At 36.1% G+C, this 72,089-nt stretch overlaps 6 protein-coding genes and 1 non-coding gene across 7 annotated transcripts; all 7 read right to left on the bottom strand.

Annotated features, from left to right (window-relative positions):
• Window positions 1-7,612: 7,612 nt before the first annotated feature.
• TRNAI-UAU (transfer RNA isoleucine (anticodon UAU)) lies at window positions 7,613-7,686 on the bottom strand. Its single transcript has one exon. It is a non-coding gene; the product is annotated as a tRNA-Ile (tRNA).
• Window positions 7,687-16,670: 8,984 nt separating this feature from the next.
• LOC145566709 (uncharacterized) lies at window positions 16,671-17,333 on the bottom strand. The gene has a single exon (XM_081626042.1). It carries the CDS (start codon window positions 17,331-17,333, stop codon window positions 16,671-16,673), a length of 663 nt encoding a protein of 220 aa, XP_081482168.1.
• Window positions 17,334-22,789: 5,456 nt separating this feature from the next.
• On the bottom strand, window positions 22,790-24,433 carry LOC145566708 (disease resistance protein At4g27190-like). The gene has a single exon (XM_081626041.1). It carries the CDS (start codon window positions 24,431-24,433, stop codon window positions 22,790-22,792), a length of 1,644 nt encoding a protein of 547 aa, XP_081482167.1.
• Window positions 24,434-24,530: 97 nt separating this feature from the next.
• LOC145566707 (putative disease resistance protein At5g43730) lies at window positions 24,531-25,692 on the bottom strand. Its single transcript, XM_081626040.1, has 3 exons — window positions 25,444-25,692; window positions 25,250-25,381; window positions 24,531-25,118 (listed from the first exon to the last, which is right to left on the bottom strand). Exons 1-3 carry the CDS (start codon window positions 25,690-25,692, stop codon window positions 24,531-24,533), a joined length of 969 nt encoding a protein of 322 aa, XP_081482166.1.
• An 8,999-nt stretch (window positions 25,693-34,691) lies between these two features.
• On the bottom strand, window positions 34,692-35,354 carry LOC145566706 (putative disease resistance protein At4g10780). Its single transcript, XM_081626039.1, has one exon. The coding sequence runs from the start codon at window positions 35,352-35,354 to the stop codon at window positions 34,692-34,694; it is 663 nt and encodes a 220-aa protein (XP_081482165.1).
• Window positions 35,355-35,427: 73 nt separating this feature from the next.
• Window positions 35,428-36,072, bottom strand: LOC145566705 (disease resistance protein SUMM2-like). Its single transcript, XM_081626038.1, has one exon. It carries the CDS (start codon window positions 36,070-36,072, stop codon window positions 35,428-35,430), a length of 645 nt encoding a protein of 214 aa, XP_081482164.1.
• Window positions 36,073-39,595: 3,523 nt separating this feature from the next.
• On the bottom strand, window positions 39,596-40,617 carry LOC145568980 (uncharacterized). Its single transcript, XM_081628356.1, has 2 exons — window positions 40,084-40,617; window positions 39,596-39,856 (listed from the first exon to the last, which is right to left on the bottom strand). Exons 1-2 carry the CDS (start codon window positions 40,525-40,527, stop codon window positions 39,782-39,784), a joined length of 519 nt encoding a protein of 172 aa, XP_081484482.1. The 5' UTR covers window positions 40,528-40,617; the 3' UTR covers window positions 39,596-39,781.
• Window positions 40,618-72,089: the final 31,472 nt, after the last annotated feature.

The following is a 72,089-nucleotide window of genomic DNA, read 5'->3' as shown; positions in this document are numbered from 1 at the left end:
ATTTTTTAACCATCAAAATTGATCGGGTAAAGTTTTGGGGGTCATTTTGACCCTTTATGGATACAAATCAAGCTTAAAATTGACAAAAAATAACGTAAATGCTCCATTTTGTGTGTTGAAAAATATTTCGATTAGCGTGTCGTTATTTTTTAACCATCAAAAATGACCGGGTAAGATTTTAGGGGTCATTTAATTCTTTATGGAAACAAATTAAGCTCGGAATTGACTAAAAAATAACATATATGCTCCGTTTTGTATGTCGATATCGTAATTTTTTTTTTTGGAAAAAAATGCAAAACAGGGTATTTACGTTTTTTTTTTTTTTGCCAATTTCGAGTTTAATTTGTATCCATAAAGGGTCAATATGACCCCCAAAACCTTACTCGAATAATATTCGTCATGAAAATCGAAAAAAAGTATTATTTTTATTCATTAAAATAAATAATTATTGTGTATTAATTTTAAAAAGTAATGGCATTTGGTGAAATAATTTTCCAAAGTAATGGCATTTGGTGAAATAAGAATTGCATTAACGGAAAACTAACGTCCATATGCTATTAGTGGCACGAGGTTTCATTGTATTGTTTGTCAGTGGCATTTGGTGAATTTTGAAAACTTTGATGGCATTTGGTGAATTTTGTAAGTACTCAATGGCATTTGGTGAAATAGCCGTTTTTTTTTCTCTATTGAAAATTGTTCCTGTATCTTGTAGTTTATGAAAACTTTCAAATGCATCGTATATTCGTGCACTAAAGGTTGATTAAAAAAAATGCGATAAAAACCATAATATGACAAATGCACATCTAGGGATGGCAATGGGTCAGGTTAAATGGGAGACCCGCCCCATCCCCGTCATTTGGCGCAGGGATGAAGGGAGGTTTGGCGGGTGATGGGGCGGGGATGGGTATAAATTGTGTACCCACCATGGGTGATGGGGCGGGGATGGATTTAAGAGTAAACCCGCCCCATATCCGTCCCACCCCGTATCTGCCTTATACCCACACCATATTTTCTTTAGAGAAGGTTAGAATTTATGAAACTTGATATCCTAAAGGCCAAATAAGCTTGAATAGTAAAAGTTCCAATTTTTTAACCTAATTTAATATAATTGTCATTAATGTGGTACAATATAATATAGCATCATGACAATGGGTTTGGGACAGTTTTGGGGCGGGTATGAGATGAGTATGGATATCCAAGTGGGTGATGGGGCGGGGATGAATCTTATCTTGTACCCGGTGGGGCGGGTATGGATGTGGATATTGTACCTGCCACGGGGAATACCTGCCACGGGTGTAATTACCCCGTATTTTTATACGTATTTTTAATTTAAATAGTATTTTTTAAAGTATTTAAATAAGTTGAAATCAATTATTTATGAGGTTTTATTAATTTAAATAGTCTTATTAAAGGTCCAATTTATTTATTTAATAATTTTGGAAATACTTTATAATATAATTTAAAAATATTAGGGCATATGATTTTATAAAAGGTAATTTTTAAAGTAGATGACATTTAAAGGAAAGTCAAAATAATAGTTGGAATAGGAAAGGGATCATTAGGGTAGGAAAGGAATTTCAAGTAGGAGGGTTGTTAAGAAAGGGTATAAATACCCATCATATGAGTAAAATCAAACTTTGTCCAAGGTGGAGAATACTCAAAGGTAACTCTCTTTCTCTCCTCTTATTTTCTCTTTCTCTCTCTTATTTCTCCCCTTCCCCTTCATTTTTATTTTTTATTTTATTTCACCACCACACACACCATCACCGCCGCCCACCACCACAGCAGCCCACCGGCCGACGGCCACCACCACGAAGGCACGCCGGCAGCAGCAGCCACCAGGCGGCGCGACAGTAGCCAGCCATGGTGGTTAGTGCGCTAGTGGTGTTCATTCGAAAAAAAAATTATTCTTTTTGTTTTAATCCTTAATCTAATTATTAATTTTGGGTTTTGTGATGATTTTATGATGTTTGATTATAAGTATGATGTATCTAAATTTTCAGATTCGGTTTTGAATTAAAAAGCCCCAAATTGAAAACCCTAAGTTTCTTTTTTATTGTATATTGATGGAAATTGATTATGGGTGGTTTAAATTATTGAAATAGATGTTTTAGAACACATTTATAGCAAGTTTTGATGATTTAATAAAGCTGGAATATAATTTTTGTATATAAGCCATAATTGAGTTTCTTGAAAGGATTTTTGACTACCCATTAATTGGGGATTTAAGTACGGGATTTAAGTAAGGGTATTAAATTAAAATTCAGCTTGTTTTAAAGGATTTATGAGTCATTTAAAGAGTGTATATATTGCTGGAAATTTGTATGGAATAGGTATTAATGTCTCTTTGTAATTTTGGATTGTAGGAGATTTCCAAGTGAGTGAGTTCTTGAAGTCGTGGCGATTTTGAGATCGTATTCAAGGTACGTTCGCGTACTTGGTATTTATTTGATGATGTGGGAATATGCTAGACTTTGAATAATTAATTCCAAGTAAAATCATAATAGGTATTGATTGTAATTTGTTATTTGGTTGATGTTGTTATGTAATTGATTTATGAAGCATGGATTATTTGTGATGGATTGGTGATTGGAAATAATTATATTGGCATGCTGAATATGAACCACACTTTTATTATTGGCATGATTGGAAGCATGTTTAATCAAACATTCTTATTGGCATGATTGGAAGCATGTTTAATTAAACTAAATGTTTAATTTGGTTTGGAATATTGGAAGGAAATTTTTATTATGGTTCATATAATTTTTATTGATGCTTTAAGCATGGGAATTGAGCTTTTAAGTGTCTTAGTACACAGGAATGAATTATATTGTGCTGCCTATGTGCACGTACTTAAGGTGTTTCTAACACTGAGGGATAGGATTGCGATGCATTATGCATTTACGATGTCTTTGACACCGAGGTAGATTAAAAAGGATTCAACATTAAAAGTTATGTGGCTACTAATTATTCAAGTTGATTAATATGTTAAACAACGTAAAGAGAAAGAGATTACGCACCAAAACTCTTGGAATGTATATACCTCGAGTATGAACATATGGGTGGAGTTATGGGGTTTTATATTTAACCATAACTTCTACTGGGAGTATAGGACGCTGTATTTTCCTTTTAATATTATTACGCGTAGGATGTTCGTTACTTCATTTGATATTTGCCTACTCGGTTAGCTCCCGATGTAGTTTACCTCAATTTATTTGAGGCAGGGATTTGGTTAATTGAAAACCCGTTCGATGCGTAATCTAATTAAATGGACACTAGTATTTGTCTAGTTAAATGTTGAATGTGTGTTGAATGGTTGTTTACAGGTGCAACAAGATAAGTTGTGTAATTGATAGGATGAAAGCATGTTAGTGTGTTTTATTACGCTTATGTACTCTGCTTTGTTGATTGTGTGTTTGTATGTTTGTTTGGCCTTGTTTTTACCTTGGCCCTATGACGACCCATTTCTAATGGCGAGTAGTGGGGACAAGTAGAGAGAAGTTTTTAAGATGATGGAGCATTTTCATGTTGGACATGAGTGAAGAGCGAATCATGCTTAGTTCTCATAGGAATATGATGTGTTTAACACTTTATTATTAATTATTTATTATGCTTGCAGACTAACGCTCGGTTTTGAATAAGGACCTTCAATGGTTCCAGATTGTAGGTTGACTTTGTTTGACTTTAATTTCGTTGGGTTTTGACTTTTAAGTTGACTTGTTTTGAATGATTTTAAAAATAGTCTTCCGCTGTATGTCTTTGATAATTGCCTTAGTCATTTTCACGGTGGTGGTAATATCTTGGATTTTCCTATTTCTTAATTTAAAATGGGCAAAATAGGTATTTTAAAGGAAAGAAATTTCTAGAGTGTTACAACGGGTGGTGGGGCGGGGATGGGTATAAGAATTTTAGGCTGGTATGGGTATGGAGGTACCATCATCCGCATCCGACCCGCCCCATTGCCATCCCTATGCACATATAATTGACTTATCAAATTAAAATTATGCCCACACATTGACTCCTTTTTAGTATTTTATATTTATGCATTAATACACCTAAAAGCATAAATTACATCAAAATTTGAAATTCATCAACCCATTCTAAATCTAATATATATATATATATATATATATATATGTATATATATATATATATATATATATATATATATATATATATATGTGTGTGTGTGTGTGTGTGTGTGTGTGTGTGTGTGTATATATATATATATGGGTATATATATATATATATGTGTGTGTGTATATATATATATATATATATATATATATATATATATATATATATATATATATATATATATATATATATATATATATATGTGTGTGTGTGTGTGTGTGTGTGTATATATATAAGCAAAGGTATTATTTCGACCAATTAAAAATTAGATTTATAATTTATTTTTAAATTAAAAAATTCATTCGCCACCTAAGAAAAAGAGACGAATAAGATTTAAGAATTTCGCCACGTAGGTAAAAACATCGAATAGTGATTTATTAATACTTTAATTATTTAAAAAACTAAAATTTATCTTTTTCTAAAGAACTAAAGATTATATTTAAAATTTATATTATTTTAAAAACTAAAAATTATACAAAATGATTTATTGAAAAAATAGGGCATCGCATGATATTATTTTGACCAATGACCAAATTAAATTTATAATTTATTTTCAAATTGAAAAATTCATTCGCCACCTAAGCAAATTTAATAATTTAACTTCAATTTACACGTAGTTGAAAAACGATGAATAGTGATTGATGCAAAAGTAAATGTTATGTGAATTTTATTTTACTTTTAATCAATTCAAGTGTTATCAATGAATGAAATCAAATTTTTAATTATATTTAAAAAATAAAATTATACATTTTCGATACAAAATTAATCACAATATTAATAATAAAAAAACATTAAACTTACAAAATAAAAATCATGTTCAATAAAAATTATCAATTGAATAATATAAGAATCAAGTTCTTTCAAAAATTTAATAAGATGTTCAATTTCGGATTACATTGAAAAAAGATAATAATATATAAATTTGATAATAATGAATTGTAAACAATAAAAATAAAATAATAAAAAATATTAATACTATAAAATAAAAATCACGTTTATTTAAACTTAAAAACATGTTTATCATAAAAAAAAATAATGATGAAATATGAAAAGTTACTAAAATAACTTGCATATACTTACAAAAAATGGTAAAAAAAAACCACGTTCAGATCAATTAAAACAAAAAAGAGTTCTATTAAAAAAATTAAAACAATAAAAGTTCAATTAACAAAAAAAAAAAAAAAATCTTTTACATCTTCTTGCACAAACAAATAATCGTTCATCATTTGTCATTTATTCTACTAAAAGATTAAGTACAACATTACAAAGATTCATGATAAAAGTTTATCACCATATTAAATTCAACATTTTTTCCAAAGCTATATAAACCCATCTAACGTTAATCTCAAAGTATTATCTCAAGTGTCTACAACTTTTACAGCAAATTAATTATCTATAATAAAAAAAAATCTTTGTTTCTTCATAATTAATTCGAAAGAAATTGAAATAAAATAAAAATATTATAGAGAACCATAGATCAAGAGATAAATATGAAAAATACGTGCATCACACAAGCTTACATCTAGTCTTATATATTTGGGTGTTACAATTTGATTTATTAGTAAGTTTGCTTGATAACTAAATGTTTTAACAATTTCCGCTTTTAATGTTGTTGATATAACAGTAAAAAATAATCTAAATGCAGAAATTTATTATTAAGATAAAAATAATAAAACACTAAAATACCCACATATAACTTTTAAGTCTCAATATTTTATTTCACCTCATATTTGGGTGTTACAATTTGATTTATTAATAAGTTTGCCTGATAGCTAAATGTTTTAGCAAAGTAGCATTACACTATAATAATTAATTTATTAAAATTTGATGTTTGGGGATCTCAATCTAAAAAAATTAACCTTTGTTATGAGTTTAGAGATATTTTGTGCGTCTTTTTACAAATCTCAGGGATACACAATGTATTTGAAAGTTTTTAGAGACATAAGAGGGTACACAGAACAATTTCTCTTTATATTTTATTGCTTTTAAAGTTGTTGATATAACAGTAAAAAATAATCTAAATGCAGAAATTTATTATTAATATAAAAATAATAAAAGACTAAAATACCCAAATATAACTTTTAAGTGCCGATATTTTATTTCACCTCACATAGCAGCATTCATACTATTCACTTTTAACATTTTCTAAAATCAACCCAACAATAGTCTAAATCTTTCTCGCTTATTTCCATGAAGTTCTCTTAATGTTCAAAGAAAACTATTCAAAAAATTGTTTAACGATAAGAAATTTATAAAACAAATACAAAAAAATAAATCTTAAAACTAATTAATTTAACCTCTAAAATAAAATCACGGGAATAAAAAATATATGTTTTCATTCTTTTGTTTTCCTCCTAACTTTTACTACCAATATCTTCATTTGTGTATTAACTTTGATATTCGATAAATCCAACATCATCTTAGTTATGTCATACTCTATTTGTTTTAATAAAAAATTCAAAATGTGCTAAAAATCAATATGCATTACTTTCGCAACCTTGGTCCTTATATGCTCCGTTTGATTTGATGTAAAACTTTTTCAAATGATAGGTAAGTTATCATGGAATCATATTTTCAAGAAAAATCACAATTATAAATTAATTTTTCTTTGTTTGGTTCCTTACAAAAAATAATATAGAGAAATAAAAAATAGGAGTGAAAATGTGAGATAGTCGAAAGAAAAGTAAAGAGGAGGTATGAAAGAAGGAGGGTAACGATGCTTCCCAAAAACATTTTGCATCAAACCAAACGGGTAAATAACACTATACACTCGTCGATTGTAATTATCGTACACACAATACAAACTCACTCGATCACTTATACTCATTTGCTAATTTACAATCATCCAAAATGGGAAAACAAGTATGTTAAATAATACAAGTAAGTCTTTAAATACAATACACCCAAATGTATAAAATCCACGCCCCCCATTTGTAGTGATCTACAATCACATTATCTTATGTTATTTTGGTGACTTGTGACTTTGTGAGACATGACTGATAAATGAGAGGTAACATATTTTTTTTAATACTATGGAGTAGTAGCTAGTAATATTTGTATTTTATATATGGAGTTAGCTAGAGTATATCTGTATGTATATGGGAATAAGATTTGCTTCACTCTGGAAGTGTGGCAACTGTTTGTTTTTTTCCTAATCCCTTTCTTTCACAGAAATGACACATTTCTGCTCATTTTCTTATTAATTTCAAGGACAGTAATCATCACAAATATGAGATTCAATATGTTTTTCTTTGACATGACTCAAAATGTTACTTCAACTGACATAAGTTTCTTTCTCATTCCCAATTTTAGTCCTTGTCTAGTTGTCTTTCCCTTTTTTTCCTATTGATATTGATACCAAAATGTTTTTTATAATTGGGAAATTCATCCGTATTGTCAATCCCTTAATTAATACTAATTTTAAAAAATAAACAATTTTTTTTAATATGAAACGGAGGTAGTATATATAAATTTATGGTCCCGGCGAGGTTCGAACTCGCGACCTTCGGCTCATAAGACCAACGCTCTAACCAACTGAGCTACGGGACCAGAATATTAATTTAAGTGCAAAAAATTAGATTTAAATGACTTATATTTACTTTCTTCATCATTCGTTAAATAACATCAAACGTTTACAATTGATTGATGAAACAACTTCATAAATCGACCCCCTACCAAGATAAACAAACATGTAAATGATGTAGCATAAAAATAAAAGTACAGACACATCACATGCACTAAATTTTACTCTAGCTAATTACCCCCACATACATATATAATCACTGTTTAATTGATTGAAATTACTAGTAGGTACTTTGTTGACCATGAACATGGAAACTACACCCATCTGAAAGTTGTATTGCACGGTAGTTATTAGTAGCGGCCACCATGTTGATCTCTTGAGGGTTGGAAAAACCGCCATCGAAACCACCTTCGATTTCACCTACACTACAACCACCACCGTCACCTTCATGATTTTCAATCATGTTATTACAATCATACATTAGTGCGTAACAATATTGTTCATAATAGTATGCATCATTATGAATAGTAGTACTAGTACTACTAGTAGTGTTAATAATAAAACTATGATCATATTGATCTTGGATATTAATATTATTACTATTATTATTATTATTAGTAACGTTGTTGTTGTTGTTAATGAGGGTTTCATGCAACCAAATTTGAGTTTTCAAGAACTTAACATATTGAATGGCTTGTTCCAACATGGAGACAGTGTCAAGCTTAGCACCACCAGGGATTAAACTCTGCAGCATCTTGAACCGGTCGCTTATTCTATGCCTTCTTTCTCTCGCCGCTACGCTCTGTGGGTCGGTCGATAGCCTCACCCCGCCGGCCGCCTTGTTGTTGTTGTTGCCGTTGTTATTCTTAGCATTTCTAGAACTATTAGTAGCCCTTCTTGTACAAGAAGAGGGTATCAATATTGGGGTTGATGAAGAGGAGGAATTGTTATTAGGGTTGTAAAAAGTACTGTAGTCCATAGACAGGGAGGGTGAGGGTAAACAATATGTGTTTATCTAATTTTGTTTTTGCAGTTTTTAGTTAAATTGAAAGTTACATTTTATGTGGTATATATAGGCAATATAGCTGATAGGAGGAACTAAGTTACTCCGTATAAATTAGGCCATGTTCTTTTGAGTTGAAGTAAACTGAAAATAAGTTTGAAAGAACAGGGTCTTACTCTTTTCAATCTCAAGTGCATATCACAAAACTTGTGCATACCACCCTGCCCATGCTCAGAACCACCCCTGGAAGGTGGGCCTCCAACCACGTACCAGGTCAACCTTGATTCTCAAAATAATGCTAAAGTGGTATTTAATAAGATATTTCAATTGTTTGTAGGAATTGTCAAAATAAATAAATAAATAAATAAAATAAAATAAAATAAATTTGTTTGTAGGAGATATAAACAATTCTTACTTATTACAAGTAGAATAAATGAGCAAAGAACAGAAGAAGTGTACATATTCTAATTTAATAATAAACTAAGAGAAGTGAATAAAAAAATATACAATGAGGTTTAGATGATTATTTAAGTGGATTTTAAGTGGATTTAAGGCCTGTTCTCTTCGGCTTAATTTCAGTTCAGTTTAATTCACCTCTAGTCAGTTCAGTTCAATTCAGTTCCTAATTTTCTTCTCTCATAAACAATTCAGTTCAGCTCCAATCATTTCAACTAGTTCATTTCAGTTAAGTTCAGTAAATCAGAACAGACCCTCAAACAAGCTAAGTGGATTTTGGTTAGTTATAGGTGGCTAATAAAAAAAACCTAGTGGCTCTCATGATTAATGGTTGATTTAAAAGTAATAACATAGTGAAGTTTAATTACATAATGGAAAGTAGAAGAATTTGAAGGATTAAAGTTCATAGTGATCGAGTAATATCTTGTACACAAATCAATAAACACACGGGTTAGTATAAGAAGGTTTTTTTTTTTTTTTTTTTTTTTTTTTTTTTTTTTTAAGCGTTCAAGTTATGTACATTTATTATTTATTTTATCACACCAACATATAATAATAATAGTTTGATGTATATAAAGGGGTCAGGGGTGTACAATATAAAGTGTTGCCAAAAAAAGTGCTGCATACATTAAACTTGAGAATGAAATTTGTAACACATGGAGATATTAACCTTATTAAACAAAATCATGTTAATTTTTATTTTTTAACCCAAATTACCCGTTGTTGCCCTGACTGCGCGAGAATCGACTTGGCTAAAAATTGTTGTTATTTTTTTTTATTTTTTTTTTTTTTTGTAAAAAAAAAAATTGTTGTTATTTTTTATTAAACAGAATATGACCTGTATCCGACTATAAAGTATAAACTAATATGGTTTAACCGTTTAACCATTTAAACCATAACTAGTTATATTCAAATTACAATATAATGGTGACCTGTTTATTTGATTTCATTACAAGTTTACAACCCAAAACTATTTCAAACAAACAAAACATAAAAACTAGAATGAAATAACCTATAGCCATCATACCAGGACCGTTTACAATTCGTAATCCATTTAGCTCAAATCATATATGCCTTGAAGGCTTGAAATCTTTTCAACCTAGGGAAAACCCAAGTAAATCCATTTTACCGATATCGAATAAACATATCTTTTACCAACCCGTCTTGTGTGCGGCTGGCCACACCGTGTACCACTTATAAAAGAACAAAGTAACCCCTATAACACTGGTCAAGTAATCCCCTATAACACTGATCGAGTAACTTCTGTTACACTGACCAAGTAACCCATATAATATTAATGAAGTAACTCCTATAATAGTTGATTGCATTGTATGGCCAGCCACAAATAAGAATTTGTAATCTTTTACATTGTTCCATCAAAATAAATAAGATTCTTTCGTTCCAAACAAACTATTAACGAGATATTAGAATATATGATTGCAAACAATAAAAAAAAAGTTGAACACGTGTTTCAAAACTTGTTATTAGCGAGTTTTTTGCAACAGTATAAGCTCATTTGCATTCTTATCCGATTTACCACCAATTATATTATGCCACAACCTAAGCTAAAATAAGCCTGAGCCCGCTTTAATTTAGCCTAATGTTTTTAACCTAACTCGCTTCAGTCAAATTCAAATATGATCTGCCCTAATTTATTACAACTTAACTCGATATGAACCCAAACTCACTTTAACTAGAGTAACTATTTCTAGCACACCTCATTTAAATCGGAACCAAATATGAGTCGCTTTGATTAAAACTCATCCCTAATGACCCAATTAAATTTGAAAGCTTGCAAAAATTAACCGAATTGAATTGACATCTAATTTTCATAACCTACTAAACAAACGCGTTTCAAGTTAATTTGTTTTGAACCTAAACTTGTTCAACACGATCCAAAATCAAACCGTAAACCCAAATTGACACTAAAAACATTGCAATATACTATGACTTTTCTTTTCTCATCATTTGAGTCTAAGGTAGCATAAAAACTTTGTAAAATCCCTGCTCCACGCAAAGTCCAATCAAAATATAGATATGAAATGTGGTGATGCAATAATATGTTAAATTTGTTCCGCCATTACTGGGTTTGGTTCGAGCTACCTAGTGTTAGGGACAGGACCCCCCCAGCTTGACACCTGCACATGAAAGAGATAGAGAAAAAGAGATTGGTTAATTTGACAAAATAAAATCAGTTGCACTGTTTAATAGACAGACTCCTACTCAAGATTTGCTTGCTAGCTTAGGGTAGTTGAACGTTACAAACCAAATCATACTCAACTTGATATTCTATCACATTACTTACATCATTTACAGTCAACTTGTCTTCTTGTTTTTACCTCTTTTCTGTTTACATGTTTTTTTATTACTTCCTTCATTTCATGATGTTAGTCTCATATGAAATCAATCACCTAAAATAAGAAAAGAAGAATATTTGGAATCTAACATTAAATTATAAAATAATTCATAATTAGTTAACTTATTTAAGTTTTTTGAATTTTTTTTGGGAAAGCACAAGTCATAATTGCTTTATTCAAGGTAGAAATTTCCTTATTTAGAGTCATGTCATCAATCCACAACCAATTAATTCAAAACAAAATTAAATTAAAAATGAAACATATTCAATATGGGTAGATCTTTTTAAAATACCTAAAATAGTATATGGGACTAAGGCCCCATTCTCTTCACCTTATTTTTGCTGAACTGAAATTATTTTTATAGAAACAAAATTATATTTGCTGAACTTAAATTATTTTTACTGAACTTAAATTAATTTCACTGAACTGAAATTATTTTTGCTGAATTAAAATTATTTTTACTGATTTTCTATTATAATTCTTCTTTAAGAAAACTGAATTTTACTGAACTGAACTTATTTTTACTGAACTGAAATTAATTTTACTGAACTGAACTTATTTTTACTGAAATGAAATTATTTTTACTTAATATTATTTTTTTTAAGGTGTAGAGAACAGGCCCTAACATTATAAAACGGAAGGAGTACTATATTTTCAAGTTTATTTAAGTCAATTGTCGAGTTTTAAATATGTCTAGTTTAAAAATATCTAAATTGAATTGAATTAATAAATTCATCAAAAACTCATAAATAAGCACTATGTTATCTTAAATAATTTCCTTATTTAAATCTATACAAACTAATTAACATACACTACCCTCAAAAAAAAAAAAAAAAAAAAAATAACATACACTTATCTTAATAAACTCTATATACGAAGTACTCCGTATATGATTAAAGAACCAAAATCTAATTTTGATCGTAAATTATCAAAATATTCAAAACCTAATTGAAGCAAATATCGTAGGAGTGAGCTAAGTTTCAGTTTGCCTTGATTACTACTAAAGATGAAGCATCTACTATTTTAAAAACGTTTTCATTGTCTTATTGAATTGAAACTTATTGGATCTGGCTAGACACATATATAACAAGTGAGTAAATTTATTAAAAATTATCAGAACCATTTGAATTAAAATGTTTTTAAGGTGAATAGATAGAGAGCATTCCTAATTGAAGAGTAACAGCAATCAATGGTGCAAGAGGATGACAGAGAAGGAAGAGAATTTAGCAGAGGGAATAATTATGTTATTATTTCATCATACTCAATTGCATACATTGTACCTCTTATATAACATGACAAAGTTCTACTTTATTACACTGAAAACAAAAAGAAAAAGGCTAGAGAATCTATCTAGAAACTCTGCACCAATAACAGACTAAGCAGCTGGCAGAAATAGCTGGCCTAACAAACTTGATTCCCTTGGCATAACAAACTTGATTCCTTGAGAGAATAGACCATAGTACCCTTGCTCATTACCCCCCTTCAAGCTGAGTGCTAGAAGAAGAACTAGCACCAAGCTTGAGCAGAATGTGCTGATGCTGCTTGAATGACAAACCCTTAGTGAGAATATCAGCAAGCTGATCTTCAGAGGCAACATGAGAAGTAATCAGATCACCTGCCTTTACCATATCTCGAACATAGGCAGTCTATTTCCACATGCTTTGTCCTTTCATGAAGAACAGGATTAGCAGCAATGGCAATTGCAGCTTGATTATCACAGTAAAGTAAAGTTGGACCAAGATAAGAGATGCCTAGGTCCTTCAGAAGAGACTTAAGCCAAGTAACTTCACAGGCAGTGAGAGCCATAGCTCTGTGTTTAGCTTCAGTAGATGATCTGGCAACAAGAGATTGCTTCTTGGCTTTCCAGGAAGTAAGAGATTTGCCAAGAAGGATGCAATAACCAGTGGTTGGTCTTTTGGTGGAGGGACATCTAGCCCAATCACTATCACAGTAAGCAGTTAACTGAACTGCAGAGGAAGAAGCAAGGAGAATTCCTTGAGAGGTTGTACCAGCAAGATATCTGAGCAGTTTCTTAGAAACTTGCAAATGAGTGGAAGTGGGAGACTGCATAAAATAACTCAACAACTGAACAGTGAAGGAAATATCTGGTCTTGTGATAGTCAGATATATTAATTTGCCAAGTAATTGCTGATAAATTACAAGACTGGGCAGAGGAGTCCCTTTGTCTGGTGTCGGCTTCAAATGAGCATCTGTAGGAAGTTTCAAGGGCTTGACATTAAGAAAACCTTGCTCCTTAAGTAGATCAGTGACATATTTTTTCTGAGACACAAATATGCCTTGATTAGAATGATCAATTTCCAAACCAAGAAAGTACCTCAATGGACCAAGATCTTTCATATGAAAGTATGAAGACAACAGTTTCTTCAGATTGCCAATTTCTTGCTCATTATTGCCAGTGATGAGAAAGTCATCAACATAAATTAATATAGTTGTAATAGATTGATTGTGATGCTTTGTGAACATATTATAATCTGATTTGGACTGAGTGTAACCAAAAGATACCAGAGAAGTTGACAATTTGACAAACCATTGTCTTGGGGCCTATTCAAGTCCATAAAGAGACTTCCTGAGTTTGCAGACAAGCTGAGAATTCTTAATAGGTGTATTACCCTGAGGATCCACAACAATTCTGCTTCTATATCCAGTATACCCCCGAGGAAGAGACATGTACACATCTTCTTCTAAGTCACCATGTAAAAAAGCATTGGTTACATCCATTTGGGTAGTAATCCAATCATTCATTGCTGCTACTGCTAAGAAAGTTCTAACAGTAGTCATTTTAGCAACTGGGGCAAATATTTCTCCATAATCAAGACCATATTGCTATCTACATCCCAAGACCACAATCTTGGCTTTATGTCTTTCAATGTCACCATTTGACTTATATTTAGTCTTGTATATCCATTTACAACCAATTACTCCTTTTCCCTGAGGAAGAGTAGTAACTTCCCATGTTCAGTTGAGCTCACATTGCTCCAATTCTATATTCATGGCATCCACCCAGAATTGATCAGTTACAGCATGTTTGTAAAATATAGGATCTTGATTTGAATCAAGAGTTGTCATGAAACAATGAAATTCATGATCAACCTCTTGAAATGCCAAATTTGAGATCTGAGTGTCAGATTTCTTTTTGGGGTGGATGTAATCTTTCATCCAGATAGGTGGTTTGGAAGGCCTAGTGCTTTGTCTCACTAGTTGATTTTGGTCAAGAGGTGGGATCTGGGTGTTTGTGGTTTGTGTTTGAGAAGGGGAAGAAATAGGTGAGGAAGGTGGAGTTGGATTTGGTGAGGGACTAGGAGAATTGTTTAAAGGTTCTGCCAAGGGTTCATTTTGATCAGGATCTTCAATTTCATCAAGGTATGCATGGTTGAAGTTATCTTTTTGAGTGAGAACAGGTGAGATAGGTTTCATATATTGATCAAGAGAGGAAAGTTGGAAAGGAAAAAAAATTTCATTGAATGTGACATCTCTGGACAAAAATATTCTCTTAGTTTGTATTTCAAGCAGCCTATATCCCTTTTGAGTTGCAGGGTAGCCAATGAACACATAAGGCACACCTCTAGGCTGGAATTTGTCAGTTGTTCCAGTTGGATTGGCTGCAAAGGCAAGACATCCAAATACTCTCAGATGAGAGTAGTCTGGTATGGACTTGAACAGAACTTCATATGAAGTGTTGTTATTTAGAACAGGAGTGGGAAGTCTGTTGATCAAATGGACTGCAGTCATAACACACTCACCCCAATAATTCAAAGAGAGACCATCTTGGAACCTCAATGCTCTGGAAATTGCAAGAATATGCCTATGCTTTCTTTAAACTCTAGCATTCTATTGAGGCCTATCAACACAGGATGTTTGGTGCACAATTCTAAGATTGAGAAAGAAATCTTGACAGTACTGGTCATGAAACTTCAATGCATTATCTGACCTGAGAAATTTTATCTTGCTACTAAAATGAGTTTGAGCATAGTTTGAGAATTCCCTAAACTTCTTAAGAGACTCAGATTTTTGCTGCAAAAGGTATATTCATGTTGTTCTTGAGTAATCATCAACTATGGTTAAGAAATATCTGAATTTTCCTCTTATACAGACTTTGTAAGAGCCCCATATATCCATATGAATCAACTCAAATGGTTGGGATGCATGAGAGGTGCTCAAATCATATGGAAATTTTGTGAATTTGGCCATAGGACAAGTTGTACACACTTGACTTTTTTCAGTGATACTTTTCTTCACACAAGCAATGTGTTGAAGTTTTCCCAAAGATGCATGGCCCAACCTGTGATGCCACACAGCAAATGATACTTCTGTCTTGTCTAAGTGAGTTAACAGACATGTATGAGAGAGTTGAGAGAGATGAGAATTACTGCTAGCACTCTGCATATCAGGCAAGACATCAATTGGTGTGTTCACCAAATAGTACAATCCATTTCTTTCTCTCCCTATACCTTTCACTTTCTTTGTCATTGTGTCTTTGATCACACAGTGAGAGTTGCTAAAAACAACTTCACACTGTGAATCTTTCATCAATTTATGCATTGACAATAGGTTGTGCTTAAAGTTGGGAACCACCAGAACATTTTCAAGTAGAGTGAGTTAGGTAACTCAACCATACCTGTGTGAGACACTCTGGCTGTAGCACCAGTAGGGAGATTTATCCTAAGATGTTCTTGACACTCTCTAGGATCAGTGAGAAATTTCAGACAAGAAGTCATGTGATCTGAGGCCCCTGAGTTAATTATCCATTCTTCAGTTGCAGCAGTTGTAGTATTATAGACAGACACCATTTTAGAGAAACTGTTATCTATCTCTTCATCTGTGTCACTTCCTTTTACAACACCAGGAAGCTGTCTTAACAATTGTTCAAACTGTTGCTGTGTAAGAGTGACATTGCCTGAGTTGCTGGCTTGCTCCATTTTTTATTCTGCAAATTGTTTCCAGATTTAGCTGCTGGTTTATGCTTGTGATGCCAGCTAGGGTAGCCCACAACCTTCCAGCATCTATTTGGTCCATGACCTTTTATGCCACACACACTGCACTCATCTGTCCTGCTATTACCACCTGCATTTGGTGAAAAATAGCCTTGGTTTTCAAGATTGCCTGGATTTCCAGAATTTATGTTGTACATAGCTGAAATATCTGGTTCATTCTTAGTCATGAGAAGAACTTCTTTCTAACTTTCTTCTTGTTGCAACATAGAACAAGCTGTTTCTACAGTTGGCAGAGGAGTGAGCATGAGCAACTGAGTTCTCATAGCAATAAAATGCTCATCCAGGCCATTCAAGAACTGAAACAATCTATGTTCCTCTTGATATTTGTTAATAGAATTCATCAAAGATCTAATCTCAACATTAGACTCAGAAACAATAGGCAATACATTCATTGCATCAAGTTCTTCCCACAGACTAGTCATGCTGGTATAATACACATTGATAGAGTTGTTGTAATGTTTCAGATTATACAGATCTTTGTTCAGTTTGTATTTCCTAGATCCATTTGACATAGAAAATCGTTTCTCTAACTGAACCCAAGTTTCTCTAGTAGTGCTTACATACAAAATAGATTTCTTAATAGAATCAAACAAGCAGCCATGAATCCAGGAAATTACCATAGAGTTGCAAGTATCCCACTGCTCAGCCTTGATTGGATCTTCTGAATATGCAGATCTGAGAACTGCTCCTTGAACAAATCCCACTTTCTTCTTTTCTGTAAGAGCTATTTCCATAGACCTCTTCCAGGCCCTGTAATCTGCTGCTCCAGTGAGCTTGTCAACACTGATGTAATAAGATCCATCATTTGGATGTAGGTATAGAACATTACTCGCATCAGTAGCCATTTCAGAGAAGATTCAAGAGAGAAGAGAAGAAAAAGAAGAAGAGGAAATAGATGAGAAAGATAAGAGAAGAGAAACGACCAGAAGTTGATGATTGAATCAGAAAAATCAGATGAATTAAAAGAACTTCCTTTCTGCACGTATCAATCCTGATTTTGCACAACTTGGCTCTGATACCATGAAGAGTAACAACAATCAATGGTGCAAGAGGATGATAGAGAAGAAAGAGAATTTAGCAGAGGGAATAATTTTGTTATTATTTCATCATACTTAGCTGCATACATTGTACCTATTATATAACATGACAAAGTTCTACTTTATTACACTGAAAAAAAAAAAGAAAAAGGCTAGAGAATCTATCTAGAAACTCTGCACCAATAACAGACTAAGCAACTGGCAGAAATAACTGGCCTAACAAACTTGATTCCCTTGGCATAACAGACTCGATTCCTTGAGAGAATAGACCATAGTACCCTTGCTCGTTACTAATGATTATGTGCAACGAGCTTGATGATTTTACAACTAGCTAGGTTTCGATCACCCAAATTCGTATAAACAACAAATAGAGTTTGCTCTTTTTTGTAATTCGTGACCCATTTGTAGATTACTTTGATCCAAAAAACCATTGACAATTATTAGAATTAATTGGACTTGATTAAAACTTATCTTGAGTACGCAGATTAGTTCGTTCCGATAGTTTGTAGATGTATAACCTTAACGGATATAGAGTTACTCCAATGAAAAAAAGGGGATTACTTCTTATAAATGTGATTAAACAAATGGAGATACTCTTTTAATAGTCAAAACATAAGCATAAGGGTACTCAAATGAACAAATGAGGTTACCTTTAAAAAAATTTAATTAATTGAGGGTACTCTTAAAGTAAATTAATAAAATCTCCCTTGCTAATAAAAAATTGTAAATGTGAATGAATATGACATGTTCTTTTGAGCTGCTCTATTGAAATCTGCTCTGCTCAAGTCTGCAGTGTAGAAAGCTCTACTCTGCTGAAATCTGTTCTGCTCTGCTGTGTAATGTAGGAAATTATGTTCTTTTCTATCTAGAAGCTCAAAAGAACAGAGCCTAAGAGGCATCATTATAAATTAATGTGGTCACTCTCTGTGATTGATTACAAAAAAACAAATAAATAAATAAAAATAAAAATAAAAACTTGTTGCTCAGGGCTTGTTTGGCATTGATTTTTTTTTTTTCAGTTTTCATTTTTTTTAAACAAAAAACCAAAAACAGGAAACAAGAAAAAGGTGTTTCCAATTTTCTGTTGTCAGTTTTCAAAATTATCATGATTTTAATAAGTTTGACTAATTTTTGATTCAATATATGACATATATCATATAATTTTAAAAAACGAAAAACCAAAAATAAAAAACCACGATGATGCCAAACGAACCCTCGGGTTTTTTTTTTTTAAAAAAAAAAAAAATAAATTGTGAAGAAAGTATATCCTTGCATTATTTAGCTGAAAATACTCGAGTGCACATTTTTTGAATGCATAAAATCTTAGTGTTGTCCTCTTATTTGCTAATTACTCCACCATGCACCATCCACTCCCTCAAATTATAATTATGCTTGTAATTGACTGAAAATAATTGCATTTTCAAACTATTCCTCTACAAATTGACTTACGTTAGCAGAATCGAAGCCAGGTGGATGGGAGGGCCTGGCAAAAAATGGCATAGAATTAAAGTACTAGTTGTCTGAAAATATAAGGATCAAATTGTTGTTGGTCAATTAAATTGTACGATTTATGTTGTTTTGCTTAGAGCCCGTTTAATTAAGGTCTAATCAATAAGCATCTACTATTAATTAATGAGAATCTTCTAGCTAAATTAATTGAACTTCGTACATTATGAATTTGAATTGTCTCTAATTTTTAGGGTTTGCATCAAACCAACCATCCAAGTTGGTGAAAAACAATTATCTATCCATCAATCCCATGTTAAATTAATGTTGTTGTTGTTGGGTTTTTTCCCCTCTTTTCCGGAAAAAATGCTAATGAAAATAACCTTTTTATTTTATCCCTTTTTCATCTTGATAATACAATTATCTTTTATTTGATGGAGACTCAATACTAATTACAAATATTTATTTCTCGTTTCCACTTACCTGGCTTGCATTTATAAGATTTTTTTTTTCTATAATTATTTGTTATGTCAGAATGTCACCAATAATTTTGCTCTTTTCACGTGAAATAAGGCGTTTTACTTTGATTTTTTTAACAAAATCTGATCTAATATGGTCTAATCTAGTAGGATCTAATTTGATAATTAATCTGACTACAAGTTGACCTTTATTTGCACTAATGTGTATGAATTAAATACAGTCAAGTGTGATTGTGTTAGCTTTGTCTTATTGTATACTGTACAAATACATACTCAAGTATTCCATTTCCTCTTGTGAGAAGGGCTTTCTAATGTTTACTATTTCTTCCCTTAAAAAAAAAAAAAAAAAAAAAGGTACTCCATAATTTTCATAAGTTTGACAAGCCCTCCTCATAATGTAGTTGCTACAAGGCTATAGACAAGGATCATAATAAACAATTAATGATATTCAATAATAAGTAAATAAAACTTTAAAAGTTATAATGTGAACTAATTTGAATATCAACCTAATATGATTTGATCTACTCCTAACAAAATATAATATTGTTATGATGTTCTAAAATAAGTTGAATTGAAATGCATGATATACGAAGTATGCAAGCAATATACTTGAAAAATATATACTAATATACCCCACATAAAACCACCTATTTGGTACCCACCTTTAGACTTGGTCACCCTATTCAATTTGCTTTGGGCCTACTTAATCTTGAGTGTGGGGAAGAACCGGAAGGTTACAAGAATCACACCCCTAAAATTCCCCTAGTATTAGTTGTTTTTACTACTTCCTATTGATATTTGTTCCCTTCATCTTGAGGTCATGAAAGACATTTTTTTTTTTTTTTTTTTTTTTTTTTTTTTTTTTGGGTTGTAAAATTAATCAGATTATTAAAATAATTCGTTTTATCATCATAAAACTACCTTAAATGAGATAGGGAAGAACCGGAAGGTTACAAGAATCACACCCCTAAAATTCCCCTAGTATTAGTTGTTCCTACTACTTCCTATTGATATTTGTTCCCTTCATCTTGAGGTCATGAAAGACATTTTTTTTTTTTTTTTTTTTTTTTTTTTTTTTTTTTTGGGTTGTAAAATTAATCAGATTATTAAAATAATTCGTTTTATCATCATAAAACTACCTTAAATGAGATAGGGACATAGAGATACATGTTTGTAAAATTACAGTGATCAGCAAAAGTGGTCATCTGATGATAAGACAATGTTACACAAATGTTTTTAAAAAATATAAAAGCATGAAGTGATAAAACTTTTTAAATAGCTACATCAATTATTTTAATCGAGACATCCAAAATATATACATACTCTGTAGAAAATAAGGCAAGTAAACATATAAACATTGTAATTGTAACTGTCAAAGTTATACAACTTATAGCTCATTAAAATGCCTGTTATTGTATTCATGTGAAAATTCTTAAATGTGAGACTCCTCTTGGTGATGAGATGAAAGATAAATTGAGTTTAGTTTTTTTTTTCTTTTGATGATGTCTTTTGCGCAAATTTTTCCCTGGTCTCGAGACCAGCCATAGGAAGCTGGTTCCGCACTATAAAAATGAACATTTTCTAGAAATAAAATGAACATTTACTAGAAAAAAATGAACATATAGTTATTGAACATTGCAATATATAAAAATGAACATTCACAATATGGATCCCACATTGCAATATATAAAAATGAACATTCATAATATGGATCCCACTCTTATTTGGCCGATTCTTCCTCTAAACGATGTTGCTTTCTTTTTTAGCTAATATCTCCAATTTTAATTTCTAGCTATATTTGTTTCCTTTATTGAGTATATAAAGTATTTGTTTTCATTTAATTCAAACTTTCTCTCTCTTCTGGATAATACAATATTTTCTCTTTTATTGTTCATATTTTTTTTTTTTTTTTTTTTTTTTTGATTTCTGGTGTTGAATTGTTCTACATATTCAAGGTATTCAAGATTTTCGATTTTTTTGTTTATGAATAACAATGGAGCTTTCTACTGATTGTTCATCTGCAATTCTTCCTTCATTATTGGATGAATGTAAGTTTATTTATTGCTTTTTTGATTCAATGTAGTTTTTTTTTTTTTTTTTATTGAATAATTTTGTGTGTTTTTTTTTATCCCTTCTTTACGATTGATTGTGAGTATATTTCTTGTTTAAGTTTATTTACTAGAAAAAAATGAACATTTACTAGAAAAGAATGAACATTTATTAGGAAAAAAAATGAACATTTAGTAATTGAACATTGCAATATATAAAAATGAACATTTATAATATAAGAATAAAATAGCGTGACTATGAAACTGAAAAAAATGATTGTACATCTAATGTTATATAACTGACCATTTCAGTTGTAAAAAATAAACATATCATTTCATAGTCTCTTTAATGTTATTGTTTAACATCTATGCAATAAAAAGTGCACATATTATTTTGTACACTTTCGCGTAAGTAAATGTTCATTTAGTAATTGAACATTGCAACATATAAAGACAAACATTTATAATATAAGATAAAATAAAGAGACGATGACACTGAAAAAAAAATATGCATTTAATATTATATAAATGAACATTTATTTATTAAGAATGAACATCATACTGCATGAAAATGATAATTTAATTATTGAGAAATACAACTTTATTGTAAAATATGTTCAGTTAGAAAATGTTCATTTTTATTATAGTAAATATTCATTTTTTTAACGAGGGACCATAAATATTTACATGGTCTCGAGACCAGCCTTCAACTACCGGTCTTTGGAAAATGAAATATAGGCCTTCTAATTTTGAGAAAGTGCATCCTTGAATTAGGGCCTAGATCTTTTAAGTGGCCCAATTTATTCAATAATTTATACCATATCCAGCCCATGTCCAGCCCTCTACGCACCAGTGTTTTTCTCTATTGATACAAAGTACTAGTATATTTTTCACACTTTAAAACTTCAAACTAACCTGGTTGGAATACAAAGCATATTAAACTATCACCATATATTATTGCATAATACTTCTCCTAAAATTGTAAGTTAAGTATATCGAATGCTATGCATCAGGATCCAAAGATTTATCTATATGGAAAAGAGCCAAGCAAACCAATTATATCCCATGCTAAAACACAATTTTAGTAATTCAAGCTCACAATTATGATCCTTCAAAGCTAGGCGCGATCTTTGGATTTTAGCTACAGATAGTTAAGAACATATTTACAAACTTCAAATTCATGCCAAAATCAATATATTATATACTGTAACGAAAACTATTATGTGGCCGAAGCAATGTTCTGAGCTGTGACTGTGAATGTACTCGATAATAAAAGTGGCCAAAGGAATGTTCAACGTAAACCTGTGAACTCAATAAGTGGCCGGAGCAAGTATGCAGAATCAGGATTATCCCACTCAAGTGTCTCCCACCACTCTTTTTCAACCATAATTTTTCTAAGTGATAAAGGAGCATCAGATGGTTGTCCATCATCGAGGAGTGGGAAAGAAAGAGGGAGTTTCTTGAGCAAAGGACGCTGTATTATAGTTATATCCTCAATGTGATCACAGCCTAAAAGCCCCTTCAAACATATAGTAACCAAATTGGGGAGATAAATTAGCTGCAAGATCCTCAACTTTGGGAGATAGATCATACTCGTACTAGTATCATTTTGGTTACCAACATTTCCTGCATCTTCAAGACTGTCAGATAGTGAAACAAGCTCCTTCAAAGCCGCACATACTTGTACTTCAAGAACCTCTAAATTTTGCAGTTGATTTAGAATACTCGGCGTCAAGAGAGCCTCACCTTTGTTGCAGTATTCCATGGTTAATTTCTTAAGATTGTTAAGAGCACCACTTGGAGGCTTTCCATCTACTGTTATCCCTCTGAAATTCGCCAGTTCTGAAAGGTTCAGCTCCTTTAGGCTTTCGAGTTCAACCTCAGAAGATGACGCAGATAACCATACGTGCTCCAGACCTTCACAGTAACCAATCCAGATCCTTGACAATCTTGATAAACCATGCATTGATGGTATGACATCCAAAAGGTTTCCAATGCTCAAATCAGCGCGAAGTACTTGCAAAAATTGAAGATTGCCTGGGAGCACTATAGGTATGATTTTACCTTCTTGGTCCTTGCTATATTCATATATAACCACATTTTTATCAAACACATTGTCAATGAAGCTATTATAGTGAGTCGATGCTATCATTGCTACGTAAAATCGATAGTATTTTAACTGATGAAAATTTTGAGACCTGATATAGCTATTAAAATCACGGACATCTGACATCCAGCAACCTTTGATTCTTCTCAAATGTTGCAGCTCCATCAAATCCTTCCCCACAATGTTCTTGATTCCATGCCCAATTTCTAAGTGTTCGATGTAGGAAAGCCCAGTTAATAAACTAGGGAATGGCACACAAAGTTTTTCACAATTTTTCAAACCAAGGAACCTCAAGTTGGGTAATACTTCAATCCCTTGAGGTACATCCTCTAGAGACTCATTAAATTTCAGATTCAGCACCCTTAACTTTACGAGCTTTGTTAAAGAGGGTACATAAGTTAATTTTGAACAGCATATCACTTCCAAAGCTGAGAGATTCTCCAGTTCAGAAATACTATCTGGTAACTTCTTGATTGGTGCTTGAGTTAAACTGAGAAAGCGAAGGCCCTTCATGTGCAAAAAGAACGAATCAGGGACAGACATTAAGGGGTTATCTTTAAGCAACAAGGTTGAAAGATAAGGGCACACCGGTGAAATATTGGATGGAATATTAGCAATGTGATTGCTTATCAAAGAAACCTTCACCAGGTCTTCCGTCCACTCTATTGCAGTTGGTACTCCAGTTAGTTGTAATCCAGATCTTATCAAGAAACGATGAGTATTACTACCTATTTTGATGGCCATATCTCTGATCAAGTCATGCATCTTCACAAATTCTCCTTGAGAATCCAATGATTCCAACAAGCTTGCATTGATTAGTCTATTCATAAAGGTGTGTCCCTTGTCTAACTGTTTCTCCCTCGATTCTATATTCTCTAACAAACTGTCTGAAACCCAGAAATTTATGATCTCATATCTGCTTATTTTAGAGTCCTCGGGAAAAAAATGCACAACCAAGAAAGCATTTTTGCAACTTAGCATCATTCAGACGATTATAACTTAGTTCCAAGAGTGGGAAAACATCAGTTTCCATGTCATCGTGATGTCTTGTAGGATCACTTAGTTCCTCCAAAGTATCATTCCACTGATGAATATCAGTTACCTCCCTCATACTTCCAGCTATAGTTAGAATCCCAAGTGGTAAGCCAGCACATTTTTTGGCAACCAACTTTGCCACATCTGTAACCTCCGGTGAAAGATCATCAAAATTGTTAAGCTTTTCCAAGAATAATTCCCAGCTTTCCTCTTTTGAAAGAGTTTCAATTTTGACTCGTCGTTGACACAACATTCTTCTACAAACATCTAATGAGCGACTGGAAATTACCAACTTACATTCATCTTTTCCCACAGGAACTCCAACCTTCTCTACCTCAAAGTGCTTCCACATGTCGTCAAGAAACAACACAACCTTCTTCCTTTTCTTCAAAGCATTAGACAACACCGCTGCCCTCTTAATATGATCAGTTTCTCCTTCTAAAAGATGATCCACCTTTGCAGCTTTAGCAATTTTGTCCTGCAATATGAATATTGTATTTTCTTGTGACACAGTGAAGTTTTGACATCTTCATGGAGCTTGTTATGGATGTGCATTGCTAATGTTGTTTTCCCAATGCCTCCAAAACCATACACCCCGATTCTGCACACATCTTCATCTACTAACCACGACAAAATCATTCTCAAATTTTCTTCAAACAATCTACCTTTAAGTTTCAATGTGACCAATGGCACACTCGATGATGCATGATCATCTAATGTTAGTCCACCAGGAAAATTCCCCTGCTCCATCAGAGCATCCATCTCTTGAGTTAGGCTAATGATATCTCTCTTCAGCATCTTACGCGAAGAAACTGCCCCCTTTCAGCATCTTGCTCAAGGTATCCCACCTCAGCCTCTAACTCTTCGACGTTTTTTAACCAATTTTCAACTTGACGCTTCCTTTTTCTGCCAGGCTGCATTTCTTCAGCCTCTAGCTGAGTGTTAACATCAGCTGCTCGAGCACGTAGTGCTTCATTTTTACTTCTCATAAGTCGCAACTCTTCATCCACATCAGTATTACCAATCATCCAATTTCGTATTATCAAAGCCATGACAGCAGCCTAATACTGATAAAATACAAAAATGAGACACTAGTAAAGTCTGAAACATATCCAAAAACTTATAACAGCTGTTTAGTTTCGGTCATGAGAGAGTAATTATCAAATTTTGAGGTAAGGATCTAGTTTGATGTTAATGTCCAGTAATTATGTTGTCCAATATCCGTGGTATGAGCAACGTTATCCCTAAACTCGCTTTTTTCTTCCAAAGTTTTCATTATTACTCAAAGGATACTCGGGGATGGACAAACATTACCATGAATATTAGCATGATAAGACTTTTCCCACAAAATTACACGTAAATTAATTCCCATTACCATCAGTCCATTATTGCCTATCAAACGGGTCGTAAACTCTAATACATTAATCTAGAGAGTATAGCAACAATACCCAACAATCAATTATGTGAAATACAACAACAACAATGAAGTCTTAGAGCCTGTTTACATTTATTGAACTGAGCTGAGCTGAACTGTACTGAACTGATTGGAGCTTAACTGAACTGAAATGAATAATTTATGAGAGAAGGAAATTAGGCGCTGAACTGAACTGAAATTAAGCTGAAGTGAACAGGCCTTTAGTCCCAAAATGATTTGGGGTAAATCAATTATGTGAAATACTACAACAACAACAACAACAATGAAGTCTTAGTCCCGAAATAATTTGGGATAAATCAATTAGTAAGTATCAAACGCTTGACAAAGTAACAGTATCACTGAATATCTTCTTTTCCTGTGTTTTTTTACCATGTCCAACTCTATCTGATCAAAATTTTGTAGTGTACTTGTAAAAAAAACAAGTAGACATTTTAAATTTTAAGATCATAGTATATACTTTTACAAGCATTTCTTCACAATTAACAACTAACACATCTAGAAATCAGGGGAGCAATAGAATCAAATCAAATGAACATAAAGATTTGGTGAATTGAAGTACCTGTTAGACAAAAAGATTTGGGTTTGCTGCAGATGTTAATGAAGAATTGGTGAGTCAAAGGGAGATTAAAGCTTCAACTTGCTGCTGATTCTTTTTTTGATCAACATGTTGGTATAGTAAATAGTAATATACTAGTACTATAGTGGTATTGCTTTCTTTATTCAGGTGTTAATAATGTGATTAATGGGTGACAGCATCCTATGATTAAAAAAGTTTTTAGGTAGGGAATAACATTTTCTAGTACTGTACCGGTAGTTTCAACTTTCAAGTTCAAGTCTCGGTGACCAATAACATGTTCACTCAAATACTCAATTGTGTACAAGTTATGGAAAATTTGTCTGAAAGGATTTTATAAGTTTATTTTGTTGTTTGGGGAACCTTGAGATCGAAATTCGGTAATAATTAGGGGTGAGCGTAGCAGGGTACCCTGTATATAAAAATAGGAACCGAAACCTATTCAATAGGTTCCTAAAAATTGGGAACCGGCAGGTTCCGGTTCCTAAACATGGTACCCTGTCTTTCAAAATAAGCTTAATAGTTACTTGATAAACTGTTACAAATTTTTTTTTTTTTAAAAAATGGATGTTCACATTAAAAGCTTACAACTTACTACAAATATAACAAACAAACACAGATTGTCTAGAATAATTAATACAATATTACAAATACTTGTAATAATACCATTACTTAGGGCCTGTTCACATTTACTGAAGTGAGCTAAATTGAACTAAACTGAACTGAACTGATTGGAGCTGAACTGAACTGAACTGATTGGTGCTGAACTGAACTGATTGGAGCTTAACTGAACTGAGCTGAAATGAATATTTTATGAGAGAGGGAAATTAGAAGCTGAACTGATTGGAGCTGAATTGAACTGAAATTAAGTAAATGTGAACAGGCCCTTAAACCTTTAAGAGTAAGATGAAAAATGAATAAGAGGAGGGAGAGAGGTATGTGACGGCTTTTATACAATTTTGATATATGGCTTTATATTTGGGCTGAAATCATAGGTTTTGGTTTCGTGTACCCTACAGGGAACCTGTACTAACAAGGTACCCTACAGGTTCCAAGTCCAAAATTTTATTATCCAGAATCGGAACCTGTTGCAATAGGTTCCCAATTTTATTACCCGAAACCGGTTCCACGTCAGGGTACCATGAATTTTTGCTCACCCCTAGTAATAATTGACTTTTTTCTTCAACATTGACCTCTCGTGTGACCTTAAAAAATGATCCCCTTTTACTTTTTTTCCCATGATTTCCCTCCAATTTCCTTATTTTGATTTGTGCCATTTGGGAATTAGAAGAGAGAGAATGACAAATTGGAGGGAAATTGTGGAAAAAAAAGTGGGTCATTTTTTAAGGTCACGTGAGAGGTCAACTTCGGAAGAAAAAGTCAATTATTGTCGAATTTCGACCTCAAGTTCTCCCAAATAACAAATTAAACTTATAAGGTTCTTTTAGACCATTTTAAACATATAAGGTCCTTCTAGACAAAATAGTGAACATATATGTCCCTTCTAGACAAATTTTCCATAAGTTAACAGTATATACTCCATTCGAGTTCGACTCACTCTGCATTTGCGCGGTCTCCAATGAACATTTTTTACCACAAATATTTTTGGTTATGTATAAGTAAAAATTATAAAAAGTTGATATTTGAAAATTATATAATAAGGGGAATATAATAAGATCTCATGTGCTAATTTATTTATATTGTATAAGTCATTCAATGTTGTCAAAGTTATACTAGTATTATTTTGACCCCATAAATAGTAAGTGACTCGAAATTTTAAAACAGTGATATAAATGAATTGTATTTTGAAAATATACATTAATAGAATTTTCAATTCTGACAACATTGGACATATTTTGTTTGATATATTTGGATTAACAAAAAGTTAATGGATATAAATTTCAAACTTTAATTTGATCACATAATTTTAAAGGTAAGCAAGCTACTTCCTAGCTTCATCCTATTCATATTGCAACTAGTGTGTGTTTTGGGCGATGCTCTGGGTTGTTAGTTTGTACTTCTTTAATTTGATAATTATGTTTAATTGTATGTATAGCTGGTATATGATCCGTTTGTTGCCTATATTACGGTTATTTTTTTTACTGCATATGTATTTATTTTCTAATCTTAAATAACCTCTAATTTGAAAGGAATATATAATGTTAATTACACGCTTCACTTGGCAATGGCGGCGTTGGTTGGAGCGTCGTTTGTGGCGATTTCTGTGTACAACATGCACCAGAAAACGCTTTCGCAGTTGCTGGAGTTTGCCAAGTCTATGGAGAGACATAAGGAGGGAGAAGAAGGAGCGGAGGAAGAGGAGGTTGGGCGCCACCTTTCGCCTCACCATTACCGTCGTCGTCGGAGAATTGGAGCTTATCGCCGTGCTTCGACGTCTAAATGTTAAATTAATAATATTATTAAACAAGATTAATTTATCATCATAAGACCGCCTTAAAGACGATGTTTCACAAAGGTTTTACAAAAATATAAAAATATGAAGTGAAAAAACGCAAACTTTAAGATGCACCATGGGGCACCTAAAAATAGGTGCACCACGCCTATACTTTTGAACATTTTGTAAAAAAAAATCTGAACAATTGCAAATGTTGAACATGTAGTAAAAACATCTGAACATCACAAATTTTGAACATTTAGTCAAAAATTATGAACAATCGCAATGCATCACGCTTATACTTTTGAACATTTAGTAAAAGAATTTGAACAATCGCGAATTTTGAACATGTAGTAAAAAAATCTGAACATCGCAAATTTTGAACATTTAGTAAAAAAAATCCGAACAATCGCAATGCACCACGCCTATACTTTTGAACATTTAGTAAAAAAAATATGAACAATAACAAAATTTGAACATTTAGTAAAAAATTTGAACAATCGCAAATATTGAATTATTACGAGTCAGACAAATTTTGAAAGAAGTTTGTCTGACTCCTAATAATTCAATAGTTTTGTAATATAAACTGAACATTTACTGTATACAAAATGAAAATTTCTTTATAAAATATGAGCATAAAAATTGGATGTTTATGTTCAGTTTTTGTGACGCGCTCATATTTTTTTTTACTAAATGTTCATTTTTTTTTGTAAAATGTTCAACTTTTTTTAATAAATGTTCAAAAGTATAGACGTGGTGCACCTAGAATATATAGGTGCACCATGGTGCACATAATACTAATTAGTGAAAAAACTTTTAACTTAAATAACTGGAGCAATTAATTTAGTCGAGTTACAGAGCACGCCATTGGTTGTATAGAATCACATTGTAACCATCATAGACTTCTATTTAATTAGTTAGAGACCTTATAGTTCATAAAAATGCTTGTTATTGTATTCATTTGAAAAATCTTAAATGTAAGACTAGAGCTATCAAAAGTTGACCCGATCCGAAATATCGATCTGAACCCGATTATTAATCGACCCATATGAATACGGAAAATGGTTGTATAGAAAAATGGTGACCCGAACTCGATCTGACCCGACCTGAAACCAACCCTATACCAAAGTTAACTCGAGTATTTGAGACCCGAGCCTGAACATAAACCGACCTGGAGATGACCCGACCCGAATATGACCCGTAAATTATTGACCTAAACCGAAATTGACCCAAACTCGTTTTAACCCGTCAAAATCCGAATTTTACCCGACCTGTTAATAATCCGACCTGAATTCAACCCGATATGTTCTTAACCTGACCCGTATTAAGCCCGACCTGTTACTGACCCGACTCGAAATTTAACCCGATCAGTTACAAACCCGACCCAACATCAACACGACTTGTTATTGACCTGATCCGAAGTCAACTCGACTTATGATTTTATACATCTTTATTATTGTAGATATTGATTAGCTAAATAAAGATATATGCTATATATATTGTAATCTACTTGTAAAGTCATAACTTTGTAAGGCTAAAACTACTTTATGTTAATATTGAAAGTATTTTGTCTTTACTTGAACTGAACCCGACTTGAACCCAAGAGACTTGGAAATGACCCGACCTGAATATAACCCACAAATTATTGACTTGAACTAAACCCGACTTAAACCCGAGAATGACCCGACCTGATTATAACTCGCAAATTATTGACTTGAACCGAACCCGACTCAATCCCGAGAATGACCCTAACCTGTGAAAACCCGAATTAAAAACGACCTATTATTCACCCGACCCGAATGTAACCCGACCTAAATCTGACCCAAACCTGATAAGATGTATGACCCGACGTAACCCGACTCAAGCATGACCTAACCTGAACCCGACCCACATAGGTTACGACATTAACCCGAATTGACCCGACTCGAGTTTACTACCCGACCCGTTTACCCGAATTAACAGCTCTATGTGAGACCACTCTTATTGATGATGAGATGAAATACGAATTTGATTTTTCTTACTCGTATCATGTTTTTGGAAAATGAAATGCAGGGTTTCCATTTTGAGAAAGTGCATATCCCCTCCGTGTTTAAATAAGTGTTACAGTTTGACTTTTTCACAATTCATATAATGACTTTGAATTGATTATTTTACTAATATATAAAAAAATAAATGTTATTGTATAAGACATTATTGGATTCGTTACAATATATACTTTTATATTATAAAATTTCCTATGATTTTACTAATATATAATTATATAAATTAATGGTTAAAGTCATATCTCGCCATGCGTATTTAGTCAAACTGTAACACTTATTAAAACACGGAGGGAATACTTGAATTAAGGCCTAGCCTTTTTAAGTAGCCCAATTTATTCTGTAATTTATTCCACATCTAGCCCATGTCCTGCTCTCTACGCACCAATGTTTTTCTCTATTGAACTAGTACTAATGTACTATATTTTTTTTCGAAAAAAAAAAAAAAAATAAATAAATAAAAATAAAAAAAATGTACTATATTTTTCACTCTTTAAAACTCCAAACTAACCTGGTTGGAAGACAATGCATATTTCACCATATAATGCATCTCCTAAAATTACAAGTTAAAGTATGTCGAAACGCTATGCATCAGGATCCAAAGATTTATCTCTATGTAAAAGAGCCAAGCAAACCAATTCTATCCCATGCTAAAACACAATTTTAGTTATTCAAGCTCACAAATAGTTAAGAACATATTTACAAACTTCAAATACATGCCTAAAGCAAAAACTATAAGTGGCTAAAGCAATGTTCAGAGCTTGTGAATGTACTCAATAATATAAGTGACCAAAGGAATGTTCACCTTGAACCTGAGAACGTAACAAGAGGCTGAAGCAAGTATGCAGTATCAGGATTATCCCACTCAAGTGTCTCCCACCACTCTTTTTCAACCATAATCATTTTAAGTGATAAGGGAGCATCAGATGACTGTCCATCGTCGAGGAGTGGGAAAGAGATAGGGAGTTTCTTGAGCAAAGGACACATTATAATTGTTATATTCTCGATGTGATCACGAGGAAGCCCCGGTTTCTCAATTGAGATACCGGGTTGTGTCTCAAATGCCTTTTTGGCAATTAATTTACCATGTGTGTGGGCCCCTTTGCTGACTTGATGAGAAAGTAGCTTTTATTGTGTTAACGGTGTGACTAACGGCAAATTCTTGTTAGTAAACGTTTCATTCATTCGACACTTAGCTCTTAAAAAAAAAAAATAACACTCTATTATTTACTCTAAGACCTGGTGTTTGGCGAAGGCTGACAGTCGTCTTACGGTGGGTGTTCCAGTTCGAGCTCGAGCGTGACATTTGAAGGTGTTTCCCAACAAGGAGACTATGGTGGAAGGTTTTTGCTGAAATTGTAAAATTGTACATGGTCACTTGAGTGTAGATCTATGATGGAAGGTATGTGAGAAATTTCATGTATTTGTATAATTATCTTAAATTTACAGTAATTTTAGTTATTTGATTCTTATAATTGTGTCAATTGATTAGTTGATTAGTTTTTGTTTATGAATTATGTAATTGTGTTGCAGGCTATTGCGCCCTGCTAAGAATTTTGACCAGTTGATGGAGCCTTCTGTGTTGATACTGAGTGCCTTTTGTGATTTTGTAATTAAGGCCTACAAGCCCAAACATATAAGAAGTATTAATTAGTCTTAATGTACTCTAATTTATAAGTTATGCTAAACAAGTATTGAAAGCCCATTCATATATTGATTAGCAATCGAATGCAGCACTAGAATTTGCGATTAATTAGTATTATTATGTATTCTAACTTGACTTGTTATGCTAAACAAGTACCTGAAGCCCAAATTAGTTACGAAATCCTTTTTTTCTTTTTGTCAAATATTAGTTATGATAAGGGACCTGGGAACATGTTTATTATAAAAAATAAAAATTAAAAAAAGAAAGTACCTAGGAACATTTACTAATTATTCTTACTAAGTTTAAAAAAAATAATAATAAATTATTCTTACTAGGTTCTAGTTTACTACTGTATTAGTTATGCTAAACACCTATTAATTCGTATTATTATATAGCTAGGCTATTAGTGAAGTAGCTAGGCCATTAGTATTAATATGGAGCAAAAAAGTCAATTAAAGCCCAAAGCCCTATAATCTATTTGAAGAGTGGATCCATATTAACTGGTTTACCTTCAATTCATTCGCAAATCGCAAGTTCGCAACCCTAGACTATTAGCTCATTGACGACGGTGGACGACGGAGGACAAGCCAGTTGCTTGCTTAGTAGTCCGTACGGTCGTAGCCGATCCTAAACCCTCACCGGAAAAGCCCAAACATTGGTGAAGGTATACTCTGAATTTAGAAAGTTAGGAAGAAGCTCGGGGTTTTTTTTTTTTTTTTTTTCTTTCTCTTAAGGGTAAGTAGGTCCGATTTTGTTGCGACATCTGTCATGTACAGTACTCCTCGTTAGTAAAGATGGCGCTAACAGAATTCCCTACAGTGACTTAACACTGTCTACTGTCTCAATTTCACCGTTTCAATCCAAAGTTGTGAATGGACAAACAACCCCCTACTTTTTTCACAGAAAATGGCGAAAGTGTCCTCTTGAGAAACATACAAGTTTCTCATGTTGAGAAACTTGTATTTTCTCCTTCGGGAGATAGATCATACTAGTATTATCTTCGTTAGTAGAAGTTTCTGCATCTTCAAGATTGTCAGATAGTGAAATGAGCTCCTTCAAACCCCTACATACTTGTACTTCAAGAACCTCTAAGTTTTGCAGTTGGTTTAGAACACTCGCCGTGAAGAGAGCCTCAATTTTCCAGCAGTGCTCCATTGTCTGGGAGCACTATGGTTTTGATTTGACCTTCTTGGTCCTTGCCATATTCATGAACAACCACATTTTTATCAAACACTTTGTCAATGAAGCTATCAAAATTAGTTGATGCTATCATTGCTATGTAAATTTGATACTCCGTAGTATTTTAATTGATGGAAAGGTTGAGACTTGAAATAGCTATTAAAATCGCTGACATTTGACATCCAGCAACCTTTAAGTCTCTTCAAATGTTGCAGCTCCATCAAATCATTCCCCTCAACGCTCTTGTTTTAATGCCCAATTTCCAAGTGTTCGATGTAGGAAAGCCCAGTTAGTAATCTTTGGAATGGCACACAAAGTTTGTCACAGTTTTTCAAACCCAAGGAATCTCAAGTTGGGTAACACTTCAATCCCTTTAGGTAAATCCACTAACGAATCATTAGAATTCAGATTCAGCACCCTTGACTTCACGAGCTTTGTTAAAGAGGGCACATAAGTTAATTTTGAACAGCATATCACTTCCAAAGCTGAGAGATTCTTCAGTTCGGAAATACAATCTGGCAGTTTCTTAATTATTGGAGCTCGAGTTAAACTGAGAAAGCGAAGGCCCTTCATGTGCAAAAAGAACGAATCAGGGACAGACGTTAAAGGATTATCTTTAAGCAGCAAGGTTGAAAGATAAGGGCACACCGGTGAAATGTTGGATGGAATATCAGCAATGTGATTGCTTATCAACGAAACCTTCACCAGGTCTTCCGTCCACTCTATAGCATTCGGTACTCTAGTAAGTTGTAATCCAGATCTTATCAGGAACCGATGAGTATTACTACCAATTTTTGACGGCCATGTCTCTGATTAAGTCGTGCATCTTCACATAATTTCCTTGAGAATCCAATGATTCCAACAAGCTTGCATTGAATAGTCTATTAAGGATGGTGTGCCCCTTATCAAATTGTTTCTCTCTTGACTCTATATTCTCTAACAAATTGTCTGAAACCCAGAAATTTATGATCTCATATCTGCTTATTTTAGAGTCCTCGGGAAAAAATGCACAACCAAGAAAGCATTTTTGCAACTTAGCATCATTCAGACGATTATAACTTAGTTCCAAGAGTGGGAAAACATCAGTTTCCATGTCATCGTGATGTCTCGTAGGATCACTTAGTTCCTCCAAAGTATCATTCCACTCATGAATATCAGTTACCTCCCTCATACTTCCAGCTATAGTTAGAATCCCAAGTGGTAAGCCAGCACATTTTTTGGCAACCAACTTTGCCACATCTGTAACCTCCGGTGAAAGATCATCAAAATTGTTAAGCTTTTCCAAGAATAATTCCCAGCTTTCCTCTTTTGAAAGAGTTTCAATTTTGACTCGTCGTTGACACAACATTCTTCTACAAACATCTAATGAGCGACTGGAAATTACCAACTTACATTCATCTTTTCCCACAGGAACTCCAACCTTCTCTACCTCAAAGTGCTTCCACATGTCGTCAAGAAACAACACAACCTTCTTCCTTTTCTTCAAAGCATTAAACAGCACCGCTGCCCTCTTAATCTGATCAGTTTCTCCTACTAAAAGATGACACCTTTGCAGCTTTAGCAATTTTGTCCTGCAATATGAATATTGTATTTTCTTGTGACACAGTCACCCAATAAACATGCACTGAAGTTTTGACATCTTCATGGAGCTTGTTATGGATGTGCATTGCTAATGTTGTTTTCCCAATGCCTCCTAAACCATACACCCCGATTCTGCACACATCTTCATCTACTAACCACGACAAAATCATTCTCAAATTTTCTTCAAACAATCTACCTTTAAGTTTCGATGTGACCAGTGGCACACTCGATGATGCATGATCATCTAATGTTAGCCCACCAGGAAAATTCCCCTGCTCCATCAGATCATCCATCTCTTGAGTTAGGCTAATGATATCTCTCTTCAGCATCTTACACGAAGAAAACTGCCCCGTTTCAGCATCTTGGTCAAGGTATCCCACCTCAGCCTCTAACTCTTCGACGTTTTTTAACCAATTTTCAACTTGACGCTTTCTTTTCCTGCCAGGCTGCATTTCTTCAGCCTCTAGCTGAGTGTTAACATCAGCTGCTCGAGCACATAGTGCTTCATTTTTACTTCTCATAAGCCGCAACTCTTCATCCACATCAGTACTACCAATCATCCAATTCCTTAAAATCAACGCCATGACAATAACCTAATACTGATAGAATGCAAAAAATGAGACACCAGTAAATTCTGAAACATATTCCAAAACTATAACAGTTCGTTTAGTAGGTGTAAAAATAAATTGTGATAATAAAAGTGTATTTATATAATTTTACGAAGTCAGTTAGACGTCAATATCCAAATACTGTATTATTGTCCATGGTATGCAACTCCATCCCTGAACTCGCTATTTTCTTCCAAAACCTTCCAAAGAAGTACATGAAAATGGACAAACATTACCATGAATATGAGACTTCCCACAAATTATATGTAAATTAATTCCCATTATCATCATTATTGCCTACCAAACGGGCGTAAGAGAACCAAGAGTCGTGACTAATACATTAATCTACAAAATTTAGCAACAATATCCAACAATCAATTATGTAAAAAATAGTAAAATACCAAATTTTCAGAAGTTTTGCTGATTATCAAACGTTTGATACAGGAGCAGTATAACTAAAGAAGCCTCTTTTTTCCCCTGTTATTACTAGCAAATTCCAATTCTATCAGATCAAAATTTGTAATGTACTAAATATAAAACTAAGCAGATGTGTTTAATATTAAGATCATAATCTATTCTTAAACTATAAGTTTATAAAATCACTAAGAACAAACAAACAAAATTAAGACTAAGAACAAACAAACAAAATTAAGACAACATAGGTTAAAATTGAGTGAATTGATGTACCTTTTGGACACAAAGATTTGGGTTTGCTGCTGATTTTCAATGAAGAATTGGTGAGAGTCCAACGGAAATTAAAGCTTCAACTTGCTGGCTGCTGCCTATTCTTTTATGATCAACATGCTGTTATAGTAGTATTGCTTCAAATGGTGACATCAACCTATGCTTAAAAAATTCTCCAAGTAGGGGTTAAACATCCCTTAATCTATTACTTGAACTAGTATTCTTTCCGTCATTTAATTAAGTAAATTAGTGTTTAGTCCGAGCAATGCCCCAAGTGTATACATTAAATATTCTTTATTTTGAATTATAATTTTTTTGTTTTATAAGTATTTTGAATACTTTAATTATAGATTTAGTTGAAGAAAATGATTTGTGTATTTTTTTTAAAAAAAATAAACTCATGCCGTACTTCTAAGAAAAAAATAAAATAAAAAAATAAAAATAAATAAAATAAATAAATAAATAAATAATTGATGTTACTTTTTAATAATTTGGGGTTATTATATGAATAAATTAATGCTACCGATATAAATAATTAGGGTGACTCATTAATAAATAATTGAATAGTAATTACACTTATAAACAAATGTGACCACGTGTGGCTAACAATAATACATCCATAAATATCAAAACACCTAAATTTCAATTTAATAGTTAATCCTTGGAAGTAATTTTGTTATGGTGTCATATTCAACTTCATCGAGTATTGTAGAGGTGTTGTGGCAATTATTGTGGGTCACTGAATCTAGTGGCTCCATTGAATTAGGTATAGTCTAATAGTGAGAGCATGACCGCTTATAAGAAGCACCACTTAAATTTAGGTAGAAATTAGATTAGGTCCCGTGTCATGCACGATAATTTAGTTTAACACTATATTTAATTATACAAAATTATCAAATTTCAAATTAAGATAAAAAAATTTGTAATTACTAAAATAAAATAAAATTATACTTCATGTCATACTAAAGAAAATAGTAGAGTATTACTCTATTACATGCACGACTAATAAAAATAATTATACATTATGTCACAAAGTTATATGTAGGAAAATATTATTGCATAGTATAAAATAAAAGAATAAAATATTTCCAGATTAGAATATATAGAAAAAAATCATTTTAAGCAAATAATATTATTATTAGTAATAAGAATTTTTTATTTCTATTATAATATATTAATTAAATATATATAATTTTATTGTCTTAAATAAGTTGTCAATAAAAAAATATAAAAAGAAAAATTAAGTTAGAATATTTTTATTTTTAGAAGATAGTTTTTGGAAGGAAAAAACGACACCAGGAAATGACATGTGTCATTCCTGGTGTCTGTTTTAGTATTATGTTGTTGATATTATATTAAATTTGTAAAAAAAAAAAAAGACTAATGTTAAATTAAACGTAATTGTATAACATAAATTAAAGAGATGATTAGAATATAAATTATGTGAATTCTATTTGCTATTAAAAATTGAATAAAAAAAGTATAGTCGAAATTATGTGAGCTAATAAGATTGAGTGATACATAAAGTGTAACACAAATAGTGGAATAGAGGATTTAGATCCGAAGTTTAATCCTTATGATCTCGAGATAATGAGATGTGAAGATGTCTTTCACCATTCCACCTTTGTGATTTGACAGGGAGTTATGCTTTATGCTAGTTACAATTACTTTCTGTGCCGTAGAACCCCTTTGGTCTATATTGTTCTATTATTGACCAGTAAGGCAGTAACTACCAAGTGCAAGTACTAAAGTTGATATCTTATCATCTGTAATACTGTAATATTATTCTTTTTGCTCCACGTTAAAAGCAAGTGTAGTCCCAACTCCCAAATCTTAAGATTTGAAATGACATCATCATTTTAACTCTTAAGACTTTTACTTAAAACTTTTTCTATCTTTCTTCTTAAATCTCTAAGTCTCAAGTTGAGTCTTGAAATTTCAAAACTCAATTTAAGACTTGAGATTGGGACCCACCTCACTTTTTTTTTTTATTTTTTATTTTTTACATATAATATGTCATATATTTGAGTTTTAGGACTAAAGTGATAAATTTGTACAAGTTTTAGTGAGTCTTAACAAGAATTTGATGACATTATTTTCAATGGGAACAAAAATAATGTCAAATTCAATTCTTAAAACTTGGAGCTAAAGTTGCTCTAATATACAAAACAAAGTACTCCGTATATACATCTGAGTATTTGTTTTGCAATGATGTTATCAATTCTTTTTCAATTAATCATTTATTTTATTTTTTTATTTTTTTGATGTAAAAGAGAGCCATAAGTACGGGGTGAAAATCAATCCCAGAATTTCATAAAAAAGGGAAAGAAGATCAAGCATTTGCTATTCTACTAATTTACACTACTATTGATTGCAAATGCAAACACCCAAAGGTGTGTTCTATTCACTTGATTTTCACTTATAGACCTTATTAAAACTTATTTTAATTATAATTTGTAATTGAGTAACCCTTATCAGAACTTATTAAATCTAAACTGAACTTATTATACCAAAAATAAGTAAAAATATAAAATAAGTGAAAATAAGATAAATAGAACAGACCCTTAATTATGATTAAGTATAACCCGAGACAATGTCCGATCCATATTTAGTCATTCACTCAAATTTTCCCTTGAGGCTTTGAGGTCCAACATTTTGTTCACCTTGACAAACACGGGCTAAAAAGGCCCAAAACCTATCACATTGTTCACCCCTTTCTTTACTTCTAGGCCTTTCACAAATCCACAAAAGATTATAAGGAATTGACAAAAATCTTCATTGCAAATTCACAGATAAATTTCCATTCAAACCAGAAGCACGCAATAGATAGATAGATCGTCAACACATTTACAAAATCCTTTCAATCATTCAAGCCAGCCAATTACATGCATTATTCAGAAAATGGGAAATTGAAAAAAAAAATAATAAGAAAAGAAAAAAGATCAGCTTGATGATTACAATTGGGAAGTATTAACAAGATTAATTTTTAGATCATTATAGCTTAAAACACGGCAATCATAGATGCTTCTCCAATTATGTGACCGTCAGTCGCATCCAACAACTTTTCCTTCGTCACCTGCAATTTAATCATCAAACGTTACATTATACAACTATGTAACTATACTCGAAATCACGATCAACAAATCACGTCTACATCATTATCCTCTTTTATCTACCATAAATTAATTAATCGGTGTTATTATTTGTAATTTACATCCATTCTTTCAGATAGAGTACATAAATCGATCACCATCGGGTTAAGCTTTAGGTTTAGTTGATGGAAAAATAAAAAAGGAAACATACCGTCTTGCCAAGGCGAAGCTCATCATCAAGTGCATACAACTTAAACTCGATCCTATGCCCATGACTAGGCATAGTAGGGACTCGCCAACCAGGTACCTTATCATCATTATTCCCTTCAGCAATATTCACATAATCACCACCTAATTCCTCTTGCTTACCCGAAAATCCCTCGGGCAAGCCTTTTAAGGTAGGTGGGATATGTGCCACGACCCAAATAGTCCACGGAACAAGTGGACTATCTGGGTCTGGGGCATCAATATCCTCTACCACCAAGGCCAAATGTTTCGTCCCCTCTGGAACGTTATACCACTCGATCGGAGGGGATATACCGGACTTCGCACCTTGACCTTCGTCGGTGTACTTACGTGGTAGCCGCCCGTCTTCCTTGTTCACCGGCGGGCAGACTATCCGGAAATCATCGGAGTCGTGTGTTACACCTGCCATTTTTCCTAGTACAATGTTGATTATTTTTGTTACGCTTGGAAAATATAAAGAGGATGTGTTGATAAAATGTAACACTTGTAAGATGTAACAAAAATTTAGGTTGGATAATGTCGTAGGTGTCTGGATATGTTTTTATAGAGTGAAAGGATATGACACGTGCTGGAAGAGTTTCTAGCTGTGGGAGAAGATTTAGGTTAATTAGACACGTGTTTGGGTGTTTGTGATGTGTATTTTTTTTTAATTATTTTTTTATATTAAAAAATGCTGGGATATTTGTGACGTGTTTGGCTACGAACATTTCCGTCTTCGAACTTTCTGCTAGCATCGCCATATCACCGACTAATCGACTATAGTGGTTCATGTACGAGTTCAAAATATATCTCCTCGTGAATTAAATTAAAAAGTATTAAAGCAATTCTTTCTCAATTTCACAATTGAAACATTCATAATATATATTGAGAGACAAATTAAATGGCAGATGTAATAGCAAATGGGGATCATTTGGTTAGCAATAACTTGAATACTCTATAATATTCCTTGTAATAAGTCTAGTTTGATTCCCGTTCTTTCTTTTGATGCATAGAATTAGAAATTCCTCTTGTTAGAATAGTTTGCTAAATGGTTTTTTTTTTTTTTTTTTTTTTTTTTTTTTTTTTTAGGAAAAAGACACTTTAATAATTCCAACTATGGACGATTTACTTCTAATAATCCCAACTAAAGTTTATTCTTTAATTATCCTAACTATTAGGTGAGTTTTCCTCCATCAATCTCAAAAACCGGTTACCTGCTGAAAGGTAAACTTTTTTTTTTTCCAAATGCCACATGTCAGCACATGATCGGCTATATATATATATATATATATATATATATATATATATATATATATATATATATATATATAATAATAATAATAATAATAAAAATCAGCCCAACTCTTCATTCCCTTCAGCCACCACAACCACCCCTTCATTATATTCCCAAATCCAACCATCGGGAAACCATCCTCTTCCCCAACCCCGTCCCCTCCTCCCTATCCTCGTTGGAAAACCATACCCCTTCCCCAGTCACAAGCCAGTAACCGTCCCTCCTCACCGCAAGCCCGCAACCACCAGGCCGACCTTATCGTCGTTCAACCATACCCCAAGTATCATTCCCAGATCCGCATCAGCACCACCGTCAGATTCTCTTTCCTCCGCCGCAAGCTCGCAACCACCAGCCCACCATAGCTAACAGCCTAACACTGTCCCCGTTCCCTGCCTTCATTCTCGCCGATTAGGTCATCGTTCACCGCCTTCGTTCTCGCGGATTCGAGCCTTGCCGATTTGAAAGTAGCGGTGTCGCGAGTGGTTTCACGGCATGGTGGGAAGGAATGGAGGGAGGTTGGGGTGGTTTTGCGAGTGAGGTGGTTGTTTTCGGTAAAGTAGAAGGGGGAAGGGGAAGTTCTAGCGAGGTGGTGGCAGAATCCGGCTGGGCTAGGGGGATGGGGGTGGCTGGTGGGGAGGAGAGGGTTTTTTCTTTCAGTTTTAAATTTTTACTTTTTAATTTTTTTTGAACCACTCACGTGCGGCCATGTGTCAAAGCAACCTATTATATTAGGTTGAAGACCGGCTGGGACTGCTGGAGGAAAACTCACCTAATAGTTACAATTACTAAAAAATAAACCTTAGTTGGGATTATTAAAATAAATCTGCAATAGTTGGGATTATTAAAGCGTATTTTTCCTTTCTTATTTTTACAAAATCATAGGTATAATATGAAGTACTTGGGTTAATACACTAGATTATTTTTTTGACGGGAATTAATACACTAGATTAGATATATTAATTCACAAATTATTGGGTGAGTCCATTTTATTAATATTAGAGTACAAATTTTTTAAAGCTAATATGTCTTAATAATTTTTAAAAAATTTAAAATTTTATATAAATTGTACGAAAACTTTTACTTGTATTTAAATTTAAAAGTCATTATCGATCTCGGGATCCTCTTGAACCAAAAGGAAAGCTTAAACTAACTTAGCAATCCATCATTCTCACTTTCACATATTGATTATATTAAAAGTTTGATACTATATTATGAAAATATGGTAAAACCAGTAAGAGCAACTACAATGGTTGGCTAATTCATTTAATAGCTTTGTTGCTCCAATGGTTAAGCTACTTATAAATTTATTTATTTTAATATAATCTAATAAATATTTACTAAGCTAATTAGCTCTACAAAGCTAATTTGCTTGTCAAAGCTAATCAACAAGATGTGCACGATGGTATAGTTAGCTTAAGATTTTTAATATTTGCAAGCTAATCCTTTTTTCCAACCATTGGAATTGCTCTAATGATGATAAATCTGAAAAGCCGGTCATTAGACATGGATTTAGGAGTAGATCATTTTGCATCTATATTTCAACCTAAAAGAGTTTTGTGTGAAGGATCATGTTAAAATATAAAATTAATTTAAAATTCAACTATTAGCTTAAATTTTTTTGTTGAATTAATATTAATATACTTTTTTACATCCTCTTCTCACACTTAACATCAAACCTTTATTGATGGAGTGAAGATAAGCAAAAGAATGATTATTAGCAACAAACATATGTTAGCACTTTTTGAAACGATTTTTATTCCGAAATTAAGTCAATTGGAACTAATAAATCTAAAGTTAAGAGTAACTAAGTTCTTTCAAATCAAGTAGAAAATAATTGGTGATTAGTTTGTTTAAATTCATATTTTTAATGATACAATAGTAGACCGAAACCAAACAAATACATGGTACACTTTGAAAACCTCTGATTTGTTGAAAAAGTAATGAAATTTATTAATGTAGAGTTACGACAAGGAAAAAGTAACAAAGCCAATCAAATTTGGCATCCACAAATACAGATACGATTTGGTTTTTTTTTTTTTTTTTTTTTTTTTTTTTTATTTATTTATTTATTATTTTTTTTTTTTTTAAGGAGAAGGGTTTTACCAGGTCGAAACCTCTCACAGGTCCTTCCAATTCGGGTTAGCGGGCTAGATATTTTGGAAGTGAGGGGGAAGAGTAAGTGATGAGTGTCATTTCTGACACTATTTTATATATATGTTCCTTAGATTTTGGATAAGTTCCTTTAGCATTTTAGTGTTTTTATTTAGGTTTCTGATATTTTGTGGCTTATTTCTCATTTGTGTGTTTTGATAGGTTATTGAGTGGTTTTAGAAGGTAAAAAGATCAACCAAATAAAGGAGTCAATGCGGAGCACAATTGGAAGTTCCTGCCGAGGAACTTGAGAAACTGACGGAGATGAAAACAACTTGCTGAGCACATTTTGTTCGTCTAGGTTCATTGAATCCACAAATTTGGGAAGTCTTGGGGAATAATTCACAAGATCTACAGCTGTTGGAAAAGATAAATATGAATGAAAAGAAGATCTTATCAATTGGTTAAGATATGGAAGAGATATATTTTTCACAATTTTATCTAATTACTTTCCTTATCTTTGAAAGATTCCCAATTATCTCTTAGCCTATTTAAAGCCACGAAATCATAGAGAAAACAAGCCAGACACTGAAGAAGAGACGAGAGAGAAGGGAGGCTTCACTCCAAAACCCTTCTAGGGTTTGGAGTTGTTGGTCACTGTTCATGATACATTGCAGCGGAGGAATTCGGAGTTGCCTGAGAGGAACTCAGATCCGAATCTGAGAAACTTGATGGGTTCTTGTTTCGTTTTCTTTTCTTATCTTTGTATTATGAGTCCTTAGCTTGTTATGCTCAGTAACTATTAGTTTGAAGCCATGTATTAAGTATTTGAGACGAGTATTGTTGGTTTTAATGATTAATGCTTTAGAGTATTCTTGAATTATTGTTTTGTTCATACGAATGATGATTTCTTATAAGTAGGTGTACAACTATTTGTTTGGGTCTGATTTCTTTTGCTAATTAATACTACTAAGTCTATAATTGCTTGGGAACATTAATCGAGTAGCAAACAATTGTAGAGGAGGACGTTCCACTCTATTAATTGAAAAGTAATTCTTGATCGAGGCCAAATCACGTAAGTTCCGGAGTGTTGTGGTTGTCTTGGCCTGATGTTTTCCTAGTTCTTAATGCTGTCATCAGGTTAAATTCCTTGCTCGTAGTATAGGGGTTATCTGTTGGTTAGGGTTAGTGAAAGTCGTATGGGATCTAACCATTACTAAGGGAAAACAGAGGAACTTGTTCCATAAGTCAAGCTATTCTAAAGGGTTAAGTATTATGTCTGTGATTATACATTTGCATGGTGGATTTCTATATGTAGTTGCTGAGTATCTCAAGTTCCTTATATGTTCTTGCTGTTATTAGTTTAAGTTCCTAGTTGTTAGTTGATCTTTATCCTTAAACACCCCCCCAATCATTTACTTCGTTGTTTTGAGTCTTTGTTAAGTGTCTTGGATCTTATTCTTAGTTATTTGCAAGCACATTCTTCGTGGGATCGACCCCTACTTCCGCTAATTACAAGTTAGTAGTCTTAGGGTAATTATTATTAATTTGTGTGCGTTTCGACACCGCATCAAATTTTGGCGCCATTGCCGGGGAATCCCACAACCTCTTGGTTGTGAAAAACAAACTTGACCACTAGACCAAACTATGCTTGATTGCTTGGTATACATATACGATTAGTTGTTCGAGCATTCTAGGAGAGTAGAAGGTGGTCTCAAACTTGTTCATTTGAAATTTTGTTTTGATTGAATTTTTTTGTAGGTAAGGAGAATTTCCTTGCAAGTAGGGGGGAAATTGGGAAACCTCCTTATTTGGGGTGAGAATCGAACCCCTCTTACAAGGGTAAAAGGTCAACTTCCAACCGACTAGACTAATATGTTTTGAGTGAATTTTTACTTTTGGATAAATTGTTGAAGTCTTTAATGTATGATGCTTTTCTTTTTCCAAATGACCACTAATATAATATTTTTTTATTAAGGCTGTTTATGATGACAACTTTTTTCACCATGAACTATTGTCATTTGATCTTTATTGTATGTCTTGTAAAAACGTGAAGTTCATCTTTACCGTTATTACTCTGTCTTTCTTTTTCATCTTCTTTTTGGAAATTAAATACCATTTCCCTGTAAATAAACTTGTTTGGGTCCAATTTACTTCAATTGGGTGGGTCCAAAATAATTCAATTACAAAGCCTAAGGTCAAGGTTCAACCCTCCAATCCATGCCAAGTCAGGTCAAAGGCCTAGTCAACGTGTCAAGTCCACTTGACTCAAGGCCCGTTTATCCTATTATGTCAAGGTATAAAAGCAATCAATCTTCTCTCTCTACATTCATTCACTTCAAGGCTCAAGCAATTAATACTCTTGCATAGCTTTCTCTCTCTAAACACTGTACCGACTTCGGCATCGGAGGGGCCTTCCTCGGCACAACCCCCAAGGCCAGTTTATGTGTGTTTGCTGTGCAGGAAACCCTTGGCCCAATCACCACTTGGAGCTAGTTCAGTCTTCAGCCCACTAGAAAGGACCAAGCCGAAGGTCTCATTATTGTTTTCACCCGAAAAAATTTAGCGCCATTTGTGGGGAAGACTTTAAAAAAACAAGCCAATCTCAATCGTTCTTAACTCTCTTGGCAACATGGCTAAGAACAATAAGAACGGTAAAAACTCCAAAAATGGCGGCCCTTCTTCCTCGAAGAAGAGCCCAATGGCACCGGGGAAAGGTCCTCACTCAACGTCGTCCCCATTGCCACCTCCTTTATCGCCTTCATTGAGTATACACTCTTCGGAGAGGGTCATCTCGGAGAGGGCCCCGTTGGGGAGATCACTATCTCCATCCGACCACTCTCAACAACCGACTGGTTCTTATCATCCGAGCCGGTCTGATGCTAAGAGCCCGCCTCGAAGAGTCCATTCTCATTCTCAGCCAAGTACGACCCCTCAATCGGGGCCTTCCACGGAAGAAGTGGCGAGAGCCGTAGTAGTTTTCATAGAGGTCATGAAAGCCCAAGCGGGCAACCTCCATCCACCTCGCGACCGTTCACCCCTTCCGTCGGGACATCTGCGGAGGAGAATCGGTCAAGAGGGGGAGGGAAGGCCTCCATCCTTTAAGGAGTTGGGGAGAAAGTGGGAAGAAGACACTTGGAGGACTGAAAGGGAGAGAAAAAGAAACCCTCAGTTATTCGGGGAGTCAACCCGTCCGAGATCCCGCAGCTACAAAAGCAGCAATTCCGCCTCAGCGCGAAACGAACCTGCTCGCCGAAGCGTCCACGAACGCCTCGGTGCAAGGGAGTTGAGCGTGCACAGCTGCTTCTCCTTCCTCGAGGGGAAAGAGCCTCAACCTGAATCGTCTCAGCCGAGGACGAAAACCACTTCAACCTCTCTAAGAGGGAGGAGCGAGGTCCCAATGGCTGAGCGAAAGGGAAAGGCCATCATGGTCCCTACCAGCTCGCCCTTCCAAAACTGGATTTTGGAAGAGCATATGCCGATGGTAAAAATCCCGGCACACATTACTTATGATGGTACTTCAGATCCGAAGGACAACATCGCCTTTTACGAGGGGCACATGTATCTGAACCCTAGGTCCGAAGCTACCTGGTATAAATACTTCCCAACCACCCTCAAAGGTGTCGCGCAAGCGTGGATCACCAAGGGGGTAAAGGAAGGCTCGATAACCAGTTGGAAAGATCTCTCCAACAAGTTTAAGAGCAAATTCTCTATGGCTAATCGCCGAGAGAAAACAACCGCAGAGCTTATGGGCCTGCAGCAAGTGGAGGACGAAAGCCTCCGAGACTATCTGACTCGCTTCAGCAATGAGTCGTCTAGAACCACAAGCCTAGACCAAGGGTTAGACGTCTTTGCTTTGCAAAACGGACTATAAGCTGGCAGCAAGTTCCTTGACTTCATGGTCATGCATCCCCCGCAGACCCTAGAGGAAGCCTTGGATGCCTCGGATAAATTTTTTCGAGCTGAAGAGTGGAACAAAGCTAAAACCCAACCCCATGCTGGGGCTGGGAAAACAAAGCAACAACAGTCTGAAGGCCAAGGCCAGAAGAAAGGGAAGGTGAAAGCCTCGGAACCATCTCCAGCCACTAAGCTGAATAAAGACAAATCTACCCCACACACGGGTAGATACGAATCCTATAACCCTCTCGCCCTTCCTCGCGCTAAGATTTACAGCGTGATGAAAGATGAGCAGAGGTACAGAAAGCCGAGGCCACTCCTACAGTGGCATCAGCAAAAATGCAAGGACCGATGGTGTGAGTTCGATGAATCCCTCGGGCACCACACCGAAGATTGTATCCAGCTGAAAAATCAGATCAAGGATATGGTCCGAAAAGGTTACTTGAAGATCTGCGAGGAAAAGAAAGCTGAGAAAGCCGAGAAAGATCCTCGGCAAGAACTGGATTTCCCCCGTGTAGACACCCAAATGTGTCTCCCCAAAACCAAACCCAGTGATGAATACCTTTTGCGTCGAATGATTATCGAACGAGTTGAAAGTGTGAAAGGTCAAGTGTTGCGGTTGGTTTTTATTTAAAAATTCTTTCTTTCTGTTTTCGAAAAACAACTCTATTTTATGAAAATAGCCAATCCAGTTTAGTTTGGTTCACGACAAGGGGCCAATAATAGTATGGTTGGATGGGGCTTGCAAAGAGCTTTCCAACGATATATTATAAGCCCAATTCCGATGAGTAATGAGGAAGTTATGGCCAAAATACTAAACTAGGCCCGGTTTGATCTTTACATGCGGCCCAATGATCTAGGGGAGGGCCCAATGTTAATTATTATCCCTAGAGTTATTAGAATTAATTATAGTCTTCTAGAATTCTCTAGAAGGTTCTCTTTAGTCCTAATATAATTAGAATTAATAATTATATTTTGATAAATTTTATTTGGAATAAAATATTATTTTATGAAAAATACGATTTCGGTTTTCATACGGACTTTACAAATCAATTTTGATTGATAAGTGGACTCCGTGTTTGAAAGCGCGTAGGAATCCAGGCTGTCGCCAAACGACAGGATTGTCGCCACGCGACAGACCTTGTCGCCTGGCGACAAGGTCGGTTTTGCAGCGACAGAGTGAAGTTTTATTCCTTATCAAATTCTACCTATTTCCTTATCAAATCTACATTCACAATCATCAACAATCAACAATCAATTATCATCTACAATCTATTCTCTCTATGCTCTCATCTCTCTAGCTTTTTACAAACAAAAGTCCGCATTCACGAGATCTAGAAACACCTAGCCAAGTTCGAAGTTGCCTTCGCCCTAGACGTGAAAGGTTATAATTTCTGAGGGTTTGGTCCCAAATCTCTCTTTTAATTATTTAATTTGATAGTTTGATTTTATTATTTTCCTTGAAGTTACTAACGCGTGTATTTTGTTATTAGAAAGAGATACGAGGCATCAAAGTATGTAATCTTATTGCTCTATTCTTGTAGAAAGCATGTTTATTAATTCCTAGTATCATGTTAGGATGTTATTATTGCTTTCTAGTATCATGTTTAGGGTGCCTTTTACTCTTTTCTAATATCATATTAGTATCATGTTAGGCTTTAAAGCTTTGATCTTTAATGCTTAGTGACATGTTAGGATTTGTTATTAATCTTGTTAGTATCATGCCTAGGATCTTGCTAATATTATGCTTTAGCGTTAACATGATTATTTCAATTATGATTGTTATTATGATTATTATTTTTATGATTATTATGTTGCTTGATGCTTATTATTGTTATTGCGTGATCACACTTTTTATGCATGTTTAAAATGAATTTGTACTTGTAATCACGATTAAAAAGATAATTAATAATCTTGTTTAGGCTAATATGATTATAATTCAAGTGATCGCCAATAATAGTTTTACTTGTGCATTTAATTCAACCAATATAGATAAACAGGTTTAGGGTTAACCTATTGTTTGCATGCTAGTCAGAAAGCACACATGAATACGAGAAGAATGAAGTAGAGGCCTATTTTATAGGGCAGGTTCAATCTCTTTTAGGTTGGATTTGTACCTTCATCCCCGAACCCTATTTGGTTCAAGACCTTTTGGAGTTGACGATCTCCTGGATCGTTAAAGGGGTGTAATCTTCACCTTGTGAACGGTTTACAAGTTCCTAAAACTTGTTGGCGACCCTTTTGCTCTAGCTTCCTTCCCTTTGGACTCCACCATGCTTAAGTGTATGATCACAGTGGGGTTCAAGCTTTGGGGTTAATGGCTTGAAATATTCCCTACACCCCGGAAAAATAACAAAACGCAGGATAAGGATCCTCATCCTCCAATCTTTGTTATTTTCAGAGGGACAAATTCTCGAAGAGAGGGAGCGCCATTTGAGGGCTCTGACCCACCAAGTGAATCATGCTGACATCCGAAGACCCCAGTCTCCGGTGCCGAACATCACGTTCACTGCCAAGGGGTGACATTCCCCCACGAGGATACACTGGTTATAATCACAACTGTAACTAACCACAACGTCTGGCAAACCCTCGTCGACGGTGCCAGCGGCGCGAATATTCTGTTTCGTTTGGCCTATAACCAACTGAAGTTGAAGACCAAACATTTAACTCTGGTACCCTACCCGGTATCAAGATTCAACGGGTCTATAACATATCCTGATGTGAAAATTACTCTTCTCGTCACCATTGGCCGTGATGAAGCAGCAAGGAATGTCATGGTCGAATTTTTGGTGATGGATATTCCTTCGGTATACAACATGATCATGGGGAGACCCATGATTCACAACATTCAAGGAGTAGTCTCCACGTATCATCAGCTGATGATCTACGTTTCAGACGCAGGCTACTCCAAAAGAATTCAGGGCAGCCAAAAGGAGGCCCGAAGATGCAACTACCTCAAACCGTCCACAAGTCGTTCTGGCGACGACGAGGATGAAAAGGAGAAAGAAAAAGAAATGGAGCGAAGTGCGAAGAAGCCGAAAGGCCTAAGTGCTTCGGCTCAAGGAACCCCGTCAAATGAAAAATATTTGGGGAAAGGGCAAGCTGGTCCCTCATCTGAGCCGAAAGACTCAGAAAGCCAGCCGAAGTCTGGGAAGCATGCTGATATTGACAGTAGGCCCGATTGCGAAGAATCCGGTTCCAAAGTAATGGAACTAGATCAGAAAACTGAATCAATAGAGTTGATCGAAGGAGAGCCTGAAAAGTGTGTTTCCATCGGACTGGACCTTGATCCAAATGTTCGTGTGGAACTTATCCATCTACTTTGGAACAACAAAGATGTGTTCGCTTTCTTGGCAGCCGACATGCCCGGGATAGATCCGAACCTCATCTCTCATAAGCTTAATGTCAACCCAACGTGTTGTCCCGTTAAGCAAAAGAAGCAGAATTACTCCGCAAATAATAATCGAAACACCGCATCCGAGGTCAAAAAATTGCTGGACGTAGGTTTCATCGAACCCTGCCAATATCCAGAATGGCTAGCTAATGTGGTGATGGTTCAGAAGGCAAATGACACCTGGAGGATGTGTGTTGACTTCACGGACCTAAATAGGGTTTGTCCGAAGGACTTCTACCCCTTGTTGAGGATCGATTAGCTAGTCGACTCGACAAGCAGACATGCTCTGCTTAGTTTCATGGACGCATTCTCGGGGTACCATCTGATCTTCATGCACCCTGGCGACCGAGCAAAAACGGCATTCATTACGAACGCCGAGGTGTACAACTATAAGATGATGCCCTTCGGATTGAAAAATGCGAGGGCAACATATCAAAGGCTGGTCGATCAGGTTTTCGCCGAGAAAAAAGGCCGTAACATGGAAGTTTACGTCGATGATTCAATCGTCAAAAGCAAAGAAGACAAAGACCATGTCACGGACCTGGCCGAAACCTTCGCCACCTTAAGGAAGCACAAAATGAAGCTGAATCCGAAGAAGTGTGTCTTCGGCGTGAAGTCAGGAAAATTCCTGGGATTTATGGTCAGCAAAAGAGGGATTGACGACAATCCCGCTAAAGTGCAAGCAGCGCTCGATCTTCCCGAGCCGAAAACAAAGAGGGACGTTCAGCGTCTTACCGGGAGAATGGCCGCCTTATTTAGGTTCATCTTTAGAGTCTCGAACAAGGGGGCTACCCTTCTTCAAAGCGCTAAAACTTGCAAAAACAAAAGATCTTATCTAGGAGGATGAGTAAAAAGAAGCCTTCAAGCAGCTTCGTGAGCATCTGGATCAACTCCCGACTCTGGCTCGTCCAGCCGAAGGAGAAACTCTGTAATTATACATGGCAGTCAGTCCAGCCACTGCAAGCGCAGTTCTACTAAGGGAAGAAGAAAAAGTTCAGCAGCCGATCTACTTCATCAGCCACACTCTGATGGATGCCGAGACTCGCTACCCCTTACTCGAAAAAGTTACATATGTATTAGTGGTAGCTGCTCGAAAGCTGAGGCCATACTCTGATTTCCATCAAATAGTGGTCTTAACTGATCAGCCGCTGGAAAAAGTCCTCGACAAAGTTGAAAAATCTGGTAGGCTGGCAAAGTGGGCCTTCGAGCTCACCGATTTTAGCATCAGCTACCAGCCAAGAGCAGCCATCAAGGCTCAAGCCCTAGCGAACTTCCTGGTCGAATGCTCATACCAGGAGACGCTAGATGAAGAAAAGAAAGTTTGGACCGTTTTTAAGGATGGATCCTCCACCGTAAACAGTTCGGGGGTAGGGGTAGTGATAACCTCTCCCAAAGGCAAATCCTTTGAGTATGGACTTAATTTTTCTTTCAAAGCTTCAAACAACAAAGCCGAGTATGAGGTAGCAATCGCTGGCCTCGAGCTGTGCATCTCACTAGAAGCCGAACATGTCTGCCTAAAAACAGACTATCAGCTCGTCGCAAACCAGATCCGAGGCGAATATGAGGCCAAGGAGCCCTCAATGATAGCCTATCTCGCAAAGATCAAGACAATCATTGCGAAGCTGAGGACTTTTGAGGTTCAGTTGATCCCAAGGGGTCAGAATGCACAAGCTGACGCACTCTCCAAACTTGCTAGTTCATCTCTTATTGAGCTGAATCGATCTGTATGCGTGGAGGTGCGTCGAGAAAGAAGCGTCGATGAAGCACGTGAAGTGTGCTGTGTCGACCACGAACCAAGCTGGATGGACCCCATCCTAGCTTACAAGCTTCGGGAAGAAATTCCCGAGGACAAGAGCTTGGCCTCCAAATTGAAGTGAACTAGCTCAAGGTTCATAGTCTTCAGAGGAGACCTATTGAAAAAATCGTTCTCAGCCCCACTACTGAAGTGTGTGGGACCAACAAATGCTGATTACATCCTTTGGGAGATCCACCTCGGCATTTGTGGAAACCACATTGGGGGACGAACTTTAGCCCACAAAGCATTGAGGGTAGGGTATTATTGGCCCACCATGATCTCAGAAGCTAAGGAGCTAGTCAGAAAATGTGAGAAATGTCAAAAGTTCGCACCAGTCATCCATCAGCCAGCCTGAGATCTTCAGCCGATCCTAAATCCGCTGCCATTCGCCTAATGGGCGCTGGATATCTTGGGTCCCTTTCCAGTTGCTCCATACCAAAAAAGATGGCTGATAGTCGGCATTGACTATTTCAGCAAATGGATTTTGGCTGAAGCAGCCTCGAACATCACAGAGCAGACTGTCTGAAATTTCATCTGGTAGAACATTATCAATCGCTTTGGAATTTCAAAGGTTTTTTTCTTCGATCATGGGAGGCAATTTGATATCTTGCCGCTGAGGTGATATACTGATCAATTCGGCATTAAATTGGCATATTCAGCAGTATGTCATCCGCAAAGTAACGGACAAGCCGAAGCTGTAAATAAATAGATCCTCAATGCTCTAAAAAAGAGGGTTGAAGATCAAAAGTCCAAGTGGATAGAGGAACTTCCTGGAACCCTCTGGTCACTTCGGACAACTGAAAAAGAGGCTACGGGCTATTCACCTTTTGAGCTAGTGTATGGAGCCGAAGCTATTCTCCTAGTGGAAATCGGTTCTGAAAGCCTGCGAGTGCATCATTTCTCGGCCAAAAACGAAGAAATCATGAAGGAATCCCTTAACTTCCTAGACGAGGTTAAAGATTCGGCTCGAGACAGAATGGTTGCATACAAGCAGAGAATCAGCAAATTTTACAACCGAAGAGTTCTTGTGAGGCCTCTTAAGATTGGAGATCTCATTCTTCGGAATGCTGCCGCTGTGCAAAAGAGTCACATCCATAGGAAACTCTCAGCAACTTGGGAGGGACCTTATGAAATTTATGATGAGCTTCAGCCTAGAACGTATCGACTTCGGCAGTTGGATGGAATTGAGATGAAAAATCACTAGAAAGCTGATGTACTTAAGAAATACCATGTGCAAACCCTTCAAGGCTGAACAATCTATGTAAGTGCATTTTCTGTGATTATTGAAAGGCCTTAGAGCCACCAATTCTACAAAATTTTGCAATTTTTCATTTTTTCTATCTTTCTCATTTTTCAATAAAGGTTCTCCCTCGGCACTGTCCAAAACATCTCCCCTCAGAGGCATTATGTTTCGGATTACCGCTGAACCCGCCTAAAATGGAACAATGATCTCACCACTGAAGTATCGCCCCCCTAAAGGCATAATATTTCGGATAGATCAGTTCTTGGGGTCAAAGAAGCCGTGGATGAATCTGAGGTATTGCCTTAAATTGGCCCTGTACCTCAGATGGTTATTGTTCGAGATATTGCCAAAGCAATGGCCCGATGTCTCGAATATCCGTTCCCTCGGATAAACAGAAAACAGTGAGAAGAGAATAGGAAAATAACAGAAACTACTAGAAAATTTTACCCTGAAATTCTGCTAAGGCAAAAGCTCCGTTTGTATTAAACGGACAAAAGCAATCACCTTAGGAATCCGAAGAAAATTACTTCAGATTCTTGGGGGGCAAGGAGCACTTAGCTTACCTTCAGAAAATTCCCAAGCCGAAGTTCCATACTTAGAAAATTTTTGCAAATTTTTCAAAAAACTCAGAAAAAAAAAGCAAAGAAAAGCTAAGTGACTAAGATTAGCCAATGGAAAGAGGAAAGCAATGCATTTCTTAATAAAAAAGTATGCTCAGATACCGAGCTATATCAAGTTTAGAGTTAAGACAAGCAAATTCTAAATAGACAGCCGCCCACGAGCGGAAAATTATAGCTGCCGAACTACATACAACTACTCAAAAGAAAAAATAAATTAAGAGTTTGTACAGTCGAGGCAAGCTGAAGCAAAAAAACTGAAGGCAAAAGCAGATGAGGCAAATACAAAGTTAAGCACATGTTGATCCATAAGATTCTGAAGACGGCTGCCCGAGTTCCTATGCTTCAACAGGAGGGTCAGACTTGGCAGCAGCATTAGAGCTTGGAGAGGCTTCAACACCAGCTGATGAAGAGGCAGGCTGAGCATGAATCCTCTCGGACTCCTTTTTCTTGGCCTTCTTTTCCCTCTCTTCAGCTTCTTTCTCCTCTTGAGCTTCCTTCAGCTCGGCCTCAGCTTGACGAGCAAGAAGATTAAGCTCAGCCTGGCTGGCATACACCATATGGGGGTCATTAACATCAGCAGCCTAAACTTCGCATTGATCCCAATCGATGTTCGACTCGACGTGATGGGCCAACCTCCTAGCCACGTTGAAGCCATTCTCATAACCCTCGTTACATTCTGCCTGGGTGTAGATGCGGACCCCCAGCAACTTCTGAGCCTCCTCCAGCTTCTTCTGGGCCTCACCTAGATTTTTCTGAGACTCCTCCAACTCGGTTACAGCCTTGGAAGAGGACTCCTGCTGTACCTTCAGCTCATCTCGAAGTTGCTGAATTTCAGACTCAAATCTAGTCTTAGCCTTCAGTGACTCCTCTTCAGCAACATCGAGCCTCTGTTAGAACTCCTCGGATAACATCTGGTTTTCCTCTTGGAACTCTTGGATCCGAGACTCCAAACCAGGGATGTCCTCGACCTCGTACCTTCTTAGCAGCTCAGCTCCCTGATCCATAAGCGGCCAAACAACCGTCTCCAAGTCATGGAGGACGACTGTGTTGTTCCTTATGAGCTGATCCCTATCAACAATAGCCGCGACATCATCTTCTTGGGCGGCTTAGTCCTTCATTCTCATTAATTTAGCCTCAGCCTCAGCTTCCTCCTTCTTCAGCCGAAGAATCTCATTTAGCTCAACTGCTAAGGTCTAATGTAAGTTCAGTAGTACCTGCATCAGTAACCTTTGATTTTCAAGAAGAGGGTCAGGAACTCTTCGGCCAGGCTCTCTAATCCCAACAGTGGATCGGACCGACAAGATCCTAACCCAGTCCATCTCAGACTGAGGCGATAGATCGCCGAAGTAAGCCTCAGTAGCCTCACGATTGTTGCCCCAAATAGTGCCATGGACACCAGGCGGGACAGGACAAGGGGCGTAGAAAAGCCCATTTCAGCAGATTGGAAAGTCCGGAAGGAGGGGTTAAATGAACTCTTCGGATGGCTTAGTTGGCTCGAGTTCTTCCTTCGTCTCCTCTGTTAAGCCTTGACCTCCCTCAAGCCCAACTACGACCTCAGGCTGATGCAATAGCAAAGCATCGGCCTCCCGCTGAACATCATCAGCGAATAGGCCTTTCTCAACTGCAGCAGCAGCGTCATCCTTCTCAACTGCAACGTCATCTTTCTCAGCTGCAACAGCAACATCGCTCTTCTCAGCTGTAGTAACATCTTCCAGTCCCGGTTCCTTCCCCCGAACCTCCTCCATCGGCTCAGGAATTTCTTGTTCGACCTCCATGTCTTGTACCTCGGGAGGCGGTGGAGGAGTTTTAGGTGGAGTCCTAGGTAGAGTCCTGCCTTCCTTCAGCTCTTCAATCTAAATCCCCCTGGTCGGCATGGGGATAGCATGGAATTAGCCAAGAAGGACTACAACTCTTTTCTTTTGGGGCGGGACAATATCTTCATTAGAGGAATCCTCGTCTGAAAGGTCTTCAACAGAGATTGGGGCCTTTCCCTCACGTCTCTTTCCGCGGTCTTCTTTCTCTTCAGACTGTAGAAAGTGGGGGGCAAGAGAAGGGATAAGCAATCAGCAAAGAAGAAGAAAACCTTCACCAAAAAAAAAACCTTACCGAGGCTAGTGGACAGTCGTCCTTAGCCTCACCGTCTTCCTCTTCTTCCTCGTCAAGAGGCCCAGTAGCTAGAGCCTCAGTAACTGCATGAGTCTCGGTGCGACACTTGCTATATCCCACTCCTAGGGCCATAAAAGGAATAATGGGTCCTGCTTCCTCCACCAGACCTTTTGCTTAAGGTATTCGGCGAAGCTGACAATGAAAAGTCGTTTTTCCTTGAGAGAAATTGGCCGATCTGCCGCATTGAGGAAGTTAGGAGCTCGATTTTTCACTTGTCTCTTGGAGTTGATCCCAAGCAGAAGATAATTGATACCAAAATTAGCCTTGGTCAGCACTGAAAAGTCATAACGCAAGCGTTAGTCAGCGAAAAAAGGCATACAACAAGAGAAAGAAAGGAAAATATAAAATCTTCGGCCCTAGCCGAAATCCTTACCCCCTTGGAACTTTCGGCTGAGGCTTACAACAGCAAGCATCTTCTCCTGGAAAGCATAGTGATAGCAAGGCAACCAAATCTCCGATACTTGGGCCCTATTCCAGTCCCCCCGGATTTCTAACCTTGCCGAAAAGGGCCAGTAGCCTCTTCTCTACCTCGCTGAATCCTTCCTTGGGATCATCACCAATCTTTCCCATCTTGGGATCGGGCTTGCTCAAATACGTCAGCGCACCGAAATAGTTCGGATGACTCTGCTCATAGGGCGCCCGAACCCAGATCCATTGGCCTCGCCACTCTTTGTCTGAGGTATCGTTCGGTCAAGAAGTGAGATGACCTCGAACAGTCTCAATCCGCCACCAGCTAGGGCCATGTTTGTCATTATACTGGTTATTCCTGACTAACTTGTGGAGTGTAGACACCCAAATGTATCACCCCAAAACCAAACCCAGTGAAGAATACCTTTTCATGTCGCTTGATTATCGAATGAGGTGAAAGTGTGAAAGTCTAGTGATGTGGATGTTTTTATTAAAATATCTCTCTTTCTGTTTTTGAAAACATTTCTTTTCTCACTCTATTTATGAAAGTAGTTAGTCTAATTTAGTTTAGTCCATAATAAGGGTCCAATAATAGTGTAGTTGGATTAGGCTCGAAAAGAGCTTTCCAATGATACATTATAAGCCCAATTCTGATGATAATGAGGAAATTATGGATTAAATTAGATTTGGCCCGATACATGCGGCCCAATGATCTAGAGGAGGGCCTATTAATTATTATTCCTAAAGTTATTAGGATTGATTTTAATCTTCTAAGGTTCTTTTTAAATTCTAATAGTATTAGGATTGATAGTTATATTTTAAAGAGTTTTATTTGGAATAAATTAAGTGTTTTATGAATGATAAACCTGATTTTAATATGATAAACGCAGAATTTGCTGCTTAATCATATTAAGAAAGGATTTCGTACAAAGTGCGTTTTATCTTTTAATTAGCGCCAAATGACAACGTTTGCAACCTGGTGCTAACATCTGTCGCCTAGCGACAGATGCCAGTTTTATTCCGTATAGAACTTGAAGTATTTTCTATCGTTTCCGGACTATTTTTCTATAAATAGGGTCCTAGACCTCCGGTTTCAAGGATAAAACAATCACCAATCATCTCTTTCTCTCTCTAAAAGCTAGAAGCTTCTTCTCTCTATTCTTTTTCTAAACCTTCCCTTTTAAAAAAATTCTACATACATTAGTTCTTGACATACCTAGCCAAGTTCGAAGTTGCCGTCACCCTAGACGTGAAAGGTTTATAATTTCTGAGGGTTTGGTCCCAAATCCTATTTCAATTATTTAATTGTCTGTTTATTATACTCCTTGAAGTTACTAACGTGTGTATTTTGTTATTAGAAAGAGATACGAGGCATCCAAGTAAGTGATTTAATTACTTTAATTATTGATATTTTGATATAGAAATCATGCTTAGATTATTTTGTTGATTTCTAGTATCATGTTTAGGGTGAACTAATATTTTTGATATTATTATGATGCTTCCTATTCATTCTAATATCATGTTAGTATCATGTTAGGGCTAAAGCTTTGATCTTTAATGTTTAGTGACATGCTAGGGTTTGTTATTAATCATGTTAGTATCATGCCTAGGATCTTACTATTATTATTAAGCTTTGATGAGATTATGATGATGATTATGATTGTGATTATTATGTTGTTGATATATTTTGTTATTGTTATTGCTTGATCACGCCTTTTATGCATGTTTAAATGGAATTTGTACTTGTAATCACACTTAATAAGATAATTAATAATCTTGTTTAGGCTAATATGGTTATAATTCAAGCGATCGCCAATAATAGTTTTGTTTGTGCATTAAATTCAACCAACATAGATTAAACAGGTTTAGGGTTAATCTAATGGTTATATGTTAGTCAGAAACCGCACATGAATATGAGAAGAATAAAGTAGACGCCTATTTTTAGGGCAGGTTCAATCTCTTTTAGGTTGGATTTGTACCTTCATCCTCGAATATCCAGTCATGGTTCCAGACCACTATCGAGTTAGCGATCTCATGGATCGTGAAGGGGTGTAACCTTCACCCTGTGAACGGTTTACAAGTTCCTAAAACTTGTTGGCGACTCTTTTGCTCTAGCTTCCTTCCCTTTGGATGCCACCATGCTTAAGTGTATGATTACAGTGGGGATCAAGTGTGGGATGCTAGAAATATTCCCTACAGTTTTTTTGGCGACTCCACTGGGAAGGATTTCTATTTTAATTCCTAAAATTTATTTTGGCAATGATTTAGAATGAGTGGATGAGACTTGAAAAGTTCTAAGTATTTCCTGTGCGTAATTTTGATTAACATTGTGGCATATGCATAAAAAGGTCCGCATTGGAAAGACCATCCGAAATACGTCAAAAACATAGGATTTTTACACGTAGGAAATTAGGGAAATATCTTTTACAACTAATGTCGAAATAACACTGCGAAAAAACTGGAAAATTCAAGAACAGAAAGCTGCCGAGCCATGTAGAAATTAACGCTGAGAAAACAGCGCCAGCGCTGAATTCTTCCAATACCGAGCCAGAAATCTACCTTCTTGTTTCGACTAGTTTCTAGTATTGTTTGCTCGATTTTACTTCTGATTGAGTTTTTTCCTTTTTTCTAAAACCCATATGTCTTCTACATATGGCCATAACCCTCTGGGAATTCACGCTCCATCTACCCAATCGAACGCTCCTGGCAACGAAGGATACATCCGAGTTTGTTAAATTCACCAAACCGTGGAAGCGAGTTTAACTCGCGGGGTCCCATCCACTCGCGCCAACCCTTCCAAAGGTAAGGCATCCGCGCGGTGCATCCGGACTCATAACCATGGACCCTCTTTGACTAACCCATATCCTGAACTTTAGAGAACTAGAGCCATAGTTAGATTGCAAACTCATTGCATCATATTGTGACTATTTGACTATTTACGCATTATTTGTTTCTGCATAACCTATATGTGTTTCCACTAACCGTTTGTTTGACTTGTGAATGAGTTTAAATGAACTAATTAATGACTAAAGGACTTTGCTAAATTAATTAATTAATTAATTAATAATTAATTAAAGTCTAAATAAATCGATCAAGCTTGACTTAGTACGACTTTAGGCTTGTCCCTTTGAAGTAAAAATACTGGAAACAGTCCCAGACCAATGTTCCAGCAATGACGCAGAGGTTTGGACTGTAGCGCCACACGCTAGTGATTAGCGCCAGGCGACAATTTTGTCGTCTGGCGCTGGTCCTTAGCGTTTGACGACGGTCCTGTTACTCCGACGATAGTCCATGTTTTTACTCGAGTCCTCATGACGAGTCTAATTAATCAGTTTGCTTAATCAGTTTAATCAGTTTATTAACGACAGTAGTCATGTTTTTAATTGAGTCTAGGCACATAGTCCTATGGTCTCACACAAGAGTCAAAACATGTCACTCACACTCACTATTAAAGCACACACTCAATATATATGTCACACCTTGACCAAGTCTAGAAAGTCTTGTATGCGCGTGTTTTCCGTCATTTGTTTAAGGGGGTAAGTCGGATATTAATCCTCCAATTAAACCAGACTTGTTTGAAACCTCACTTAATTCTCAAAATATACACCTTATTTTTCCTTTTTAAAATATATATATATATATATATATATATATATATATATATATATATATATATATATATATATATATATATATATATATATATATATATATATATATATAATGTCAAAGTCAATTTGAGTCAAGTCATTAAAACAAATAAATGGTTTAATTTACAGCGCTTGGTCAAGAAAGGAAGGGCGATTAATCAAGGACAACACCTTTGTTCAAATACTACTTTTTGACAAACCAATTAGTTGGAAAAGAAAAGCCAATAAGATAATGGCGTCTCAAGAAGAAGTTAACGAACTTAGGAAGGATGTGGCCAACTTAACTGAATTGATGAAGACCATGGCTCTTCAAGTCAATGACCCTGTGAAGCAACAAAAAATGGAGCTCATGCAAGAAAGTTTGAGCAAACTCTCCAATGACTATAGATTCCAGGGCATTAGCTCACAAGGGGTCCAAATGGACAAGGATCTTCTTCCGTAGAAGTTCAATGCCAATGACATCCCTAAGTTCAAGGCAACTGACAGTCCTTGTTTCTACTTAAGAGCTTTCGAGACTATAATGAACATCAAGAGGATTGATAGGAAAGTCTTTCGTTCATTGTTTTCTCTATCTCTTGAAACCGTTTGTCAACAATGGTTCTTTTCCCTTGACTAAGAGAAAACCTCTACCTGGGATGTTATTGTAAACGCTTTTATTGATAGATATAAATGTAATATTCAAGTTGAAACTGATTATAGGGAACTTGAGATACTTAAGCAAAAAGAGAATGAAGGTTTTACTTCTTTATTTAATAAGTGGAGGGAAACTTCCGCTAAAATGATTGAAGTGCCTATCGAAAAAGAGTCTGTGAGATTATTCATAAAGAATCTCCAGGAAAAATATTCCAAACATCTCAAGTACCAAAGCAACTTGAATACTTTCAAGGTCGTTTATGACGTTGGAATTAATATTGAAGATGACCTTGCAAAGCAAAAAGCTGCTAACACTAACTCCAATAGTGGCTGGAAAGGAAAGAAGAACGACAATCATTCTTCTTCCATAACCACCCACTCAAATAATGTTAGCACTTTTAATTTGAATGAAGTCCTCACCATGAACAATCAAGGACAAAAGAAACCATTTAGGAGAAACTTTACTCCTATTGGTATGAGTTATGACACTGCATTTGACCGTCTTCATGCAAAAGGTCTTATAACTCCTATTGGACCATTTAGGGATCCACCAGTCGAAAGGAGAACGGCTAATTGGAATCCCAATGCACACTGCAAATACCATCAAGGTAGGGGCCATCTTACGGAGAATTGCTGGAATCTAAAGGAAGCTATCCAAGACTTGATTGATAGCAATAAACTCCTAGTGCCTCCTGCAAGCAAGAAGCCAAGTATCAACAGTGCACCACTTTCTGACTCCTTGGCTATTTCTGATGAGGAAAATTGTGTGGACCCCTTATCTTTAATCAAACCAGTCGAAGAAACTCATGCCCTTGAGGAAGAAGAGGAAATCTTTTTTGATGCCATGGGTGATTGGGCCCTAATTCAACAATCGGCCACTAAAGAAGACATTTTTCTCTTCATATATACAATAGGAAAAACAATAGACATGTGTAGAAAAGTTCTTGAACGCACAAAATTAGAATAAAGTAATCATGTCAATGAAGAGGTGACACCTATAAAGACTACCAAGAGGAAGCCATTTTCTCTAAGTAGTCAAAACACCCAAAAGGAGCAATAAGTCCTACACTCCAATTGGGACCACATATGCAAATATGTTCAAAATGCTATCCGAGAGTGGCAAGATCAAACCTCTCGAACCGAGACCATTTGAATCACTAAAGAGGACCCACAGATTTTACTGTCCATATCATCAATCAGGAGGACACACTATAGAACATTGTTTTAAGTTCAAGGACTTAATTCAAAAACTGATTGATAATAAAAATTTAGTCCAAATTCCACAAGAGAAAGATGCTGTCATCAATGGTGTTTGGGACAGTGATGATGAGGACGTCTATCTCAAGGATCTGGAGGAAACCCCACTCTCCACAATATATCTAGTGAGCGATATTTGGGATGAAGAAGATTCACCCATAAACGTTCTCACAAGATCTGGGAGAATGCAACCTTCCATTACCGCACAACAACCTATTCCTACTACTCAGCAAGTTCCCATACCCATCATAGAAGACAATGATGTTGTCAAACAAATAAAGAAGACTAAGGTCTAGATGAATGTATGGAAACTTTTAGCCACATCCCATAAACATAGGATGGCAGTGATGAATGCTTTAGATAAAATAGGAATAGATTCCGAAACTACTCCTGAGGGGTTGGCTAACTTTCTCACGAGTGATCTTCCTAGTCCCATCTATTTGATCACCTTTTCTGACAAGGATCTACCCCCAAAAGGTGACAAACACAACAAAGCCTTAAATCTCACAATAATCTGCAAGAGAATGAATGTCCCAATGACACTTGTAGATAATGGATCAACAATTAATGTCTGTCCACTCCGAACTGCGAGAATGTTAGGAATAAAGGATGAAGACTTGTCTCCATCTACACAGGGAATAAGAGCCTATGACAACACTCGTCGCCAAGCTCTTGGAACCATCACCATGAATGTAATGGCAGGAGTTATAGAACATGCTACTACTTTTCAAGTGGTAGACATTAAAACATCATTTAACTTATTGTTGGGACGCCCTTGGATTCATGGCCTAAAGGCCGTCCCTTCATCCCTTCATCAACAAGTGAAGGCTATAGTTAGAGGAATCCCTATTACGATCGATGCTTCACCAATGAGAATCAAGGCCATTGAGAATCCAATCATAAATGTGGAGCACAATAAAGATGATGAAGATTTGTGGGGCTTTAACGAAGAGGTCTCCTTAATCGAGGAAAATGAAAGGACCCCTCTTCACTATGACCTCCACTCCAATTTGACAGTAAATGCTATCCTTAGAAAACAAGGACACTTTCCTGAAATGACTCTTGGAAAGAAGAAAGGGATAGCAAAGCAAATGGGACTACCTGGCTTCCCTAAATTGGACACTTTTGGACTTGGTTCTGAACCGACTCTAGAAGACCTTAAGCGAGCCCAGGAAAAAGCAAATGTACGTAGGAATGCTCATACCCAAAAGAAAGCAATCCCAATAGATTATTATCCTCTCACCCTAAATGGATAATTCATGAGAGAAGGAGAGGATTATCCATGTCATGAATTTCCTGAACCCTTTGTCAAGAATGGGATAAGACAACCTGGGTTCGAAATCTTTTTGGATTGCAACTTTCTGGAAGATATTCCAACCCCTATCCATAAGGAGAAAGCACCTCCATGCTTTGACTTTAATTTCATGGGACTTCTCTTTGGGCATGAGAAGAATAAGCCAACATATATTGAGGATAACTCCTTGCTCATTCAAACGGTACTACAAAGTGATAAATTTGATCCTTCTAAACTTATCACTCCAGCAGAAAGGTTAGTTGAAGGATGGCGAAAGACCGTGAAGGTGATTACTCCAAGTGGAAGAAAGATCTCTATCACAACAGGACAAGGACCAATGTTCGAAGAATCGTCTAAGTAAGAATCCGAGTCAGAGTCTTCCCCTATCGAGTCTTCTAAGTCTCTAGCTATAGCACCTTCCCCCAATTCTTCTGTTTTAACACACTTTCCTAGAATAGTTAGTAGTCAAGTCCCAGTGGACATATCTCTATTTGATGTTATGGTTTCCGAGTTTAATAATATGTCTTCAGTTGCTTACTCCTCATGTCACTCTTTAACCCAAGATGACGAGCATTGCTTAACTAACAATGAAAATGACAAAGAAATAATTAAAGCAATGGAAACACTTGAAAATAGAACACCGGTAAAAGATCCAACCCTTAAAAGAGAAGTTAAAATCGAACTGACACTTAGTAAAGATGAAAGAACCGATTTAATTAATCTACTAAAAGAGTTTATCGATGTATTCGCTTGGTCATATGAAGATATGCCAGGAATAAATAGAGAAATAGCTCAATACACAATACCATTAATTCCAGGAATGAAACCTGTAAAACAAAATTTACGTCGAATGAACCCGACGTAGCTCTTAAAATAAAAGAAGAAGTACAAAAACAGATACCTGCAGGTTTTATCAGGGTATCCAAATATCCCGAATGGGTCGCAAATGTGGTCCCAGTTCCAGAGAAGGATGGAAGGGTAAGAATGTGTGTCGACTATCGTGATCTAAATAAGGCAAGTCCAAAGGACGACTTCCCTTTACCACACATTGATATTCTAATAGATAATACAGCGAATCACGCACTTCTCTCGTTTATGGACGGATACGCGGGGTATAACCAGATTCTCATGGCAGAAGAAGACATGGAGAAGACAACATTCATAACACCTTGGGGCACTTACTGTTACACGGTGATGCCATTCGGGTTGAAAAATGCGGGTGCCACTTACCAACGAGCAGCGACTGCCTTACTCCATGAAATGATGCACAAGGAAGTTGAAGTTTATGTAGATGATATGACTGTAAAATAAAAGGATCGCCCAGGACATTTGGTGGCCTTAAGAAAATTCTTTGAAAGGCTAAGAAAATACAACATGAGATTGAACCCATCTAAGTGTGCTTTTGGAGTCATCTCAGGAAAACTCTTGGGATACGTCATTAGCTCTAGAGGAACAGAGATAGACCCAACCAAGATCAAGGCAATCATGTCAATGCCACCGCCTAAAACCGAAAAACAAATTCGGGGATTCATTGGCCGGTTGCAATACATAAGTAGGTTCATATCCAAATTAACAACAATATGTGAACCAATATTCAAGAAGCTCAAAAAAAATGTGCCAATAATATGGGACAATGAGTGCCAAAAAGCCTTTGAAAAGATCAAAGCTTATCTCGCTAATCCTCCTGTATTAGCACCAGCACTCCCAAGAATCCCTCTTAGGTTGTAACTAACAGTCACCAAGGAGACAATGGGGGCTATGCTCGCACAAGAAGTAGAAGGAAAAGAGAATGCCATCTACTATCTGAGAAAAAAGATGCTCGAGTATGAAATACGCTATATACCACTTGAGAATTTGTTCCTCGCATTAGTGTGGGCCATAAACAAGTTAAGACATTACATGCTCGTTCACAATCTTCGTAGTATCTCGAATGGATCCACTTAAGTATCTTTTCGAGAAATCTACACTAAATGGGCGAATATCAAGATGGATAGTCAACTTAGCCCGATTTGATGTAAGATTCATGCCTCAAAAGGCTATTAAAGGATCCGTGGTCTCGGACTTCTTAGCGGACTTCCCAATAGAATATTCGACACCAATACATGAGAATAACTTTCCAGATGAAGACTTGATGGTCACAGAAGATGATACTTGGACTTTATACTTCGACGGAGCTTCAAACCAAAAGGGATGTGGCGTAGGGGTATTATTAGTATCACCTAAAGAAGAACATATTCCAATCTCCATAAAGCTAGATTTCGACGTTACCAACAACGCTGCAGAATATGAAGCATGCGCGGTACGCCTCGAAACAGCATTGGCATTGGGAGTAAAGAAACTTCGAATATTCGGAGATTCTTCATTAATTATCAACCAAATTTCCAAAAGATGGAAAGTAAGAAGTGAAAGCTTGGCCCCTTACCAAACATACTTGGAAACTCTCACGAACCAATTGGAAAAGGTAGAGTACACATATTTACCTAGAGAAGAAAATCAATTTGCCGATGCCTTGGCAAGACTAGCCTCAATGGTTAGGATTCCTACGGAAATCGAGCAAATGCCTTTAACGATAGAAAAAAGGCATAAATAGGCTTATATTCAAGCTATAGAGGATGATGAAGTGATCCAAGAGGAATAAGAAGAAGAAGAGCCTTGGTACACAGACATTCTTAACTACGTCACAAAAGGAGAATATCCACTCCATGCTGACAAAAGAGCAAAACCAGCCTTAAGACTTTTGGCTTCCCAATATGTGCTCATAAACGACGAGTTACACAAAAGGGTACCTAAAGGTCGAGCTCTCTTATGTGTAGGGAAAAAGGAAGCCCAAAGGGCTATGAGGATAGTCCATGAAGGAGTATGTGGAACACATGTAAATGGCAAAATGCTAGTCCAAAAGATAATGCGCGAAGCGTATTATTGGACTACCATGAATAGGGATTGTCATCAATATGTCAAAAGATGCCCTAAATGCCAAATATACGCTAACTTACAACATGTTCCTCCTTCTCTCCTCTACACCTACTCATCGTCATGGCCATTCTCAACATGGGGAATAGATATCATTAAAAAAATTACTCCTCCAAGAACAGGAGGTCATGAATACATCTTAGTAGCAATTGATTAGTTCACTAAATAGGTCGAAACAGCATCATACGTAAAGCTCACTGCAAAACATGTATCACTCTTTATCGAAAGAAACATTATTTATCGATATGAAGTCCCACATGAAATGATAAGTGATAATGGAACTCATTTTCAAGTAGAATGTGAAGAATTACTACAAAAGTATGGCATTCAACATCATCATTCCTCCCCATACAGACCTCAAGTAAATGGTGCAATTGAGGCAGCTAACAAAAATTTAAAAAACTATCATTAAGAAGATGACAGAAAATTACAAGGATTGGCCTGACAAACTCCACTTTGCTCTTTGAGGTTATCGTACGTCAATTCGCTCATCAACATAAAATACGCCATTTTCCTTAGTCTACGGAATGGATGTCGTACAACCTGTAGAGCTAGAAATACCTTCCTTACACATCGCGTTGGAAAGTAAACTCGATGAAGTTGAATGGATTAGAGCAAGATATGAGGAGCTAATTCTACTCGATGAAAAATGACTAGAAGCTCTACATCATACTCAATGCTATCAAACTCGTATGGCTAGGCACTTCAACAAGAAATTCAAGATAAGAAACATCAAAGCAGGAGACTGGGTGTTAAAAGCATTAAGGAAAAATGTTTTGGATCCAAGGGGAAAATTTAGGCCTAATTGGTCTGGACCATATATTTTCAAAACCATTCTATCAAGAGGTGCTGCAAAACTAACTGATATGGATGGAAATGAATTCTCAAACATGACAAATCTTGACCAACTTAAGAAGTACTACCCATAATACTTGAGTAGAATAGCTCAAGAGAGCTACATTTGGCTTGATTCCTTAGGAAAGGATACAAGGCGACCCGTATAGGGCGCGGCCACTTTAAATTTTACAAATCTCGCATCCCAGCATCGACAAGTAAACTCAGATCAATCGGCGCAAAAAATTCAAGACCAACGCATCCTAGAAAATCTGTCGCCTGACGACAGATATCAGCGTCGGCCGACAACAACAACGTCTGGCGACAAGTTGTAGCGCCAGGCGACAAAAAGTAGTGTCTGGCGACAGACTTAAAACTACGACGCCAATTTTTTTGTGATAATCTGGGCAAAGTTCGGTGTATTTCGGAAATTTTCGACTTCCGTACTCAACTAATTTTTAGAAAATTATTAAAGTGTTTTCATTGCTTTAATAGAAACTAAATGTAAATGTTAAATTTAAATATTGTAAAAATTACATTATTGATGGAATTTAAATGAAGCTTAAAAATAATTTAACTCGAAAATTAAAAATGTCTAATAAATTTAAAATAAAGCAATGCTCTAACCTGTCTTCTCTTTTCTAGCCCTCTTCCAATTCTTGTCAGCATTTTCTTCATCATCCATCACTTTTTCTAACAAGCATCCCTTAGAGGATCTGCATTCAATCTTGGTATAGATAGTTTCCCCTTTAGCCATCACTCCATGTTTCCTTTCTACCCACACTTTCTTTTCTGTAGAGTCAGCTTTTCTTTTCTCCTTGCTCTTAGTAGTATTTTTCTTCTTAGGCATCACAGGAGTCTGGAATTCAACCTTTTCACCTAGGCGTTCCTTAACAGGAGCTTTCTTGTCTCCAAGACGATTCTTCACATTGGTCTTATTTTGAACTTTGTTCTGGTCCTTTTTAGATCTACCAAGTATCCATTGCTTCACATCTTTAGACAAAGAAGAAGAAACCTTTTGGATAACAACTTTCCATAAAGGCCTAGCACTCCAATAATTATCAAACCTCTCCATGTCTTGTGAAACAGGAAATTCATAAGGGCGACGAAAAACACAAGAAGGAATGGTTTGAGCAAGGCCATATTGTCTTCTTACCCTACAGGGGTAGTAAATGGTCAACTTTGATAAGCTAGGAAGACGGCAAAAGGGTTGTTTGTTGACACCAACCATCTTCTCAATTTTCCACCAAGAAATGACCCACTTGATAGCAAAATCACAAGAGGCAAATATTTTTCTCTACTCCCGGCGGCCTTACAAAACAATTTGGCGTATATTTGTCAGTATTGTCCGGAGGACTAATTAATTCTAGCCTCTTCATTAGCCACATCTGCAAAAATTCAATGCAAAAAATTAGTATTACTGTACATAAATATATATTTTTGATTTTTGTAATTAAAAATATTATTTTTCTACCTGTAATAAAATGGGAGAGCCTCTAAGAGGTGCTTTTGGATTTTTCTTTAATTCATCTAAACTAAGCATAGTTTCTCCAACAATTAAAGACATTAGATTCCTCCCTGATTCAATTTGTTCCATGACAGATACTAAATTCGCTTGACCCTCACGAATATTACCACTGGTGAGGAGATATTGGCTAAACATGCAAAAGAGGAAAGCTCTCCTCCTATAAACATGAAAAGATTCAGAATGTGGTCTATCAAATTAATGGCGTGCAAATTCTTTCAGATTAACTACATTTCCATCTACAATATTTGTTAGATCCCTGTCCTTGAGATTAAAGAAACTCTCAAAGTCTTTATAATAATATTCACTCACATTAGGAATTACCGCAAGATCTAAAGAAGGGAAGCCAAGAATGGCACCAAATTCTTCCGGTAAAGGACTAATTTCATCATAGCCTAGTCTAAAGCAATGAGTGTCTAGATCCCAATATTCTTAGGCGGTATGAATAAAATCTATATCTATGTCTACCCCCTTAATACCATAAATACCTCCCAAGGGAAAAAAGTCAAGCTCTTTTCTCTCCTTAGCAGTCAAAGACCGGCACCACTCACGAGTAAAATCCCTAAAACTCTTGGACATGATTGCTTGATGAGAATTAAAACTATAACTTTTTTTTTAATCTTTCGAAAATCGGCAGATTTGGGGGCTAATTATGCACAAAATTGGTACAGTTTGAATTCCGAAAGGATTCGAAGAAAAAGATTAACGCCAGGCGACAGGCACAGCACCTAGCGACAAGACCTGTCGCCTGGCGACAAAGGCCAGCGTCTGGCGACAGAAAGCCACCACGACGCCAGCTTGACGCGCTATGCAAACCGTGTTTTTCCGACTATGACTCGATTTTGTACATTGACTTTACAGTTTTGACCTCTTGTCTCAAGCCTTATCCAACATTATCTCAAACACTTTTTTCGATTAATTTGAGCTTAATTAATTTTAGACTTAATTTTAGTCAAAGTTTATTTTATTTTTCATTATTTCTTTTGGGGGAGAAAGTCGAATACCCTCCATTGATAATAAAAATGACGAAAATTTTTGCGCAAAAATTGTCAAAATTAGTCACAATTTTTTCACACTCACATGCACATAAATTGGAAAAATAAAAAATGCAGAGATAAAATAAGCATAAATAGATAAAAGTATGTATATACAGTACGTAACATAGAGTCATATGATACCAACTAGCAAAGTCCTACAAAGTCAAATAAAAATAAATACAGGTACAACTACGGTGCCGGAGGACGCAAATGGGGAGGAGCTCCCAAAGTGTCAAAGAACAATGTAGATCATGGGGTATGCTCCTCACTAGTTCCAGGCTCACCCTGACGCTGAATCGCTAACGCCTGAGGCTGCTGTGGCTGCTGCGATGACGAGCCAACCTCGTACGTCCTATCACCCCTTAAAGGAGCCGATGTCACCCCTCCTTGGCCTGTCGGCCTAACATGTGCACCCTCAGACGAAGAGCCCGAACCCTCCGATCTCTCGGTAGGAGCCGTCTCCGACCGGCCACCAGAAGAGGTACGACGACGCCTCAAGTCAGACCCGGATCTCTCTCTACTAGCCTCGGGTCTTGTCCGAGTATGTGGCGGAGGAACAGGCTGCCCCTGCAAAAATAAATCAAGTTAGATGCAAAAATAAACAAATAAAACATGTGATAAGGATAAGAGAAATACCTCTGTAGCAGTGTCGTCACGACGACAGGAGGCTCGATCCCTCAATCTCACTAGCTGGTAGCGAAAGGCGTCCATACCCCTCGCCATCCTCGTTACCACCTCGCGAGTAAACTATCCAGAGAACGAGTCAGTAACAATCAAAGATATATAAATAAACAATGAACACAAGTCTGATGCCGAGGTATCGATTGCTCGATGAAACGATGTTCCAAAGGAGCCAGTGGAATCATCTCCTCAACCGGGCCATACATCCCTTGATAGGTGATGGATACCGGTGGAGGAACGAACTCTGCACGCGTATCTTGGCAAAATAAATCCAAATTATTGGTATCTACTTGGGGGCTATCTAAAGGACAAACACAGGAAACGAGGAATACCTCTCCTCCCTCTAGCAAAATAGGTTGTGGAGCCAGAAGTGGCAACAGCGTCTCCCCATAACATTGCTCCGCTTGGGCGTAAGTCCGCCACGGTGTACCTGCTGGTGACCTACTCGCCAAAGTCCTGAATCTAGTCTGGTCAAACATGTGCCGAGGAGGGCATTAGGAACGACAAAAGCCTCTGAGGAGTGCTGAATAGCCACTCTCTCACCTAAGTACACTATAGCATCGTACGTCCCCTGAAAGTACCGACGCTGAGCAGTGTACTGTGCAGCAAGCACAGGAATGCCCAAATCGGCCCACGGCCGAAACTCTACAACAGGCTCCTACAAAACGCATATTCATGAAATAAAATCTTACTAAAAGGTACTAAGAGACAAGTATTCAAGGAACATACCGAGAGGATCAACTCTCGAACACGATTAGTAGTAGCCTGGTCATTGAGACAGCCTCCCCAACAGGCAGCAACGGGGAGCTCGCGAGGCGAAGGTCTCGCTGACACAAGAGACGGAAAATACTCGTAGAACCAGATCTACGAGGATAAAGAAGTGTCAATAAATGCTAATGCAAATCTAGAGCTAACTTTAGTAAAGGAAATAAAGTATACCTCTACGAGTCTCCAAAAGCTGGAAAGCGCGATATCTCCCTCAAAGGAACCATGACGATTGGAAAATCGCAATCCGACTAGGAAGTCCACATAGGCAGGCTGGCCCAATCATATGATCCGACCATGTGAAGGTCGCGAAGAGCAGGCAGGTAATAAAGAAATACTCGGCTACCTCTATTAGGTGAAAAGATCCCTAACAGTAAGATAAGAGCAAAGATGCGCACCCGCTGCTCTGGGGTGGTCGCACCGTCTTGAAAAGCCGCC

The sequence above is a fragment of the Chenopodium album genome, chromosome 11 (genome assembly GCF_948465745.1).
Source record: "Chenopodium album chromosome 11, dcCheAlbu1.1, whole genome shotgun sequence".
NCBI lineage: Eukaryota > Viridiplantae > Streptophyta > Magnoliopsida > Caryophyllales > Amaranthaceae > Chenopodium > Chenopodium album.
The sequence above is the reverse complement of the archived record's forward strand: the minus strand, read 5'-3'. Positions and strand labels throughout refer to the sequence as shown.

Excerpts from the sequence above, each read along its gene's own strand:
- LOC145566709 (XM_081626042.1), bottom strand. The coding sequence starts at position 17,333 with ATGGCTACTGATGCGAGTAATGTTCTATACCTACATCCAAATGATGGA.
- LOC145566708 (XM_081626041.1), bottom strand. The coding sequence starts at position 24,433 with ATGAATAGACTAATCAATGCAAGCTTGTTGGAATCATTGGATTCTCAA.
- LOC145566707 (XM_081626040.1), bottom strand. The coding sequence starts at position 25,692 with ATGGCTTTGATAATACGAAATTGGATGATTGGTAATACTGATGTGGAT. Across the intron at positions 25,382-25,443 it reads AAAGGGGGCAGTTTCTTCGC|GGGAATTTTCCTGGTGGACT; the intron begins GTAAGATGCTGA and ends CTGATGGAGCAG. Across the intron at positions 25,119-25,249 it reads CGTGGTTAGTAGATGAAGAT|GACAAAATTGCTAAAGCTGC; the intron begins GTGTGCAGAATC and ends TTCATATTGCAG.
- LOC145566706 (XM_081626039.1), bottom strand. The coding sequence starts at position 35,354 with ATGTGGAAGCACTTTGAGGTAGAGAAGGTTGGAGTTCCTGTGGGAAAA.
- LOC145566705 (XM_081626038.1), bottom strand. The coding sequence starts at position 36,072 with ATGGCGTTGATTTTAAGGAATTGGATGATTGGTAGTACTGATGTGGAT.
- LOC145568980 (XM_081628356.1), bottom strand. The coding sequence starts at position 40,527 with ATGGCAGGTGTAACACACGACTCCGATGATTTCCGGATAGTCTGCCCG. Across the intron at positions 39,857-40,083 it reads AGCTTCGCCTTGGCAAGACG|GTGACGAAGGAAAAGTTGTT; the intron begins GTATGTTTCCTT and ends ATTAAATTGCAG.